The 72,089-nt window shown below is 46.8% G+C and overlaps 1 long non-coding RNA gene across 1 annotated transcript; it reads right to left on the reverse strand.

Annotated features, from left to right (window-relative positions):
• Positions 1 to 19,333: 19,333 nt before the first annotated feature.
• Positions 19,334 to 57,222, reverse strand: LOC144139022 (uncharacterized). The gene is made up of 3 exons (XR_013316016.1): positions 57,071 to 57,222; positions 19,654 to 19,687; positions 19,334 to 19,589 (listed from the first exon to the last, which is right to left on the reverse strand). It is a non-coding gene; the product is annotated as an uncharacterized LOC144139022 (long non-coding RNA).
• Between the last annotated feature and the right edge of the window lie 14,867 nt (positions 57,223 to 72,089).

Consider the following 72,089-nt stretch of genomic DNA (forward strand, 5'->3'; position numbering starts at 1 on the left):
GACGACAGCGGGGTAGGCCAGTCCATTAGGGACATATTCGTAGGATACAACTAGGGAGTTGTTGTGAGATAGAGGTGAAGTAGGACTTGACGTAATGAGTGAATTTGGACTGAAGGTGTAGAACTTTATTGTAAAGTTTTGAGTTTTGATTTGAATTGTATATTGAGCTGTTAAGTTAGGGGTTTGTATGCAAGTTGCATTTTGGGATTGTAGAGGTTTGAGTGTTTATCGTTTGTGTAGTGCTTTGCCTGAGGGTTTTTTTTGTGTGTGCATTAAATGTGTGTTATGTCAAACTCGCCAACGGCTTCCCTGTGTCCATTGCTGCCAGCTGGTAAAGACAACCCCACCATCCGTTCACGTGACAAATAATTGGCGAGCCTGCCAGGATTGATTTATCCTTATACAGGATATTTCCATCGGGCCCAGTCACGTGTCTTACCAGCCGCGAGAATGGATCTGGGAAAGTTGGTGTCGTTGTGCAGCTCATTAGATTTAAGTAAGGAAGAGGCGATGGCTCTGTTGGACAAATTCTCGCGTGAAGCAAACAAGAGGCTCGATAAGGAGAAGGAGGTGCTGGAAATGAAGTTGCGCTTGGCAGAGACAAGTGAACAGAGTTCTCGAGTAGAGCTGGATACTACCTTGACAGGGGAGGCGACGCCGCGTTCAGGGAGCATATGCCCCAGGAAACTGGGGCATATGCCCCAGGAGTCCCCTGGGGCATATGCCCCAGGGGACTATGATAAGGTGAAAGTAGCGTTGCTGCAGAGGTTCCGCCTTACTACGGAGGGCTTCCGCGAAAACTTTCGTGCTTCCAAACCGGAAGACGTGTGAGACAGCCAAGCAGTTTGCCGCGCGCCTCTTGAACTATTTTGACCGATGGATAGAGTGGACTGGAACGGCCAAATCGTTCGAGGGACTTAGAGAGCTTATGATTGCCGAGCAGTTCTACGAGCGCTGCGGCCCGGAGCTGACGGTGTTCCTTAAAGAAAGGCAACAGAGAGGGCTGACGGAAACAGTGGAGCTTGCGGACAGGTTCATGGAGGCTCAGGGCCTAAAGAACTTAGCCAAACTGAAGCAAGAACCAGTCAAGTCAGATGATCAGAGACAAAAAAATTTCCCCGCATTTCCCCGAGGGGAAGAATGTGAAAGTGCGAATGCACGAGTTGAATTTGCGCGGTTCGGTAATGTTCGCGAAAGAGAGATCACACACACACACACAACTACAAAGAAAGAAAGATGCATTTATTCACAGACACCTATTTGTGTTGTCGTTGTACTTATTGCTAGAGCGGATCTCAGCTTTGAAATTTCGTGTCAGTACTCCTTTAAGCGGGTGCATTAGCCCTTCTCACGCCCGATTCCTGGCCAATCCCCCACGTGGGTATGTGTCATGCACAGACACCTATTTGTGTTGTCGTTGTACTTGATTGCTAGAGCGGATGTCAGCTTTGAAATTTCGTGTCAGTACTCCTTTAAGCGGGTGCATTAGCCCTTCTCACGCCCGATTCCTGGCCAATCCCCCACGTGGGTATGTGCCATGTCAGCGGCCAGGCAGCGCGCACCCATCTCCCCCCGTTGCCAAGGAAGACGAGGAGATTCCTGGCCAATCCCCCACGTGGGTATGTGCCATCTCCCCCCGTTGCCAAGGAAGACGAGGAGCGCGCGCACCCGCAGCTGTTGCTATGTGGACGGACGGCGGTCAACGGAATTCAGGGTCGCTTATAAAGTGCATTCGCACTTGAAAACTCGTGGGGCAGGGTCCTGGGCACCCCAGAAATGTTTTCTGTGTGGTCGGGTAGGGCATAAGGCCGCGGAGTGCAGGGTGGGATCCCGTAGGGGCGCCCCGCCGACTGTACGTCAAACGTGCAATAAGAAAGGACACCACACAGAGGACTGCTGGGTGCGTACCCAAGACAAAGTGGCGTGCATGGTATGCCCACGAGCCGGTCTCCCAATGGTTCCTAAGCAGGAAAAAGAGGTTCAGATAGAGCGGGCAGAGGTTAGGGAACGGTTGGCCGGGGATATAGGGCCCAGAATGCCGGTGGTACGTGGACAAATAAGGGGTCAAGAGGTGTCGGTGCTACGAGATAGCGGTTCGGATACGGTACTTGTCCGGAGAAGCTTGGTTAGAGATGAGGAACTAACGGGGAAAAACTCCGTTATCATCCTGGTGGACCGTACAGAGAAATGGCTTCCTGAGGCGGTGATTGAAGTCTCTACCCCTTATTACTCGGGAAAGGTGATAGCCAAATGTATGGAAGATCCATTGTATGATCTTATACTGGGAAATATCGCAGGGGTAAGGAATGTAGATGACCCGGATCACAGTTGGAAGATCCAAGCGAGGAAGGGGGAATGTGAGCGAATGAGGCAGAATCACGGGCATCCCGTGGATGAAGGTGAGGAAAAGATGGGAATGATATCCGTAGTACAAACAAAAGCCAAATGTAAAGTGGACAAAAGGGTGATTGCTCTCAAGACGCCAGTATCGCAGGCGTTAGCAGTTACACCAGTTGAATTAGCGGACCAACAGAAAAGGATACGTCTCTAAAACAATGCTTCCAAAAAATAGGAGAGGAAGTCAGACGAAACCGAAGCCGCACAGTGCATGAGTTTCAGCTGGTGGAAGGAGTCTTGTTTCGCAGATGTGTTTTCAGTTCGGGCAGGGAAGTGAGGCAAGTCGTAGTGCCTAAGAATCTACGAGATTCTGTGCTTAGCCTCGGACACGACAGCATAATGGCAGGGCACCAAGGAGTGCAGCGAACTATGGCTAAAATAACAGGAGAGTTCTTTTGGCCGGGGGTTCGGAGTGATGTCAAGAGGTACGTGCGGTCTTGTGATATATGCCAAAGGACTTTTCCCAAAGGACGGGTAGGGCGTGTTCCGCTAGCTAACATGCCTACCATCGACCTACCGTTTCAACGAGTAGCAATATACATAGTGTGACCGATAAAGCCGGCATCAGGGGAAGGCAACCGGTACGTGCTGACGCTAGTCGATATGGCCACCAGATATCCTGGTGCAGTCGTTTTAAAGTCCATTGATACAGTTCATGTGGCTGAGGCTCTATTGGAGATGTTTTCTCGATATGGGGTACACAAGGAAATATTAAGTGATCGAGGAGCAAATTTCACGTCAGAATTGATGAAAGAGCTCAACCGGTTGATGTCCCTCAAGCAGCTCCTTACTACACCATACCATCCAATGGCAAATGGCTTGGTAGAACGATTTAATGGCACGATAAAAGACATGATACGGAAAATGTGCCACGAGAGACCGAAAGACTGGGACAGATACTTACCGGCCCTACTGTTCGCCTATCGGGAGGTGCCCCAAGCTAGTTTGGCGTTCTCCCCATTTGAACTGTTGTATGGAAGGACGGTCCGAGTGCCGTTGACAATTCTTAAGGAATTGTGGTAAAGTTCGGCACTGGACGAGGAAGTGAAAAATACGTATACCTACATCCTACAGCTAAGGGAGAGGCTTGAAGAAACTTGCCGATTAGCGCACGAAAGCTTAGATAAGGCAAAGGAGAAATATAAGAATGCCTATGACCGTAAGGCTGTAGAACGCAAGTTAAAGGTTGGAGACAAGGTGTTGATACTCCTGCCATGTGATCGCAACAAGCTCCTCATGCAATAGAAAGGACCATTTGTTGTTACGCTTAAAAAGAATGAGGTTGACTACGAAGTATTATTCAACGGGCGGAAAAGGGTATTTCATGTGAACATGCTTAAGAAGTATGAGGAAAGAGAAGTAACCAGACTCCCAGAGGTAGCGTGCATGGTAGTGGCTGAGGAAGCAGAGGACATTGATGTGCCGACCTACTCTATTAAGAGAAGCGTGGGAGTGGAGAGTGTGGTTATTAGCCCGGGGTTGCACGGAAGGGAAGTGGAAGAACTGCGGGGTCTGCTTAGAAAATATGAGGTGGTGTTTTCCGATTTGCCGGGGAGGACTGATGTCATAGAATGCAAACTAGAGTTGACTTCGCAAACGCCCATACATGTGAAACAATATCCGCTACCATTGGCTGTCCAGCAGTCTATCGAGAAAGAGGTGGATGCAATGTTAGAGCAGGGCGTGATTGAGCAGTAAACGTCATCATACAATGCGCCCTTGGTGGCGGTAAAAAAGGCGGATGGTTCCACCAGAGTGTGTGTTGATTTTAGAAGGTTGAATGACGTGTTGGTGTCGGATGCAGAACCAATACCAAGAGTGAATGTGGTTTTTGCTAAAGTAGCTAGAAAGAGGTATTACTCAAAGTTGCACCTAACAAAAGGTTACTGGCAGATTCCCTTGAGTGAAGAGTCAAAGGAGAAAACAGCGTTTGCCTTTTCCAGTTTAGATATATGCCTTTTGGGTTAAAACCGCTGCGGCAACGTTCACGAAGTTGATGCGGCAGGTGCTGCATGGGCTACCCCATGTCGAGCACTACATTGACGACATATTAGTAGCGACAGATACCTGGGAAGAGCATATGGAAGCGTTGGAGAGACTCTTCCAGAGACTCCAAGAAGCAAATCTTACAGTGAAGCCCACGAAATGTGAACTAGGGTTTGAAACAGTCACGTTCCTTGGGCACAAGTTAGGCATGGGTAAAATAGCAACCAAGGAAGATATAATAGATAGAATCCAAGCGGTGCGACAACCCAAGACAAAGAAAGAGGTACAGTCTTTCCTGGGACTCACTGGCTTCTATAGGGGGTATACCGAATTATGCAGAAATAGCAAGCCCCTTGATAGATCTTACCAAAAAGGGCGCCAGTAATCTAGTAAAATGGACGCAGGAGCATGAACTCGCATTCGAGACGCTTAAAGCACGATTGGCATGCCCACCAGTGTTACTGGCACCCAATATACGAGAGGAATTTACGCTGAGGACGGATGCCTCAGAGAAAGCGTTAGGGGCGGTGCTCATGCAAGAGAAAGAGGGGGTGTTATATCCTGTGGCTTTTGCTAGCAAAAAGTTGAACAATGCGGAGAAAAACTACTCTACGGTGGAAAAAGAATGTTTGGTGGTGGTATGGGGAGTAAAGAAATTTCACATGTATGTATATGGTAACAATTTTATTGTCCAGACGGATCACCGACCGCTAGAATACCTGAAAAAAGCCAAACTAACCAATGGTAGAGCCATGAGATGGAGTTTGGCCCTGCAAGAGTATTTTTTCCATATAAAGTATATTAAAGGCAGGGAAAACGTGGGCGCAGATTGTATGAGTAGGTTGGTGTAGGTGCATGAAATGTACATGTAAATAGGATAATTGTGAAAGGGGTAAAAAAAAATTTTTGGTGATGTGTTAGAGGGGAGTGTTTGAGTAGAGTGGGATTTAAGAAAGTGATGTATTGTTGATAAAACGGGAATGTTGTGTAAACCAAGTGTGTGTGTTCGGGACACAAGTGAACTACAGACAAAGGTGAAAAAAGTGGTGTAGTGTGAAATGAAAAGTGCGTCGAAAGAAGTGAGCTGTGGTGGTGAACAGTGGACTCATGAGAAGTGACAAAAGGTTGTGGAAGAAGAGGACATCGGTGGCCAAGACGAAGCAGTTTTTTGAGAAAAAACTCTTAAAGCGGGGGGTAATTGTCATGTGTCAGGGCACCCCCCGAGAGGGGATGCATGAAACCCCCAGAAATATAGAAGAACAAAGGAACGGCCATTTGAAGTGCGCGTCAGGAGCGCGCCAATCAGCAAGCGCCAGCGCCGACGCACCGAGGAATCATGGGCAAAGGTGGCAGCACACTGGTCGGCGAATCAGGGAAGGCCACGCATGGGACAAGTGGCGAGATGGCCATATAAGGACAGGGAGGAAGCAAGAAGCCAATGGGAGTGCGCCACGGGAGAGCCCAGAGGGTATAAAAGCGGGGCGCACAAAGAGAAGGGGGAGGCAAGAAACCGAAGAAACCAGGAGGCGGCCGGAGCACGTGCGCTTCAACGAACGAGCCAGGGGGACGCGGCCAGGCCATCGACCACGCCATCCCAACCTGGGCGGGAGCGGGCCGACTTCGCATCGGCACCGTCATCCTAGGTGCACCACGAACCTGTGTCTTCGTGGCCCCAGCGGCATCGGTCGGGCACCAGCGGCCAGCGTCCACGCTCCGTCCACGTTCGTCTCGACGGCACCGAAAGGCGACGTTCGTGCCAAGCCTACCTGAGACCTCCAGCGGCAACGGCTACCAGGGGGTAGCCACCGAGGAAGCGCGCCGCCGAAGGGATGACCGCGCGCATCAAACGCCGGCATCAAGGACATCCAGCGGGAGCGGATACCAGGAAGTAGCCGCAGAGGAAACGTCAGGACGCGCGGAGCCCACGCCGTCCAAGGAGTGACCGCGTGCATCGAACGCCGACACCGAAGCGAGACCAGGACGGCTAAAAAGCGTGCTGTTGACCGAGAACCCGACAGTCAAAATGCGTCTTCTGACACGACTGACACGGAAATGAATGAAGGAGAATTCACAATGGTCACTTACAAGAAAAAAAATCAAAACATCCCCCTCGCGAGGGGCACGATCAAATGCAGAGCATTTCCGCGGGGGGCGTGCCTGCAAGTCTTATGGATTACGTATTGGTTGTTGTTGTTGTAATTGTTGTCTTCCAGCGTAGACATTGTCGATGAAGTCGATGGTGAAACGTTAAACGTGCCGTGAACCCCCTGCCGCGGCTATTACGCAACGTGGAGAGGCTACGACGCAACGTGGCGCGGCTATGACGCAACACAATCCAACACAATCCACTTTAATCCAACCCAATCCAAATCCAATCCAAGCCAAGCCAAGCCAAGCCAATCCAATCCAATCGAATCCAATCCAATGCCCTTCGCGAGAGAGTGTTATAGCGCCGAAATCGCGCCACCACGTGAACGCGAACCGAACGCGGCGAGAGAGGGTGTTGCGAGCGGAGAGAAGGCGAGGAGGACGCGGAGGAGAGGGCGCACCTGTGGCCGACAGTTGAATGAGTCAAGGATATAAGGCGCGTGCGTAACCTTCCATTCTGTGTCGGCTCCGTGGAGCAGTCGGTAAAGCGCCGTGTACCTTGCGTTCCGCCCGCAGAGTCGTGGGATCGAAACCTAGCGCCGGAAGGTATTATTTCTTTATATAGTGTAGGGTGCGGACTGCGTAGTGATGCGGACTACGGACGCCAACGCGGGTGACATCGTGAGTTACCAAAATGCTCTGCATTTATAAGCGAGCCGCCGGAGTTCCCGTGATATTCAAACCAGCCGAAGGTTACAGTTTGTGGAGAGCGAACCCCGACTTATTGGCGTCTGAGGTCGTGGCAACGGCGCAAGAAAAAGTTTTAACCCATTGCCTGAACAAAGATGGCAGCCTTATTGTGACCGTGTCGTCGCTCAGCGCCGTAAACCGACTCCTTCGTATATCCACCCTTGCTGGTAGTCGAGACGCGTGTGCCGCCGTCATACATGGCGACGTATGGGACAATTCAAGGCGTACCCCTCGAGTACACGGATGAGGAACTAAGGAACTACCGGCACGATCAAGGTGTGACATCTGCTCATCGGCAAGTCACCTACTCACGAGATGAAAACCAAGCCGTGGCTGAAAGTCGTCGACGCTCCGTCATCTTGGAGTTCAAGCGAGGCTCTCCTTTGCCAGCTCGAGTGTTCCTTGGATTTTAAATGCAGAGCATTTTAGTAACTCACGATGTCACCCGCGTTGGCGTCCGTAGTCCGCATCACTACGTAGTCCGCACCCTACACTATATAAAGAAAAAATCAAAACATCCCCCTCGCGAGGGGCACGAACAAATGCAGAGCATTTCCGTGGGGGGCGTGCCTGCAAGTCTTATGGATTACGTATTGGTTGTTGTTGTTGTAATTGTTGTCTTCCAGGGTAGACATTGTCGATGAAGTCGATGGTGAAACGTGCCGTGAACCCCCTGCCGCGGCTATTACGCAACGTGGAGAGGCTACGACGCAACGTGGCGCGGCTATGACGCAACACAATCCACTTTAATCCAACCCAATCCAAATCCAATCCAAGCCAAGCCAATCCAATCCAATCGAATCCAATCCAATGCCCTTCGCGAGGGAGTGTTATAGCGCCGAAATCGCGCCACCACATGAACGCGAACCGAACGCGGCGAGAGAGGGTGTTGCGAGCGGAGAGAAGGCGAGGAGGACGCGTTGGAGAGGGCGCACCTGTGGCCGACGGTTGAATGAGTCAAGGATAGAAGGCGCGTGCGTAACCTTCCATTCTGTGTCGGCTCCGTGGAGCAGTCGGTAAAGTGCCGTGTACCTTGCGTTCCGCCCGCAGAGTCGTGGGATCGAAACCTGGCGCCGGAAGGTATTATTAAATGCAGAGCATTTTAGTAACTCACGATGTCACCCGGTACGCGGCACTTTACCGACTGCTCCACGGAGCCGACACAGAATGGAAGGTTACGCACGCGCCTTATATCCTTGACTCATTCAACCGTCGGCCACAGGTGCGCCCTCTCCAACGCGTCCTGCTCGCCTTTTCTCCGCTCGCAACACCCTCTCTCGCCGCGTTCGGTTCGCGTTCATGTGGTGGCGCGATTTCGGCGCTATAACACTCCCTCGCGAAGGGCATTGGATTGGATTCGATTGGATTGGATTGGGTTGGATTAAAGTGGATTGTGTTGCGTCATAGCCGCGCCACGTGGCGTCGTAGCCTCTCCACGTTGCGTAATAGCCGCGGCAGGGGGTTCACGGCACGTTTCACCATCGACTTCATCGACAATGTCTACCCTGGAAGACAACAATTACAACAACAACAACCAATACGTAATCCATAAGACCTGCAGGCACGCCCCCCGCGGAAATGCTCTGCATTTGATCGTGCCCCTCGCGAGGGGGATGTTTTGATTTTTTGCTTTGCATTTATTCAAAATTCATACGAGGACGTCTTTTACAGCTTCCCCGTCACAGAATACGTTGGATCTGCTGTGCAGTGCTTCAAATGTCAGAGACATGGCCACATCGCCAAGAACTGCAGGGGAAAACTCCGCTGCAAGATCTGTTCTGGAGAGCACACACACAAGGACTGCACTTCGCGCAACCAACCCCGATGTGCAAATTGCAATGGCCAACATCCCGCGTCGTACGGGGCTTGCCCAAAGAAAAAGGCAGCTACACTTGCCCGCAGTGTCGAGCAAATACAAGGGAAAGCTCCTGCACGACGCCAACCACCATCGAACCCAGAAGTTGTCCTTTCGGCCTTGGCTGTGCCTACAAATGACCCTCCGCTTCAAAGTGAAGCTCCTGCCAGCAAGTTTTCCGCGCAAGCCACACAGGACCAGCGGACCACCATGACTACTCAGGTCACATGTGACGCGCTCTCGCAGGGCGCAAGTTACCAAGCAAGTCGACGTTCCTGCACGGAGAATTAGCAAAAGGCAGGTCAGGACACACCGGCCGACATTGCTGGCGTCTTGATCGCCATGCTATTTGCGGCCATAAAGGCTCTGCTGCGTGCCAACCCCTCCTACGAACGTATTCCTGAAGTAGAAGCTGTCCCTAGAACATCTTGTGGCTGCCTCTTTTTCGGCTTTGTGGCGTGGCTCCGGAGACCAATGAAAATGACTTCGTCGGACACCTGCACCCTGAAACCGTTTATCAACGCAAATCTTAAGACCTGTGCAGTTTTCCAATGGAATGCACGTGGACTACGATCAAAGCTCGGCGACTTTCGGCAACTTGTACGTACATATCGGTTTCCTTTCATTGTAATATGCGAATCTCGGGTTGAAGATGACTTTAGATTAAAAAATTACCATCTATTACACTCGCAACGCTCTAACGGCGTAAGTCGGCTTTTTGTTGCCGTCCGCAATGACGTGCCTGTAGCCAGAGTTGACGTTCCTACTCATGAGACTGAAGAATACGTATGTGCCAAAATCGTGATCGGTACTCAGTATTTCACATTCATCACTGCATACATAGAAACAGGCAATGGTTTCGATACCTCAAGGTTACAAAGTATAATAGGCAGCACGGCCCCGCCTTACCTCATTTGCGGATACTTTAACGCGCACCATGAGATCTGGGGCAGCGCATATACAAGTTCCCGCGGAATGAAACTACCCGAGCTAATGATGAGAGACTCTATTGAGCCCCTTAACAATGGAAGCATCACATATATGAAAAACACGACAGTCAGCAGCTGCATTGACGTTTCATTTGTCTCAAGCCGCAGCGCTCAAAGGTTTTCATGGCACACAGACATGGAAACTAAGGGCAGCGACCACTACCCGATTTTACTATCTTACCTCGGTAAACATGCGCCCCGACTGGAAATTAAAATGAAGTGCACCAACTGGGACACCTATGAATACAGTGTAGATCAGCTGATTACTGCTGCGACTACAGATGATGACCTCATTCCAACCATAGCTCGCTGCTTTAAGGAATCGTCGTGTGTGATGCGAAGGCGTTTGAACATCAAGACAGATGAGGAATATGAGAGATTACGAGCCATTCGCAGGCGTGCGGAGAGGAAAGCGCGACGCACCAGAACTTTAGAAGACCTGCCACAAGCCCACAAGGCACAGCGACATGTGAGGCGCCATTTAGAAAAGTTACGAAGGCAGCGATGGCAAGACTTCTGCGCAAATTTAGACATTCACAAACCTTCGTCGCACATCTGGCGCGTTGTAAAGGGCATGCGCAACAATATCTCGCAGCTGCACCCATTCAGGGCGCTATCGCTGCACGAAAACATTTCCCAGATGGAATCAGCTGAACAGTATTGCAAGCTCCTGTCGGCAACCTCGTCGACGCCTATGCGCTCACAGTTCAACGATATCGTTCCTCCGCCAGCTGCTTCACCTGCCCTGGACCTTCCCTTTACAATAGAGGAGCTCAACGCAGCGATTTCCGACGTCAGAAAACGCTCCTCTCCTTGTTATGACGAAATCACCTACGACGCAATCTCTCATCTATCTCAGCACTCCCGTCTACGTCTTCTAGAATATTACAATAGATCATGGCTACATGGCATCGTCCCCTCTGGTTGGAAACTTGCGAAAATCACTGCTGTCTTAAAACCTAGAAAACACCGACAAGATACAACTCCTTTTGACCGATAGCCTTGCTCAGCTGTGTTGGAAAATTAATGGAAAAAATGATTTTTAAGAGGGTCCCTTGGTACATGGAAACCAAAAAACTTTATCCACCTCAAATGAATGGATTTCGGCAAAACAGATCGGCTATTGACAACATCATTGCCCTTGTATCGTCTGTTGAAGTATAACTACATTCTGGATATGTACCCGTCGCAGTGTTTCTAGACGTTAAATCAGCATTCGACTCCGTTTATCACGATGCCATACTATCATCCCTTATTGCACTTGGACTAGGCGGGAGATTATACGTATGGATTTCAAATTACCTTGAAGGACGAAAACTCTTCATGTGCACGGCAGAAGGCCCAGCATCATATCATGAAATAAAAAGAGGAGTACCTCAAGGAGCTGTATTAAGCCCTTTACTTTTTAATCTCACGCTCATCCACCTGAAGCGTATTCTCCCCCGTGGCGTCAAGATCACTATCTATGCGGACGACATCTGTATTTGGAGTGCATCAAAATCCCGGAGGGCAACGCAAAACAAACTTCAGAAGGCGCTTGCAAAGATATCTGCGTACCTGGTGCCTAAAGGACTTCATCTTTCCTCAGAAAAAAGCGTCGCCATGGCATTCACTCGCAAATGCATGGATATATATCCCTTAATCCTGAATGGCCGGCCTCTGCATTACAGACGGACCCAAAGATATCTTGGTACTCTCTTAGACAGAAACCTCTCCTGGGCCCCTGAAGTGCAGAGGCTACGGAAGCGAATATCAACAGCATCGCAAATTATTGGGTATCTTGCTGGCAGCCACTGGGGTAGCGATTGCTGCTCCATGGTTTTGCTGTTCAAGGCGTATGTGGATGGCCTGTTGCGCTATAGCCTTCCTGTCCTGCAGCATCTGACACCTACAAGCAAAAGACAGCTGGAGGCGGCGAGAAATAACTGCCTCAGAAAATGCCTCGGACTTCCGAAAGGCTCGTCATGTTCTGGGACAACTGCTGAAGCAGGGTGGCTCCCCTTGGACGTGCTACGGCTCCAAGAAACGCTCCGCGTTCATTTGAGGCGTTCGCTACATGCACAAACCCATTTCCTGTCCCGTATTGCGGTTCAAAATCCGAATTCTAGCTTTGGACAAACAATAAAAAGTATTAATGCCCCAATTGCAACTCAAGCACCGCCGACCATGCCACGGAACTTCCCGCCCTGGAATCTGACGCCTCTACGGATAAAATCATTCATACCCGGAATTGATTAAAAAAAACATATACCTCAAATTAGCCTGCTGCAGATGACGCTTGCACACATTACAGATTTTACTCGGCAACTACTCACATTTATACCGATGGATCGGCAACACCTGAGTGCAGCTCCTCGGGAATTTTCATTCCACCAAGTGAAAAAGCATTTTCATATCGGCTTGAGCTACCGACTTCGCCTGCGTCGGCGGAGCTCTACGGGATTAAAGAAGCACTTCGATATATTCTACGCCAGCCGCCGACATGTTGGACCGTTTTCTCTGATTCGAGAGCAGCACTTTAAAGCTTACAACGCGCTAGCTGTTTCAGCTTTCACGAACATGTCCAGCGCGACGTAAACTATTTGCACCATCTGGCATACGTCGCTAGACATCGCTTTACCTTCCAATGGCTCCCAGGCCACAGCGGCATCATGGGAAATGAGAAAGCGGACGAAGCTGCCCGCAGGGGCCTACAAATGAGAAAAAGAAAGAAGATTTTCTTCACGAAGCATGATGCCGCCACAATGACGAAGGCACTAGCTCTGTCGGAAAGGAACCGTTTATGGTCCTTGCAGCAGCATCATTACGGCTTTTTATATTCCATAGACCCATATGTCAGAATGCGGCTGCCAGAACATCTACCCCGCCACTTGGAGACGTTGCTGCATAGACTTCGTCTTAATGCAGCACTAACAAATTCCTATCTACATCGGATCGGCCAGACATCAAGCCCATATTGCGACAATTGTGGTTCACTTGAAACTGTTGAACACATATTACTGGAATGCTCTGCCTATACCGACTCAAGGTGCCTTTTACAACATAAAATTGATTGCCTCCACCCTGGACCATTGACATTAAGATTGGTACTTGGACCATGGCCCTCTCCCTCCGCTCAGCGCAAAATCTTGTACGCGCTATTCGAATTCCTCCAGGACATTGGTGTGTCCACGAAATTGTAGTCGTTCCTCCATCTCAAGAGCCTTTGAACTCAATACCCTGAAGAAGGATCATATTTTATCTTTTTTCTCACTACTACTACTCTCCTTTTCTTCACTACACCTACTACCTTTTTCCCTCTCCTCCTTTCCCCGCAGAGTAGCATGCCGGCGAACTGATGTCGGCAAACCTCTCTGCACTTTCCTCTTTAATAAAGAGTTTCTCTCTCTCTCTCTCTCAGCACCAGGTGCAGAACAAATCAGATACACAATTATTCAACACCTCCACCGCGCAGACACCCTCGAAACACTCCTTTATTTGTTTAACAAGATATGGAGTGCAGGATATCTTCCACGGGCTTGGAAAGAGGCAATTGTGGTACCATTGCTAAAACAAGGGAAAGATGCCTCTTCTCCTTCTAGCTATCGGCCAATAGAATTTACCAGTTGTTTAAGTAAACTGTTCGAGAAGATGGTTAATAGAAGGCTCATGTACTTTTTAGAATACCACGGCATCCTAGATAACTGCCAGGCAGGTTTCCGCTAGGGAAGATCTACAACCGAGCAGCTTGTGGCCTTGGAATCGTATGTTAAAGATGCTTTTGTCCACAGGCAACACTGTATGTCTATTTTCTTCGACTTGGAGAGGGCGCACAATACTGCATGGCGCTATGGCATCCTGCGTGACCTGAAAGCTTACGGTGTATCTTGAAACATGCTCAACACTGTATGTCTATTTTCTTCGACTTGGAGAGGGCGCACAATACTGCATGGCGCTATGGCATCCTGCGTGACCTGAAAGCTTACGGTGTATCTGGAAACATGCTCAACACTATAGAACGCTACCTGTTTGAGCAAAATTTTCGCGTTAGGATGGGAGCATCACTTTCTAGAATACACATTCAAGAAAACGGGGTCCCGCAAGGTGGAGTACTGAGTTGTACAATTTTCGTTGTCAAAATGAACTCACTCCAAAAGGCACTGCCACCCGCAGTTTTCTACTCAGTCTACGTTGATGATATTTAAATAAGCTATAAGTCTTGTAATCCCTCAATCTGCGAGCGGTAGTTACAACTTGGTGCTAATAAACTTGAAAAGTGGGCCGATGAAAACGGTTTTAAGATTAATCCTGAAAAGAGCACATGTGTATTGCTTTCTCGCCAGCGTGGAGTTCGGCCTGACCCTGAAGTTCGAATTAATAACGTAGTGATTCCCGTCAAAAGTGAACGCAAGTTTCTGGGTATTCTGCTGGACGCAAGGTTCACATTTATCCCCCACATTAAACAGCTCAAAATTAAGTGCACTAAAAGTATGATTGTTATAAAACACTATCCAATCAATCATATGGTGCCGATAAGACATGCTTGCTCCGTCGTTTCAATAGTTTAGTGCGATCACGCATAGACTACGGCAGTGTGGTGTATGGTTCTCCTTCGAAAACAGCTTTAAAAATGCTCGACCCAGTGTTGCATATAGGGCCGCGCCTTGCGTCTGGAGATTTCCGGACAAGCCCTATAGAAAGCCTGTATGTTGAAACCGTCCAGTGGTGCTTAGAGCACCAACGCACATACATGGCGCTTTTGTACTGCGTGAGAGCGACGTCGATGAGGAATCATCCGTTCAACGCTATTATTCAAAGCACATCATCTGAAAGGTTGTTTTTGAGCCGTCCGTCACTCCCTTTTTCTCTCCGAGTGAGAGCAGAGGCAGAGGACCTTGGTGTCACCCTGACCGACACCCACAAAGCAAACATCACCGAGTTTATTGAACCTTGGAGTCTGCTCCCTGTCATCTAGGACATGTCTTTCAAGGAAATTGACAAAATACACGCACCCACCGGAACTCATTCTGCAACACTTTCTACATTTACAAGTACCCATACACGGCTTTTTATACGGATGCGTCAAAGACTGCCACTGCAGTGGCATGTGCGGCACATGGTCTCAACTTTTCCAGCACAAGAACGTTAAACAGGAACACAAGTATATTAACGGCAGAGGCACATGCTGTTTTAATAACCGTGGAACACATAACACGAAAAAAACACAACAATCCATTATATTCACAGACTCCTTAAGCGTTGTAACAGCGTTACGCTCTCGCAAAACAAGTAGAAATGCGATATTGAGCAAAGTCATTAAAGAAATCATGTCAGCGTATGCTTTAAAACAGACCATAGTAGTTTGCTGGGTGCCTGGACACTGCGGAATTCCTAGCAATGAACCCAGAGCGCCGCTGCAGCAGCACCCCGCTGTCAAATCGATGTTCCTCAGCTGTCGTATCTTGACGCAAAACCGCTCATTCGTAAGGCACTACCAAAACGCTGGCAGCAACACTGGGACACACAGAGAGAAAACAAACTCCACACTATAAACCCCAGATTGGCAGCTACTACACAAAAAAACATCACAGAACAACAGAAGTGTACATGTGCAGACTACGTATAGGCCATACATATACCACTCATTCCCATCTTTTAAATGGAGCCCCACCTCTACGATGCAACAGTTGTGGACATCGTCTGTCAGTAATGAATGCTCTCATTGAATGTCCGCACTTCCACAGTGCGAGAAAGAAGCATTTCCGGGAACTGTACACTCGCATGCTTCCACTACATCCATCATTGTTTTTAGGTGATCAACCCTTCATTCCAACTAAACGTCTCTTTGCATACCTTGGAAACATTGGATTTTTAAAAGGCACGTCATACCACACATGATAACCAAGCCCCCCAGTGAGGGTAGCTTTGATTGTAGATCCATTCTTTACTCTAATTTCACGATCATTTGGCTCACTCCAAAGTTTTTGTTTTAAATTAGGGGTTCAATATACCCCACTGTAACCTATCACATTTCGAACTATTTTACTTAACATACACCAGAAATGACACAACCATTGTATTGGCGCTCTTTGGCCTTCGTTGCCCTTGCGCCAGAAAACAAACAAATCATCATCATCATCACCTTCTTCTAAGTTGGTTTCACGCCTTTTTCTCGTTCCAGTGCCTCCTCGATCACTGCGTCTTGGTCGCATGAATGTCGTTAGATTTATGTCTGTTAATACATTTTGACAGTTCCGCTAACAGAATAGATTGTACTCTACTCGGCAATTTTGTGTTCTTACGTTTTGCAATGAGATCGTTCGTTTTGTGACTTATTTTAAGCGTCTATTTCCTACATTTTGTTCCGTTAGGATTACTGTCACTAAGTTGTTATTTAGTTTGCCTGCGCTGCTTTCCTTGTCTACGGTTAAAAACGCGAGTTTTTTTTCTGAAGGTTATTTTACTCCTCAATCCGGGATAACTGACAGAATGTTGGGTTTCTGACTTTTCACAAGTTTCCATCTTGCTCTTTTGAGGTTTAGCCTTACCCTGCACCTAACCATCCTATAATCGCTGCTCCGTATCTTTCTTAGCAGCTCCACATTCTGCATACCTGTGTTGTCACTTATAATGAAGTCAATTTCGTTTCTTGTTATACCGCTGGGACTTCTCCATGTCGATTTCCTATGTTTTTGTTTGCAGAAGCATGCGCTCCTGAGTTCTCTCCGAAAATACCACCAGTCCATCTCCGCGACTGTCGCGACTGCCTATTCCAAAGTTTACCACTGACCTTTCATCTACCTGCATGTCATCTACTTTTTCGTTAAAGACTCCCATCACAATCATAAGCTGTGTTGTACCGTTCTTCATTGCTGATTCGACGCCATGGCAGGAACTGTCTGCAGCGTCATCATCGCAGCAATCTGTCACCGTGTAGACTTGTACTATCTTTAGCTTGTATTGTTTGTTTAGCTTGATAACAGCGACCTCTACCCTTTGATTAATACTGAAGAACTCTTCCACGTACCCTGGTATCTCTGCATGGATAAAGATCCTTACCACGTGCTATTTACGCACCTGAGGTCCACGGTAGCCCTGAATATGGCAGCAACTCAACACCGTGAAGCTTTCCTTTCTAACTTATTTTAACCCTGTGATATCCCACAAAATGTTCAAGAGCTCCTTTATTAGCAGAGCTCAGCTTCGATCGCTCGACAAGTTCGTGCGTTGAACGTTTCCAAGTTCAAGTTCCACAGGCGGCCTCTCTAGACCCATGGATCTTAGCACCATCTGCTGTATCACTAGCCTGAGCACCGCCATGCACGAGGGCTCTACAACTAAAAGACGGAACCGCGGGCTAGTTGGTTAACATTTATGACGGCAACTCTGCCGCACAATACGGGGGCGAAACGAAAGAAGACATCACGGCCTGCGCAGACTAACCGCTCATTTTTACAAGTAACACAGCAGCGTAGGTCAAACGTGTAGGTGCTTAACTATAAGCCTTAGAGAGCATTTGTGTAGACTGAAATGACGGCCGTACACACACTTGATAATGCATGGCGCGTACTGTACAATAACTTAGTGCGCGTCTTTGTTTTCCGAAACGATAATAGCCTTCAATCACATTGACCAAACAATCATTTCAGGTAGTATCAGCCTGGCAAATGTTGAAAATAAAGGGAGTGCGCGTGAGCCATTCATCTCTGGCGTTATCAGAAAAAAAATCCAGGTGCTAAATAACATGCGATCGCGTATTGTGTTGTGGGTCTTGCGTCTGAGTGTTATTACAGAATATGCCCGCATGGGGTGATGCGCTGTGATCAAGGTTGTCACTGAGGGTATAAATGTGCTCTCTTACGAGCAGAAAATCACTTGGTAGTCTGCGCTGGCTTTTGTATCTTTTAAATGCAGAGCATTTCAGTAATTCACGATGTCACCCGCGTTGACATCCGTAGTCGTAGTCCGCACCCCTCCCCCTACACTATATAAAAAAAATACTATCCGGCGCCTGGTTTCGATCCCTCGACCCTGCGGGAGGAACGCAATGTACATGGTGCTCTACCCACTGCGCCACAAAGCCGACACAGAATGGGAGGCTACGAGCGCGCCTTATATCCTTGACTCATTCAAACTACGTCAAGAAGCTGCTGATACAACGCATTCACTACCACCAACTCCCCAAACACTAAACGTTAACGCAATACACCCACCCCCCATGCGACGCATTTACTCGAGTCCCCCTCGCGGGGAGATGGGCCCAATTTTTTCATTTCGTCACCGTATTGTGCCCGCACGCTGCTGCCATGAAGCTGTACAGCTGAGGGATTGAAGACCGGGGATTGAATTCGTCAATCATGGAGGGACCAGGGTGGCACGAGTTGGACACCAGGAGGCACTTCGGAGCACACTATCTTTAGGTTGTTTTAGAGGAGAGAGGGGATTATACTTTTGTCGCGAATATAGTTTTTTCCTATCAACGCCGAAATTTCAATGATATCGTTTTAGCTATCCGGATTCACAGTATAGCGTATTTAGTTGCAAGGCGTGTCTACACTTGCACATTATTATATAGAAATAACAACGCCGACGTAACTTGATGTTAGACGGTGACAGAATACAGAAATATACAATGAAAGACTAAATGTTTTTGTCAGAGTTTTTGAACTCTATTTATGATACGCAAACCAACAAAAAATGACAACGTACAGTAGTTAAAAATGATTGCACTCGGCTTGAAGCTTTCTAATACTTCTGCCGTTAAAACAGATTATAGAGTGAGAATTTTAGCTGCTTAGTGACGATGTGTCAGCGGGGTAGCTTGAAAGATAACTGGGCTACCGGTCATTGTACTACGCACTTACGTCTTTTTCCGGCCTCGGTACCACGGTCAGCATTCCGCGATGGAAAAGTTCGAGGTCTGTTTTGTTCGAATCTTGAACACTCAGCTTTATGCTGTTTGACGAGCCGTGATGACGCAGTCGTGTGTCTAGATAAATGACCATTAATTTTCTTTCTTGCATGCAAGAGCTCTGGAAATAGTTGTTTCGTTTCTTGCGTGAGGGGATCATTATTTATTGTGGTCGTTCCTGAGACGATCATAGCGCTAAAATGCGGCAGATGGCGAACAGAAAAACTTCGTCCAAAACTGGAATCAGGAAGTACGTTTCTGTTACCGCTTATAACCCGGAGTAAATTGAGAAATCCTACCCCACCAGCAGTTAATTGAGTAAAAGTAAAATGGAGTCAGAAAAAGGTTTAATTGCAGTTTTGATGCTAAATCTGGTAAACAATGGCCAAAAACATATTCGCAATGCTTTTATTGGCATGGGAAGCGCGCCTGTCTTTTGTAAGCTTTTTATGTTGTGCTGCGGAAGGTTGGGCAGGATGCCGGAAATGAATGCTGTAAAATCATGAGCACTTCAACCATGTCGGTAAAGAAATCCAGGTTTGCAGAGTTTCATTGTTTGCTTCCTCCTTTGTCTTTGTTTGTATTGGTACTGTTGCGTGTATCCCTTCGGATTATTGCACCGCTTCTGCTGAGCCTGCCATAAATATCGCGTAAACCAGTAAGTACTTAACATAAATCCAAAAATTGTAAATACATACGCTCTCTCTTCGAAAAGCCGTAGTGCAACAGGACCTGAAAAAGGTAATACCGCAATTTTAGGACAACGATTTCTCAAAAAGAGAATTAAGCTTTTTAATGCGTAGCATTCTTTGCCGGGTACCTCCCCCCAGCCGGAGCATGTAACGCCCTGCATTTCAATGGAAATGCAGATTTGGCGGGCGTTTCATCTTTAATCATTATAATAGCGTTAAAGATTGGTCGGACAAAATATTGAAAAACCAAAAATACGAAAAATAAAACAAATAAAATTTTAACAAAAATGACCTCACAACATCAATAATATCCATCTTGCACATCTGCCTCCCAAAACCGAGGAAGAAACAAAACTCTACAAAGAACGTTCAGAATACAAAATAAAAAAATAGCGAAAACGGCGAAAAACCGTTTAACGACCTGCATTTCCGTAAAAATGAAGATTCTGCTGAAGTTCCACCTCTAATTGTTATAATAGCCAGGGTGTCGAACCGGAACCGAAGCCGAACCGAAAACCAGAACCGAATGGGTATTTTTGCGGAACTGAACCCCGAACCCAAACCGTTATTTTTTGAGGGCGCTTAACCCGAACCGGAACTGAACCGGAAAAATAGACAACGGTTTCTGGTTCACGAAGAAATGGTTCGACCATCTGTTGTTGATATTGCGCAGTCAATGCCATTCAGGCATTTTCATAAATAAATAAATAAATAAATAAATAAACCAACCAGTCAATCAATCATATAATTAATTAATTATTTAATTAACAGTTAAAATATTCGTTAAGTCATTCGTTATCATTAACATTATCATCATCATCACACCTCACCACCACCACCATCATCATCACCAGCCTGTCTACGCCCACTGCAGGGCAAAGGCCTCTCCCATTAATCTCTAATTACCCCTGTCTTGTGCTAACTGCGACAAATTTATCCCCGCAAACTTCTTGATCTCCTCTGCCCATCTGACTTCCTGCCGCCCCCTGCTACACTTGCCTTCTCTAGGGATCCACTCTGTTACCCTTAATGACCAACGGTTATCTTGCCTTCGCGTTACATGCCCTTCCCACGTCCATTTTTCATTCATTTCTTTTTCATACACGTATCCTCAACTTCGTGCTCTCTTGTGCACTCTTCCCTCCAGACCTATCAAAACACTACAACGCTCTCTTCGTAGTCGCAACACGGAGAAGGGATGCGCACCAACGTAGCAATGGTATGCTACAGCTAGTAGCGCAAACAGAGTGCAAGGCTGCCCAAACGAAAGGTCATTGTCGGCATCTTGCAGACGATATGAAACATCGGCTTTGCCTTTTCCTCGCTGCAACTTTATAGCAGCAATCAGGCTACAAGAGTGCTCCACTGCGCAACGGTGAAGGCCCACACCCGATGTGTGCGAAGTTTTTTTATTGATGGTGAGATTTGACGTGCCGACGATACACAGGCGAAGGGATCCGGATTAATTTTGACCACCTGGGGATCCCACGTGCGCCGAAACATCAACACACAGGAGTTTTCTGTTTTCGCCTCTATCAGAAAATCGGCCGCGCCCGCTGGGAAACGAACTCGCAGCCTTGGGCTGAGGAGCAGAACGCCTGAGCCGCAGACTTTTCTCATTTCCTCCTTTTTTAAAAAAAGTCGCATACTTGGGAAGTGTAAATACTTGACAAGTGCGACCCGCAGGAGTTGCGCAGTGGCTAAGCCGTTTGCTGCTGACCACAATGATGCGGGTTCGATCGCTGTCCCCCGGGTGGTTTATCCGGTGTAGATGGAAAGCGAGAACGTCCATTTGTCGACCAAGTGGTTTATATTTCTCTGCCGCCCTACAACATTCATTCATTCATAAGCTGCCCCCCCCCTCCCCCCGAGGCAGTGGTATAGCATCGGGTGTAGCACCAAAAGCGCGAATATGATTAAGAAGTGTGCTTCCAGGGGAAAACAACCAAAAAGGAACACCTCACGTATTTACGCGAAAAACAAGCAAAATCAAATAAGCAAAGCACCAAAAGGTAGATACTGCTGTATACACGTCCTCTCCTTTGGCCGACCTTTGGAAGCCAAACGTGTCCTCATACAAAGGAAGTCAGTGCCGTGATGCCTGGTATAATCGTCAGTTTTTCGGGTTGGTAGAGCGAAGAAGTTCCCGGTTTTCTGCACATAGAAATAGTAATAGATATAGCAGGGAGAAATGTTAGCGTATGGTTCCCACTTATTCCTTTTTCAACAAATTGCATCCCTAGACCTTGCAGGCACTACGTATTGCGTCTTGGAAGAAAAAGTAGCACTAAAGCAGATAACACATGCATGAACACACGCTCGTCCTTTCTGTTTGTTCTGAAGTTTTCAGCTGATTTATTTTCGGCGGTGCACTTTTACTTTCTGAGCAACTTGCTTTTCTACTGCTACTGCTACTCGTTCCGGAAGGGGTGTACGGCTGTCGATTAATTATAGAGCGCGTGTCCCCCCAAAAAGTGCCATCTTGTGATTCGCTCGTCAAATTATCCTCTTAGTGTGTAATGGCATAATCTCTTATAAGATTACGCAGTGTAGCAGACAGAATGATGGCCAGGGTTAGGGCGTATCGATGACATATTTTCGTGACGCACACATTCGGGATAGCTATCGCGAAATGCATTCCTGTGATTAGAAAAATAATACGATGACTGCGGGTAAACTAAAGCTTATTTGTAATAAAATTGCGGCTGACACCGTAGAGGGTAGAGGCTAACAAAGAGAGAGAGAGAGAGAGAGAGCTTTTTATTAGATGAAAGCAGAGAGGTTTGCCGGCATGTTCCCGCCGGCATGCTACTCTGCGGGGATGGGGAGAAGGGTGTAAAGGCCCTAAAAGAAGTAGGGCAGAAGAAAGAGGGGAAAAGAAAGATTAAAAGAAAAAGTGAACACGAGGCTTTGCGTGGTGACTTCAAAGTCCACACGATCTCACACGTAAAGTTCTAAATTGTCTCTGCGAGGCCGATTCCGTGTAAACAGTCAAATAAAGCAACCAACACTTTTCTCTGGGACGATGGAGAGGGCCAGGGTCCAAGGAGACCTTTAAAAGATATAGATGCGTTGTTGAGGCACTCAATATTTTCTGCGAGGTGATTTCTTTCTTGGATGTATGCCGGACACTCTAGAAGGACGTGCTGTACTGTTTCTGGCAATCCACAATTATCACAATAGGGGTTTGCAGTTAGACTGAGGCGATGGCGGTAAGAGTTCGTGAGCGCTGCGTTGAGACGCAACCGGTGGTAAAGGGTTTCAAGCTTACGTGGAATCCGCTCTGGTAGCCTCATTCTGAGTCCAGGGTCTATATGGTGCAGGAAAGGGTGCCGAGTTTCAGGACAAGACCAGAGGCGGTTTCGCTCCTTCAAGGCAAGCTCCTTCGCTAGCGCCGCGGCCTCGTGTTTTGTGAAAAAAATATTTCTTACATTTCGCAGCTGTAGGCCTCTGCGAGCTGCCTCATCTGCTTTCTCGTTGCTGATAATGCCGCAATGTGCAGGTATCCATTGTAGGGTCACTCAGTGACCGGCGACGCAGGTGAGATGGTGCAGGTACGTGACGTCACGGGATACATGCTCGTGAAGGCAGAAGCAGCTGGCACGCCGTAATATTTGCAACGCCGCCTTCGAGTCCGTGAATATAGCCCATTCGGCTGGTGGCTGACGAAGAATGTAGCGCAGGGCTTGTTAAATGCATGGAGCTCGGCAGACGTGGATGAGGTTGTTCGTTCCAGGCGGTAGGACAAGGCTTTGCCGGTCGACGAAATGAAGACGCCGGAAGAACTACCGTGAGGCGTAGTTGAGCCGTCAGTAAAAATGTGGGCCATATGTGAATATCGGGCATTGATGTGGGCAAGCGCGAGTTGTAGGAGGCAAAATTGTGGCAGAGTTTTCTTGGAGTTGAGACTAGGTATGCTAATGTTTATGCAAAGGGGTGAGGGAGTCCAGGGAGGGAAATCAGACGGCATGGTTTGTCGTGCTTGAGGGGGTACAGAAATGTTTATAGAGTTTATCGCTTCTGCGAAGCTGGAATTTTCGTTGCGCTGTACAGTACGGGCCAAGACATTGGTTTGTGAGTGCAACCGATGCCTCGAGTATATTCGAACTGTTTCCTGTAGCCGGAGAACAACCAAAGGCATGCAACCAGCCTCCGCAACTGTACCAGTGGACGAAGTGCCCTTAGGCAGACCAAGACAGGCGCGCAGACAATTATTTCTTGCTCCGTCAAGCTGCTTTTTGCTTGAAGTCGACAGCCGCTGTAAAACTGGTAGGCTGTAACGTAGCAAGCCATCGACATAAGCCTTGCATGCATACACTCTAAACTTTTTTGCCTCCTATATACTCCCTAGAGGTTCTTTTCCGCCTGTCCTCTAGTGGTCCTCCTTGTAGGAGTTTTTTTACTACATGGAACAGGGAGGTTTTGTTTACCTCCTCAAAACAGGGCGTTTTTAGGTTATAGAAAGGAGGTATTTAGGGAGTGTTAAGAAATGTTCGGGAGAATTTAAGGAGGTCAAAATGAAGTATTCTTTACTTCCTGAAGGGCGTTTTTAAGTGATGTTTATGGAATTTTCAGGCGGTTGAATGGGAGCCTATTATTGCTCCCTTTGGAAGTACTTATGTTAGTTTAGGGGCGTTTTTAGGAGGTTCAATGGAAGCATTTACTTCTTTTGAATGGAGTTTGGCGAAAGCTTGGGGAGTTTTGTAGGCCTACCGAAAGCAGGTTTACAAGTCCACAAGGGAGAATTTCTAGTTCCCTGCGGGAGTACTGATTTCACACGGTTTTTCTCGATTTCAGGTTTATTTCAAACGAACTTTCGCAGACAAGTTTACATGGTACATGGTGTACACAAGGAGGTTCCGAAATAAATACTTATGGTGACCTCATATTGGAAATCACAAATGGTACATTGCTAAATAACACGCCAGTTAGGAATTGAAGACAGCAATACGATGCTAGTTGAACAAACCGTAGAAACAATATTACTACAAGAACTGGAAATATGCGAAAAACAAAGATAGGCACAAACACAACCGCATGGTAAGTGAAACCATTATAGAATACTAGCGGATCGAGAACGCGTCAGTACTTATCAGAACTTATCAGTACGCATCAGCGCTCAGTACACAGTGAAAAAAATGGTTGCAGTGGTTTACAACAGCAACAAAAAAATTCAGTAGGTGGTGAAATGAGCGAGAGCTGTGTGCTAGTTGAACAAATTGTAGAAACAATAATAGTACAAGAACTGGAAATACTTGAAAAACAGATAGGCACAAACACAACCGCATGGTAAGTGAAATCATTATATAATACTAGAGGATCGAGAACGCGTCAGTATTTATCAGAACTTATCAGTACGCATTAGCACTAAGTACACAAAGTGAAGAAAAAATGGTTGCAGTGGTTTACAACAACAAAACAATTTTTCAATTTGTGGTGAAATGAGCGAGAGCTGTGCAACGATTTGATATTGAAAGGTAACAAGCATTTTGTGGGTGGTAAAGGCACAAGAGATAAATGATGTAGGAGACAGACTGCAGTGAGATGGCTATGGATAAATGAGTAATGTAAAGAACGAAAAATATGCTGCAGAAAATACCAGTGCGTTTTGATAAAAACACAAATGCGCCAAGAAAAGTGACCGAGTCTGACGGGTTAATTGCAATGATATAGAACAGAATGGGTGGTATCGCGACGGCTTCTTTAGAGTGAGAACAAAAAGCCATGAAATTCGTGTTTTTGGGATAATTTTTAGTTGATTCATTTCGCACCAGTTGCCAATATTATTGAGATAATTGTTTCAAGTTAAATTAGTTTGTTAATATTATTGCTTCACTGAAAGATAGCTGTATTATCAGCATACAGAATGGCCCATCAAATATCCCCTTTTCAGTAAAAAAAGAACAAAGAAAAAGTCAGAAATATAATACGGAATTCTTTTTCACTACTATCCAATGATTACAGGATTGAAAACAAATATTACTGAGCGATATTGATGCGATAAAAGTTAATTAGTTCTAAATCCTTCACACGTGGTTTGGTGCTGGCAAGGTCCAAAAAGGCATGTTCCACAAGCGTTAGAGCTCTGTATGCCTTCTTGGGATATTGAATGTTGGAAACCCAGAACGATGCAAACAGACTACACAGTCCTCCCAGTAAAGATGATGCAGTCAAGACACGCTGGCCATCGATGTGGAGGCTAACTTCCCCGTTCACGGAATGCAGGCAGGGAGTCAGAGGAACATCTGCCTGAAAAAGCAAAAAAGAAAAAAAAATGCCCCACACGTAAAATTCAAAACAGACACTATGGTTAAATGAACTTAATAATTCGGTACAGTAATAAAATTGTAAGGCCAGGTTCCCTGCGAATTCCAGTACCTAAATTAGGAATGCAAAGGCTTCATAAAACCAAGTGCCAGTACATTAACCGTCGTGGCTGTGGCAGCAATAAAAAAGATATTACTTCCGCACAATATACTCGAGCACAACTTTAAATGACAGTGAAGATAAAATGCAAGTCTCTGTAGGTTGATAGATTAGTTTTTGTTTTTGACTGAAAAACACTTTGGTATTGCGTGATTTTGTTAACTGCTGTCTCTTGCTTTAAGATGCCAGCTTGCATTTATTCAAGTGAATGGGCACACAGTTAAAGATGCAAACCCTTACACTGCCTCTCCCCTACCACGGTGGCTCAACTTTCATAGAAAAAGTGCAGCTTTTTCGAGCTGGACGGCTGTTGCAAGCCTTGGCAATACTCACTTCTGCTGGACGGGCCAACTTGGCTTCCGAATGCAGCCTTGCCTTGTACAGCACAGCCTATCCTGCCTTAAGATCTATGAAGTCATTCAACTCGATCATTTATCAGGATCTGCAGAAGAAAATCGTGTCAGCAAATAATGAATTCATGCCGGACAGGCACCCACTGTTTCAGTTATACTTGCAGATACCTCCACCTATTTCCCTCCTGGTGTTACATCCAAAGATAATTTGTTACGGCTTGTCTCATCAAGTATGGTCATCTGTCATAACACAGCTAGTCATACAGGAAAGTCCTTCACTGGGTCAGAAAACACTTTCTTTTTTTACAGTAGTGATAAACTAGGCGACTCAGTCATCCGTATTCTGACAACTTAATATTCTGTGTCACCGAGCTGACAAGCATGATTGGTGCATAAGGTCATCTGTAGCCGCAACCGTTACTACAGCCTTGTTAGCTAACGTAAACCTCATTCATGGCACCAAATTACTTGTGATTGCATGGGAACCAAAAAAAAAAACAGCTGAAATGGAAACGCTATTCTCGCAAACTTACCAACGCTGCATGCCACACACACCTACCTTAGTTAATTTACCGTGATTGCAGAAGTTTCCGTCACGCAAAACCACAGTGCACTTTTTGGAGCTGCAAGCTCCGTGTCAAAATCGAGTGTCAGATGAATCGAGTAATTTTTGTGTATGGTCTTACTATTGATTATGACAAAGTTATTACCAACAAAAGAAGAGTGTGTGCATTGTTCTTCTAAAAAATGATATCCTTTTTTATGCCCGGCAGACTTGTGTCATGCTACGGCAAACTCGGTTCTCTTCCATAAGGGCATGAACTTGTGTTTTTAATTACGTGGCCTTAGCTGGCGACTGACGGGCCCCGATTGTATACAGACCCCTCATTATCATCCGAAAGGGAATAAAAACATTTCGGTTTCGAACCACGTCGCCGTCGTGGTCCATACTATATGCATTTAATCGTTCGATAGGCTCATAGCATCTTTTACGCATGTCACCGTTTCCTTAATAGGGTACGCTGTTAGATGTGAAGAGTCGACTCAAGCGAGCAAACAACCCCACCGAATCTACAGGGCACAGTTTTCGAAGGGGGTGGCCGTCTTATCTGCGGCTTTCGCCGATCAGAGCGCTAAGAATGAGTCAGAGCCTTGAACGAAAACAACACAAAGACTTATATTTGGACAGACAACCCATCAGGAGCGTTAACAAATAGATATTGCAAAGTAGTGAAGTTAAAGAACACGAGCAGTTCGATGCATATGAGAGACAGAGTCCCACAATATTCACCGACCGGGCCCGACGATGCACCGCTGTCGGAGGCGATTCGGCTACCTGAGTAACCGTCACGTTGCTTTGAAACGACTCCGCGCGCGACAAACGATTTCATCTCGAATGCCCAGTTACAAACCGGCCTACAAAAGAATGCGAATGCATACCCCAAAAGCCACAAACAAGTACAATAAAACGAGTGTGCGCTTTTTTCTTTACCCGTGCGTGTATGTACGTGCTGTGTGCGGCACGGGTACTTCGCAGTTAACCCTATCCAAACGTTTGACAAACGCATCGACTGATAACAGACCACTTACCAGCGAGCTGTCCACAGATGTCGCCGTATTCAAATGCTGTTAGCGGCCGTTCCTCGTGTGACAGGGGCACATAAAAATCTTTCCACCAAATGGCACTACTAGTCCTTCTCAAATAAGAAAAAACGATGGCCCAAGGCGAGGCTTGAAGCTCCGGCCGCACCGAGCCACCGGCCGCGCTTCGTCGATAGCACGGAGGTTGTTTACATCCGGGCAGCAAGTCGTGCCGCCAGGGCAAGTTGAGTCGCTGCAGTCGGGTGCGTTGGCGCGCTGGCACGAGAATTTCAATCGTCTATATATGCGCAAACAAGCGAAGCAGATGAGCATTGCAATTGTTTGCAACGGCGAGAACTGTCTCTTTGTTATCAGCAGAGTTTGACAACACCTATCGCCAAAATAAACAGATTGAAACAACACGGCCGCGCTGTCTGCCTGTGATCGCGCTGGCTGAAGCATCTATACGGGTATACGTACGTTATGGGGTTTGTAGCTGCATGCAACCGTCGCGTCCTGCTTACTCGTTCTAATTAGCGTTAGGCCACTGTTGAAGTGCTGATACACGGAAACAACACAAGACTAACATGGCGACCGCCCGCTTGAGATGATTATGCCAGATGGGGAGTTTATTTTGGACGTGGTACTATACAAGGAACCGAACGCCATCTCACAAATGGTGTTAAGTGGTTCTAAATCCTCCCTTTTGCTACACGGATGGGCAACGGTACTACCATGGAGGTTCGTCCACATTATTAGACCATGCCTAGGGAGTACATTTTTTGCTATAAGTACTTTTCAGGGCACATTACTTGATTAAAACTCCATTTCCGGCTAGTTTGCGTTTACAGTGAGAGCAGCACCATTGATATGACAGTCACTGCCCCAGCGACTGCCGGCAAGGTACCCAATAACTTGCGACACTGCAGAAACTCGAGTACGTAGTCTGTGGACCTCAGGGGCCCACGAGAGGTTCCTGTCCAGTGTTATCCCGAGGTATCTTTGGGTGAGCACATATTGCAGTCGATGACCCCCAAGGAATAACGGGAATTGAGTCATCCGCTTGCGGGTGAATGCCATGGCTACGCTTTTTTCAGGTGATAGACGGAGACCCTTGGGCGCAAAGTAGTCAGATATATTTTTAGAGCTTTCTGGAGCCTCTTTTGTGTATGGCGACGAGACCTTGCTGCACTCCAAATGCAAATGTCATCAGCGTAAATTGTTAATTTCACGCCACGAGGCAGGGCACACTTTAAGTTGATTAGCACAATATTGAACAGCAGAGGGCTCAAAACATCTCCTTGCGGTACTCCTTTCTCGATAATGTGACACGAAGTAGGGCCTTCAGGTGTACTCATAAAACGTTGTCGTCGCTCCTGGTAGCTTGATACCCATGCATACAGCCTCCCACCAAAACCAATACCAGCAAGGGACTCAAGAATGGCTGTATGAAAAACCGAATCAAATGCCGCCTTTATGTCTAAAAAGACCACAGTTGGTATGTGCCCGTGGTGCCATTCTTGTTCTAGTGACGCCACAAGAGCAAGGATGCTATCGATGGCAGACCGGCTTTGACGGAAGCCATTCATCTCAGGCGGATAAAGCTTCCTGCTTTCGATGTACCAGTTCATTCTTTTAAAGATCATTTTTTCCTTAAGTTTTCCTATACAGCTTGCTATGGGACGAAAAGATTCGTATCTAGTTGGTTGTTTTCCGGGTTTTAAGATGGCTGTAATTTTGGCTGTTTTCCATTCTGCAGGTACAGTACCACGCATCCAGGTTGCGTTGTAATACTCCAGAAGGCGTAAGCGCGAGTAATGAGAGAGGTGGGAAACTGCTTCATATGTTATGCCGTCGTAACCTGGAGAAGACCGTTTCTTCACGTTTCAGATGGCCGCGTTCAACTCGCCTATCGAAAATGGAAGGTCCAGGACGGGTAGAGAGGTTGGTGGCGCTGCGTCACGAACACGCTGAGGAGACACTTGAGGCGTGGAAATCGTAGACATCGTAGAATCGTAGAAACCCTCGTGTAATGACAGCGCCCTGAATGGATGTAGCGGCTGGCTATCTTTCCGCATGCCCTTTAGGACCCGCCATATCCGGGAGACAGGCTGGTGCACATCTAATTTAGTGCAGGAATCGCGCCACCGTTGTCGACTTAACTTTTCCAAGTAGCGTCTCACAAGTCTTTGAGCTTTGCCAGCCTGCCTCAGATCCTCTCATTCTTTTGTACGGCGAGCCTTGCGCTCAGCGCGCCTACGGATAGCACGCAGCCGTTCGTATTCTTCGTCTTTTTTGACATTTAAGCGCCTCCTCACGACGCTCGAGGACTCTTTCAGACAACCAGCCATAGTTGGTATTAGTTCTTTGTCGGAAGTTGCGGCGGGGATCTCCTCGTCGACGCGGTTTTTGAAAAATTCCCAGTCTGTGCGTGTGAATTTTATTTCACGTCTAGATACAGCTACGTCTTGGTAAGATATTAAAATTGGGAAGTGATCGCTGCCTCTTGTCTCCAGGTCAGTACACCAAGTAAACTTTGGGATGAAGCTGTTGGAGGCAAACGAAAGATCAATGCAGCTGCTGAGTGTGGGATTTTTTAGATAAGTAATGCTGCCGTCATTTAGTGGTTCAATACCCCTTTTTATAAGAAGTTCCGCAAGCCTTGCTCCACGAGAATTTGTTCGTGCACTTTCCCATATTTCATTGTGGGCGTTGAAGTCTCCACAGATTATATGGGGTGGGGATGTACAAGCGATAACGTTTTCAAGCCTGCGAACATCAAAGGCTGCACCTGGTTCCAGGTAGGCGACAATAAACGTAAACCGTTGAGTACCAATAACGGTATTGGCACACACATATTCCTCTCTCATGAGGTGGCACGGGAACCACTGCAGCCTGTATATCTTTGCGGAAACCTATCAGCAGGCGGCTGACGCCAGTCAAGCGGTGCGAATGCAGAAAGTGGTAATTTTTGAGACGAAATTGATGGCCAACGCGGGACTCTGAGATTACAATAAACGGGAATTGATATGTCTGCACAAGTTGACGAACATCGGCAAGTTTTGAGCGCAAGCCGCGGGCATTCCATTGAAATATTGTGCAGTTCTTGAGGTTGGCATTGCAAGACACTGTCGGAGAGGTGGTCGCCAATTTGGAGTTCATTGCTGTACCTCAAAACCACGCTGCGGCGTTTCGAAAGAGGATGAGATAAGGGGCTCCAGAGCCAAGATCGCTTCGACTTCAGGAAAACTTTTACAGGAGGGGTTAGCTCGAAGGAGGGCCTTGATAGCTGCAAATAGCATAGGAATGACAAAACTCACAACATCATCTTGGCTAGACTGGTGTGCCGTCTTGCCATGCTCTTTATGGGGACGTCGCTGGGGTAACGGGGTTGACCTTTTAGAATCGTCTGCGTGTTCAGGGCTAACAAAGTATTCTAGCTGACCCAATTCATTGGTAGGGTTTATCGTTTACGTGGCTGCTGTAGGACTTTTCCCGTGTGCTACACCGCTTGTATTAAACGCTGGTATTTAAACGCGCCAGGACGCAGGTTAGCGTGGTAGGCGATTTCTCGGTGAAGATTTGGATTTCAAAAAAAAAAAAGGAAAAGGTTGAAATATTTCCCACCGTCATATCCCTTGGCGGGGTTTCTATGTAGTTCCTAGAGGACATAACGTCTGGGCGGGAGTGTACCTCGTAAAGCATCACCACTTCATTTGTTATCCTAGTATCTCACCCAAGTGTTTAAAGATAGCTTTCAAATTGCATCACTGTTATTGGGAAACAGTAGCAATTTGAATTTTTGTTAGTATTCTGTTTTTATTGGCGTTTTAAACTACTAAATGTTTTCTTTTCTCACTTAGCTGATAATTCAACTCAGCGAACCGGTTCGCGAACCGGTTTAACTTTTCGAACCGGTTCGAAACCTGTTCAGTGCGTGATTTAGCCGAACCGGAACTGAACCGGAACGAAATAAAATCGCCCGAACCCGAACCGTAACTGAAGCAGTATTTTTTTGGTTCTACACACTGAATCAATAGCCTAAATGGAGATAATTAGTCGAAAAGAATTTTGAAGAACCAAAAAGTAAAAAAAAAAAGAAAAAAGAAACACTTTAACAAAAATGTCATGCCAAAATAAAAAATAAGCATCTTATACGTCTCCAACAAAAAAACAAAGAACAAACGAAAAAAGTCCGCAAAAGGATGTTGGAAATAGGAATAAGAATAGCGTGAGCGGACCACCTTTCCAGTAAGCCTTGAAGCTTCGGAAAAAATCAATCATAAGTGAAGTAAAGGCACTTGATCGCTATAATGGTATAAATTTACATCATTGGTGAAAATAATAAAAAAAAACTTCAAAGAATAAAACAAAACAATGTATTTCGCTACCCATAGCCATATTTGGCTTTAAAAAGCTCACTCTGGACAAGCGGCATAAGTATGCTGCGCATCATTAGACAATTCCCTAAATTTATGCAGATTTTTTCTTCGTTGTTTGAATTTTGTGAAATGGTGAGCCAGAAGAAAATGAAGTATGGCTCTGCGTGTGTGTAAGCAAATGTAAAGTAGATTCACAACCCACAAAAAAGAAACAGCAAGAATATATTTGAATTTGCGGTTCAAACACCATACCTCTGGAGCAGTGATTCTCAAATCGGGGTCCGCGGACCCCAGGGGGTCCGCGAGAGCATTTGAGGGGTCCGCGAAGCCTACCTCAAAGTTTTTACTCAAAGCTTTTCTCGATTTTGCCAGCACTTTCTTGCAATGCAAAAAATGTAGCTTTGTCGCATTACATGTACGTTTAGTTTCTCCGCGTAGCACCTATTTTAACAACTGCTTTTTGCACGACAAGCCAGCTATGAGAAGGAAAAAAGCATACACAGAAGAGGTAATATATAGGTGTTTAGAAGAATTTTAGATTCAAGACCAGATTGTTTAACATGGTGCGCATCCTCATTAGCGTCAACCATAAAAGGCGGGCATCGAATAAGTGTGGGCTACGTAAGCTGCAAGTAGAAATTGTTTGACATTATGAAACCAAACAACATATGCTTCATCGTGGGGTCCCCCATCACTTTAGCAAGCCCAAAAGGGGTCCCCGGGGCAGTCATGGCTGAGAACCACTGCTCTGGAGAATTATCCTTAGATATCCGTTAGTTGCTGGTGGCAGGCCTTATTTTTATATTATACACAGAGTAACGCGTTTATGGTAGCTGCGACCTGCTACCCCGCCATGTAGAGACATGGACAAATGAAATGCGAACACCGAGATATGAAACATAAGAAGCAAAATAAAAAAAATAGTGTTCGTTGAAGACCAATAATGGCACGCTATTGGTGTATTGGCAGAGCCACAATATGGAACTTAGTTTTCGTTACTGAGCCACGCGTTATTTTGACTCGCATTGAAAGAAATCGGGCAATTCGTGTCTTGTCGTTCATATTTTCGTTTTCGCATTTCATTTGTCCATGACTGTACGACTATCACACATCACGAATCACATTGGCTGCTGGTAAAGATGATCCTAGTTTCATCTTAAATCAATGCAGACGCCTGTAAACGTTTCGATGTAACCTACGTACTGAGAGCATTAGGCTAGTTTCATTTTATTTGCTTACGGGAAATACCCCAATTAGACTTTTTAAGTGCGAATGCACTTCTTAAGCGAGCCTGAATCGTCCGCCGCCGTAGTCCGCATAGCAACAGCTGCGGGTGCGCGCGCTCCTCGTCTTCCCTAGCAACGGGGGGAGATGGGCGCGCGCTACTCTCCTCCTCCTCAATCCTCTCAGTGACTGCGGGTGTTGGGTGCCTCCTCTCCACTTCGGGCGGGAGAGCTCTCGCTCGCGTAGCGGGCGCTCCGCATTCCGACGCGTGAGGGCGCTCGTGTAGCCCTCGCCGTAACGGCGGGCGCTACTCTCCTCCTCCTCTCTCCGCTCAGTGACTGCGGGTGTTTGGCGCCTCCTCTCCACTCCAAGATCACGATATCCACCGTAATCGCGCAATCAACAACCGTGCATTCGCACTTACACACTCTCCCCCTCGGGGAAGTGCGAGGGAATTTTTTAGGTTGCTTTTTCGCATTGGCCTGAATGAAAATATAGTTTTAAGAATGAGCCGGTTTTCTAAAATATCTAGTGCAAAGACCCCATGTCATCCTTTACTCGTGCCAACGATGGGCCTACGGGGGCCAGGGGCCGGAGGGGGTATGCGCATAGCTGGTGATCAGCTAATCATAGCAGTATGGCAATATCAAAAAAGGTGGCGAACTTTCATTGCCCGAGACGTAGTAGAAACATTTTCTATTATTGCGTGAGCAATACGGAAAGCATTCTGGCAAAATATTTCGCTGTTGATCTGCAGACTGACAGCGACGGAAGACCAGCGAACGGCTGAGCGCGTGCGGAGAGTGGATTACGTCAAACCAGCCGGCGGCAGCACTGGCTTTCATAGAACTGCGTTTAAACCACTTGCTAAGCAGGCGTCAAGTCAATGCAGGGCTCACCCACTTATCGGTTCGACAAACTTCTCGCACGGAGGCTCGAACGGTTCTGTAGCCGTTTCTACGTGTCGTAAAATAGTGTTGAGCAAATGCCCGGCCGAGTAGGTGGTGTTACGATTAAGCCTGCCGTTAGGCTTCGTTTCATTACTCCTCGGCTGTGCGGCGAAGCCTCCACTACGCGAGCCTTTCAAACAATGTCGGTGACTCATGTTTTCACGTCTCGACAAGCCCGGCTCAGACGCTTCGCTTTCGGCACGTTTCAAACTTCGGCGGTTGCCGGCGAGGCGCGCCGAGACTTGCAAGAGAACACGGAAGCCCGCAGCGGAGTCCTCCTCTCTGCCCTCTCTAGGGCTCAGCGTGCGCCGCTACTACCGACTGCTCACGAACTCTGGAAAGAGTGTTGTGTGTGTCTGACGTCGTGGCGTGTGCACAATCTAGAGGGAACGCTGTTTTGACCGTTGGCGCTTTTGGGTATAAATACGAGCCCCTCAAGCGCTATAACCCATTCCTGCTTGAGCAGCGAATCAATCCTGTCACTCTGCTCGAGTCCTGTAGTGTTACGTCGCCCGTCGGGGCGTTATTCTTTGGCTTCGGCTCATTTCTCGCTATGAAGTAAACAGCTACGTTAGCCTACGGCTTCTGGACTTCTTCACGGCTGCAACAGCGGCTGGCCGCTTGCTTCACACCATGCTACCACACGTATGTCGGAGGCGACGGAGCTCGGCTCGGGTCGGCCTTCCAGGTCACAACAACTGGTGGCAGCGGTGGGATGACAGAGTCGCAACAGTGGCAAAAGAAGATATAATGAGAATAGCGGCGGCGGATTTCAGGCACTAGTGGACCTGAAAAAGAGTGAGAGACAGTCAGTACCGCTGCCAGTTCAATTTGGTGCACCGTGCTGGAGGTACTACAAAAGAAAGTTTTATGCGTCTTCATGGCCCGTTTAAGCGAAGATGAGTGGTCACGGCTTGTATTTTCTAGGACCCCCAGTAACACCTACGTTACCTGGGCTAACAACCTTACGCGCCTTACGAAATCGAACTTGCCTTGTTCCTTGCAGTAATGACCTATCCCCACCGTCCTTCCACCCTCGCGCGAGCGTTGTTGGCTTTCAGGGCACTCGCTATAAGCGCAGCTGCACTTGGGAGCTGTGCGAGGTACGTCAACCCCTTCGCTCGCATCAAAGTGCCGGTACAATCAATACGCATTTTGAAAATGTTAACACGGTAGGGGAAAACACGCAGAGGAAAAATCATGACACCTTTCACTCTGTTGATGTGGATGACCAGCCAAGCTTTTTAGCCGACGACTTTGAGGTGACACAAAAGTTAGGGAAAAACGTGTCAGCAAATTGTATTTCTCATGAGCGTAGAGAGTGTCAGTCCTAGGAAAGACACAAACAATTACAGACATTTTCTTCCTACAATTCGCGATTAAGTTGCCTTGCAAGCGGAAAATGTTAGCGCACGCAGAACAAAAATTCACTAAATTCTAGCCTCTGTTGGTGCCGCACTAGAGTGGGTCCTCAGATAATATAATCTTAGCATGGATGCTCGTGTTACCACGTGACAGTGCCGTAATGGCAGTACTTTAGGTGTTCCCGTATTGTATGAAGTTGACCCAGGGCATTTCCAATTCACTAGCTTCAAAGATTTTATTAGCGCCCTCGCGTGTTTAAAACGGCGGTTTGAGCGATAACATAGCGCAGTGCAAATCCCATGAGAGTAAGTCCTTCGACAGCCCAACCCCTCCGTATTGCTTCGGCCTCACCAAGTGGTCTGTGCACTGTTGCTGCGACCGTATGTGTCTAAACATGGCCTCTTGTAAAGCACTCTGGAGAACGACGCAGTAGCGAATGACCGCCCCTCCTTTGCTACCTAGTTAGCAGCAAGATAGTGGAGGAGAGAGAGAGAGAGAGAGAGGGAGAGAGCAACTTTTCTTTAGCGTATTTATGCGTGGGAGTGGCTTCACAATCCAGAAGTCCAAACGCTGCCTTCGTACGTTGAGCCCTCTCCGTCAGCATGACATGGTCGGCGATGTGTGCGCTGGACAGCGCAGTTTTCCACTGCTCGAGGTTTGGGCTAGAAAAAGGGGGTGGCAAGTCTGGGTTTTGACTGCATTCCCAAATTATGTTATACAGGGAGCCTGTTTGTCCGTAGAACTTGCCATGCGGTGCATGCTGGTTAGGGTTTTCCTTATGAAGTCGAACCGGATGACGGATCGTGTTGGTGTGTAGCGGTAGAAGCGTGGATACTTGGTGTTTACTTAACTGGGGGGGGGGGGGGGGGGGGTGAGGGAGGCGGGGGGGGGGGGGCGTTGAATAGATCCTTCGTTCGAGCCTGTAGTGCTATAAGCATGTCGGGACAGCAGGCGCGGAACCCCGATTGGTCGATTCTAAACACGCTGATTGGTCGGTTTACAAGCGGATGTGACGTCATTTTTTTTTTACTGGGGAAAGACGCGTTGTTTTGACCTCCGACATTTGCGGCATGTTTATTTTTCTTCGGCATGGCGGCTTCGTCGAGTGCTGCTCCCACCGATGAGGATCGTCGGCGCTGCTCTGACTGCGACAAGGTGTTTTCGCACCGAAAAGACATGCTTAAACACGAGAGAAACGTGCACCACAAAGAGAGGACAAGCTCAAAAAGCCACATGAAGTGTGACAAATGCGGTCACCGCGTTGCAACTTTTCCTAACCTCGTCCACCACAGAGCGATGCACGATTTCGACGCTGAGATTGTGCAACTGGTCTTCGGCAGCGCTGAAGGTAAGAAAACTTGGAATAGTTTGCTTTTATTTCGCCTGCGTTAATCCGCTTCATCTAGTATTGTGCCCAGTGATTTAAGGCCTCTTAATCCGCTTCATCTAGTATTGTGCCCAGTGATTTAAGGCCTCTTAATCCGCTTCATCTAGTATTGTGCCCAGTGATTTAAGGCCTCTTATCGCACGTGACCGTGAATAGCTGTGAGCAGCGTTTAGAAGTAAGAAAATGTAAATATGAGCGAAGAGACATTCGTATTTAATTGAATGGTTAGATAGAAACGATGACTTCATTGTTTTATTTGCGACTGTGTTACAAAATTTGGTTAGGCTTCAACGTAGGGCTATCAAGTATCAAGTCCACGCTCAGCGACGTTGCAATTAATGCAGGGCGGTATCTTTCCTGCTGTTAGCTAAACTGAATGAAATGAAATGTAAATGTGAGCCGACGTATATTCGTCACTGTGTAAAATCAACCTCCGCTTGCTTAATGTTGTGACTGTTCCAAATTTCTAGGCCTAACGTATTAGCATGGTAACGTTCGCAAGTGGCAGTTGCACGCATTCACCATATTACAACAATATTGCGACGCGGAGTCGTGGTTCTGGCGAGTTGGTACATCACTGCAAGGATTTAAAAGTGCCGCAAAGACAGACGAAACGGAAGACGCACAGCGCACGGTGTGTCTTTGTGTTTCGGTCCGCCGTCTTGGCGGCGCTAAAAAAAAATCTTGGAATCAAGGCAACGCGACATAATAGAGAGTTTTAGCATAGCGTTACAGTGTTTGCGGCAGTCGACTGCGCATGCGCGAGAGTTAACGTGAACGGTAACTTACCCGCACAGGCTTTACCGTCTGCAGCGAGCTTCCTGAGCAGACAAAGTGTACCGTCGCGTATTGAATACAGCAAATGCAGTGCGCTGGGCGCTTTATGCTTGGTGCAGCCTATGAAAGTAATCTTACTTGATGCTGTTTATTACGTCTTCGGGTCTTCCCATGGTGAGGCTGCAGTGTTATGCTGCATCTGGCAGTGTGCCACAACACTTTTCTCTTAGCTGAGTCTGCCTGCTTCAGAGAGCGCGTCTCCCAGGTGGCGGATAAGGAGGCTCCTACCAAGGAGGCGGGCTAGTATTAGCAGATTTCAACCAGCACAACATATGCTTCATTTAAGAAACTCAGCCTGTGCATTCCTGTTTGGTAAAAGATGGCAGTATCATGAAGAATAAATGTGTTGTTGTAATTATGGTATGCACTACAGTTGCATTCAAATTGCATGTCATCCCGCACTGGTAATCTTTGGACTGAAAACTGGACTGGGTGGTTCATCTAGGTTGGCCCAAGCATGTTGCAACTCAAGCCCATGCCTCTGCTTGGTAGGAGTGGTGCTTGCACCCGCGGACCAACAGGTGACGGGACAATGAAAGCTAGTGCCCTGTGTTCTGCCACAGAAATCGGTGTTCTATATCATGCTTATGTGTGCTCATGCCGTCAACTTAGCCTGTTTCGGAGCTGAAAATGTTGCTCTGGACTGCCTGTATGTTTTCTTGCACCCTTCATCCAGTGCCCGTTTCCCCGGTATGGTGCATACCCAACCCTGCCTGAGCCCGTTAAGCTCCAGAGGACTTCCACCCTGGGCCATGGCCCACCCGGTGCTGCAGCCCCGTCCACTCACGCTTCGGTAGCATGCTGCCATGGGTTCTTTTTGGATAGCCGAGGGGGGGATTCGGTGCTGCTACAATTGATCACGACTAAACTAGCAATGCTAGAAGAGGCCAACTGTGGGGACAGATACTCCTGTACAACAGAAAATGCCTGCTTTTGCTTACACTGTCTAATCTTTAAAAAAAAGAAGCAACACCTGGGCCATGAAGCACAGCATAGTGGAGGGCTACGGACTAATTTAGACAACCTGGGGCTATTTAATGTGCACCGTAATCTTGACACAAGGGCACCATCGTATTTTGCCTATTTATTCCCCGCAATTACAGCCTGGCTGTCCTCAGTTACTGCATGCTGCAACCCTCCTTAGCTTGTCATGCTGCCAAAGCATGCTACAAAAGAACTCGTGGCCTGCTCAGATTGACGTTTGGGTTTCACTACCGTTGACGGATGTGAAGGCTCGCTTACAGCCTCTGTACATTTTTTTTCGCTTGCTAGGAGTAGACCACATTCACAGGCACTACAAAAATTTCAGTGCCTTGGAATGTCGCCACTTTTGCCTGCAGTTGGATGTGCACTACCCCCGCCTCCTCCCCAAACATGTGCTAGGCTTTTTTGCGAGCTGAGAACAAACTCGTTTATTACCTGTCATTATGGTCACTCATGCTGTATGTGTTTCATTTTTCTGTGTTCAGCAAGTTCCTGTTGTCATGAAGATGCTCCATCCCCATTGCCTGCTGCGCCTGTTACTGGACAAGTCACTGGTGCTCCAAGAACTTTCATTTTGAGCTGTGAATGCAACACTGAGGGAGCTGAAGGCATGTTAAGAAATGTGTCGCCTGGGCTGCAGTTGGTGTTTCCCTTATTGCTTGAGATGTGCTCTAATAGGAGTGTTGCCACACTACCTTGGCAATGGGGCCTACACTGTATTTACACGAATCCAAATAAACATGATTTATTTATCTGGGAAGTTTGCTACAGAGACATCTCTTTGCTGCAGACAGCAATATAGGCCAGGGTGAGAAATGGGAACTATTGAGTGAATGGTGGAGGCTGCCACGAGAACACCTCATTTGAAAGACTGGCAACAGCACCGCTTGATTATGAACTTCTGCAACTTAATTTCCACGTGGTGGTTCGTTGTGCACCTGCAGCATTCCAAGGAAAATGGCATTCATGCTGGTTTGCATGATGGAAATGTGAGGGTTTTCTGGGTCTTTCACAGCTGTGTCAATTTTTGAGCACCACAATGGGAACCTTGATGGAGCCAACATTTCAACAAGAGGAATCGCCTTGCGATAACTCCCCTTGTCAAAGCAATGGCTCAACAGTTATTCCTAATGGTGTGTTGATAGATAAGCACTTTCAGTGTGTTACAAAATTTTTTTATTCGCTAATGATCAACCAAACAATCAGGTCGTCCTAACGTGGTAGCCTTATGGTTAATTTTGTTTATTCAGAAAGAAACTGATGCTTATCAAGGGTGTGCGCAATGCAATGGTTTGTAAGTGTTTCGAGAACCATCATGAAACCCAGTAAAAGGCAACAAACCTCAAGACATCAGAGATCAAGGCGCTTGTTTTCAAGCAAAAGGAGCTTACATAGTAGCCCCCTAACTTTGCGGTATCCTAAATGGTAGACTGCAGCGCACATAAACAGGTAACAGAATAAAGTCTCTTAGCAAAACGGCTTGGTGCAGGTTGGTTGCCATGGCCATTTTGAGTCACGATGACTAATCTTTATGCATAATCAGCCTCCTACTGTCCACTGCACCACAAAGGCCCCTCCCAGACTTCAAATGCATGCTCTGTCATCTGAATCCATTCCTTTCTCTGCAGCGGCAAGAGTACAGTACAGACAATATTCATGCAGCAAGCACACACAAGTGAAATTGGCCAACGAAGTATTTGTGCCAAAGCAGCAGCAAAGCCTAGAATTATAACGGGGGTCAAAAACACTGCAGCAACTGCATTTAATTGCAGAATGCGTGAGCTTTCTGAGATGCACTCTAAAGCTTACAACATGCCAATGTAAACTGCCCTAAAGCTCTGATGCAGAACAGCAGCAAGTACAGAGCTATTTTAAAGCTAATAATGAGGATGTCGTGCAATGAAGTGTGCATGTAGTGCAAACATCTGCACTGCTATTCTTGAATCCTGATTTTAGAGGACACCTTGCAAAATTGCTAGCCATAATTACTTTGGTTATGGTTAGCTGATGCTTAACAGTATATATAGTATCTGCATGCAAGCAGAAATAATGTGTTTTTGATTGATTGATTGATTGAAATTTGAAGTTTATTTGGCAGAATGGAGTACATGGTGCCGAGGCTAAAGGCAACGTGAATGTCGCCTGACTTGACCTCTGGCTCCCAGTGACACTGGCAGCACAGACAGCGTTTCAAGCTTGGAAACGTTTCACATAAAAAAAAGAAAAAGAAAGAAAAAAAGGAAAAAGAAGGGGGACAATCAGATAGCAACACAGAGTTATACAATAACCAACATTTCCCACGAGAATTAGCAGGATTACACTAATACATACATTGTAGCCAGCAAACAAAAGCCAGCAAACAAATGGGGTTGCATAGTTTACAATCCAAATAAACGCTATATATACAGATGCAAAGAGCATGAAGGTAGCAAATCAGGTCAATGTAAGTCATAATAAATTCATAAAGTAAAGTTTAATTTGCTTTTTAAATGAATATAAACACCTACAACAATCAATAAGGCCTATTATGTCGGGATGATAGTTTAAAAGATTCGGTATCTGCCAATCTAAGAGCTGGGTACCATAATTCGTCCTGATCCTGTTTTTCTTGAAAACAGTATGCCGAAAGCTGTAGTGTGGATGAGTGTCTGTGTACTGTAAGAGAAAGGATTCGCGGTCACTTTTATAGGTATGGTATATGGTCTCAGCTAACTTAAGTTCGTACATATATTGAATACTAATAATTAAATTTCGTGCGAAATAAGGTAAGGTATCAACAGCCATAGGCAAGTTATTGATAAAACGAATACCCCTTTTCGGAATCGAAACGAGAAAGTTAAGGTTGGACTTAGAAGTAACACCCCAAACCAACAGACAATATCGCAAACGAGAATGAACAAGCGAGAAATACAGTTGACGCTTTACAGGTGTTGGTAACAAAGGACGCAGTTTATTTAACACTCCAATAGATTGTGCGGTCTTGTGTTTAACAAAATCAACATGGTGATTCCAAAGAAGATTTTCGTGAAAGAAAACACCTAAAAATTTGTGTACTTGAACTCTTTCGATTGGAAGGGATTGAAATGTTAGAGAGCAAGGAATTCTCGTAGGCCTATTCTTAGACGTGAAAATGATATATTTTGTTTTCTTAACGTTAAGCTGTAATTCATTCGCATCCAGCCAGAGGGAAAGCTGTTGTAACCAGGAGTTTGCAGTAGCGATGACGGATGCCAAATCAGTGGACGAAAAAAAAACATTCGTATCGTCAGCATAAAGAACAATATCCTGGGTGAACGGAATCAAATCAATATCATTAATGTATAAAAGAAATAGAATTGGCCCCAATATAGACCCCTGTGGTACACCATACGATATTTTTTGCCTGTCGGATTGAACATCATGAACTGAAACGAATTGCTCACGGTCTGATAAGTAGCTGCGAAAAAGCTGAAGTGAAGTTCCCCTTATACCATAATGTGACAGTTTAAGAAAAAGAATATCATGTTTAACTGAATCAAAAGCCTTATTAAAGTCTAAGAAAATTCCTACAGAATAAAGACGGTTTTCTATGTTGCGAATAAGGCTATCCTTGATGTTAATTAAAGCAAGTTCAGTAGATTTCCCTTTTTGAAATCCATACTGATTGCCGGAAAATAATTTCAGCTTTTGGAGGTAACTTGATAGTCTAGAATGTATAACTTTCTCCATGACCTTGGAGAAAATGGGTAGCACTGAAATTGGCCGGTAATTATTAATTTCATCAATCGCACCACCTTTATGTAAAAGAATAACTTTTGCTATTTTCATGTTATCGGGGAATATTCCTGTAGACAGAATTAAATTTGCTAGGTGACACAAGACTTCACCGATCAGGTCTATCACAGCTTTGATTGGTGCGGCCCTAATTCCATCAAAGCCAGAAGAACAATTATTTTTTAGACTACTTACCACATTGGTAATTTCGGTTATAGTAGCAGGATAGAGGAACATTGAGCTGCACACGTTTTGAGTTAGATAAGACCTTGGATCCGAGCTACGTGAATTGGACACCCCAAAAGACAGGAAGCGTTGGTTAAACAGATTAGCTAGGGCTTTACCACTGAATGTATCTTCTCCTATTTTTAGTTCAGATGGCACTGAAACCTTTGATTTCCGAAGCAAATTTTTTATAACCGTCCACGTTTTTGAGGGATCAAACTGAATGCTCGCAAATTTGTTTGAGTAGTACTGAAGGCGCGCTCTCTTTATGTCCGTTGTTAATTTATTTCTAACTTTCTTGTAATCCATCAGGACCAATAAATCCCGGGATTTTACAAATTTATCAAACAACTTATTGCGTTCTTTTATTCTTTTTAAGAATTCAAGTGTAATCCACGGTTTTCTAGCTTTTCTGGCTTTAGTCAGAGTAATAAAAGGAAATGCACTATTATAGGCCTCAATGATCCTATTAAAAAACAAGTCATAAAAAGCATTGGGATTTGATGTTGTGGAAAGGCTGCTCCAATCTATGGACGACACAAGCTGGCGGAAATATTTCACATTACCCTTATTCATCTCCCTGTAGATTCTAGGTGCACATAAAGCACGAGTTTTATGCTCGATCAATCTTGGAATAAAGCAAAATAAAGGTAAATGGTCACTTATGTCACTAGTAAACACTCCAGCCATGGTATCCTCTTTCTCACAATTTGTTAAACACAGGTCTAGAAGCGTTTCACTGCGAGATGTAATCCTAGTCGGTATATCAATTAAGTTTGTAAAGCCATTGACATGTACTGTGTTTAGGAATTCGGTGCTCAAAGGAGATACTTGGAGTAAATTGATATTAAAGTCGCCCATGACTACCACTTGCTTTTTTGTAGTTGAGAGATCTTCAAAGATTGCATTAAAAGCGTCGTAAAACAATTCGAGGGGTCCAGAAGGAGGGCGATAAATAACGCCTAGAACATGCGCATTTGTGACAATGAAGAGCGATTCAATACCCGAATTCATCACAGTATATTCAGGAACAACTTCATACAAAAGGCTCTCCTTCATGTACAAGGCAACACCACCACCTGTTTTGGTTCTTCGACTATTAGTTTCTAGTTTATATCCATTTAAATTCACTACGCTAGCAGCATCCGAGTACCAAGTTTCACTAAACGCCAACACATCAAAATTGTGGCCCAAAGAGGATAACAAAATGTTCATTTCATCTTCTTTATTTCTAAAACTGCGTATGTTAAGGTGAAACAGCGAAAAACAGTTTGAGCATGCTTTGTTTCCAGATACATTATTTGTGAAAGAATCAACATGATGGTAAGCACAGCCAGAGGATGCGAAGGCCATTTGCGGTACTAACAGATTGCAGCTAGTACAGCAACATTAGACCATTTTTTCCAGATCACACTCATCTTGGATTCGAATCACCTTATCACCTTCATCCTTTCGAACCAAAACGTGTCCGTTATTCTGCCATGCAAAACGATAGCCAACTTCCTCTGCTCTCGCACGCGCGAGCCACAACAGCCGCTTATTCCAAGGCGTCAGGTTATCAAAGAAGCGCATGTCTGGTTCTTTGGCCCTTAGGCGAGAACGGGCCTCCTTCCACTTTTGCTTCAAGGAAACTGACGTAAACCGCACAATGACAGCGGGTTCTTTTCCAGGCCGTTGTGGCAAACGGTGCATTCCATCAATGTCAGATCTTGTTAACTCGGGAAGTTCAAGTTTACGAGCCACAGTATTCACTTTTTCGAACAAGTCCTCGTGTTCTTCTTTGGCCAACCCAAGAATTTCCAAGTTCTGCCTGCGGCTATACTGTTCCATCTCGTTCAGATCTAACCTGATTTGCCTTATCGCGGGGGAGGTACCAGATTCAATGCGGTCAACACGCTTCTTCAGGGCAGCAATATCAGAGTCCTGTTTTTCAACCTTATTGAGAACGCTGTCGTACTTCTCGGAAAGAAACTTCATAGAAGTCTCAATATTTCCAACTGTTACGAGAAGCTCGGACAGTGCGTTGACCTTACCTATGATAGGCAGTAAACTTGCGACATTGTCATTCAATGTCTTTAGTTGAGCAGCAAAGCTGGAGCTTTCAGATTGGGTAGCGACAACGCCACTCTTTCTCTCTGCTGTTTCACATGTCGCGCAAATCCAGGTTGCCTTAAAAGACTCACTTCTATTGCGAAAGCTAGGAGCAGATACGCCGGAGCATTTACCCAGGTGGTAGGCATAGTCACATTTTGTGCACGTCAAATACTTTCCATCCTGAGGCACAACGTCCTGGCATACCAAACACTGCAATTCAGGGTCAGTTGACATATTGGCACCAACGGCACTAGCAGCCGCAGCGAAATACAGTTTGCATGAAATATTAAGTATCACGGCAGGATAAAACAACCAACCTGCAAAGTCGAACAAAAAGCGCTTGGAATCAGCGGGATGAAGCTGCTGCCGCTGCCGAGTGCCAGTGCCAGGAGCGTCTTCTTAACACGCCAGGAGCGTGTTAAGAAGACACAGCCATGCAGCATTGAGTAAATGGAAGCAAGTGTGGCATCTTCTGTGCAAATCAGCGGTTGCCGAAACAAACAATGCGGCATGGCTATTAGCAGCAAATTTCCCAGGGCAGAGGACACGGTGAGGCTTCATTGATTGTAGGGTTTAACGCGCAGACGCAATGCAGGCAATGAGGCGCGCCGTAGTGGAGGGCTCCGGATTAATTTTGACCACCTGGGGATCTTTAACGTGCGCCGAAATCTCGCACACACGGGCGTTTTTGCTTTTCACCTCCATCAGAAAAGCGGCCGCCGCGGCCGGGAATCGAACCCGCGATCTTGTGCTCAGCAGCGCAACACCTTAGCCACTGAGCCACCGCGGCGGGTGGCGCTGAGGCTTCATCAACTGGATGGAACAAACCATTTCTGATTCGTGTTTGGGAGAAGGTGTACATGCAAGTCGAGAATTTCGAAATTAAGAGCATATAAAAAGAAAGTGGAACTCTCGGCCTAGGGCGAGCACAAATAATGGCTGCATGTTTATGCACACGGTTAGCTGCCTGTACTGCAGTGAATGTGCAAGTAGTTTTCTCCACCACCTATTCACCAAGTAGGGTTTTATGCTGACCATACCACTAGAGAGAGCAGGTTACAGGGTGACAAGGGTTGGCTGCAGCGAATCCCGCATGGCAGGCAAATATGTGGCCCTGAAAAGGACCGTTTCAACAAGCCGATGGTCTTCGGTGGCGCCTCGTTGCACCTCAGGACGGCGAGCAGTACTGCAGGCAGTCGTTCCTCTCGCGGCCCTTGGCTCCACAGCGGGAGAAGGTATACTTGGCACCAGGTGCAGCTCGTTCTGGCGAGAGAATGCCCCGCCCATACCGCCTGGCCAGCACCTTCACAAGGATCGCGGACATCTCGTCGATGCCACGATCCCTGGACACGTGGTATACATCCGCGGCAAACAGGGACCGCTTCGGCAGTTTGGTCGTGTTAAGGAAACGGTGCTGCGCACAAATTCAACAACAAAGCAAGCAGACTGTCAGGGCAAATGGAAGCACACTTCACAGTACAGATATTTGGTGTTTGGTAACAACAGGACTTGCGAAGAAGGCATCGGCTCACTACTAAGTTCTTTTTTAACCATGCATGCAAACATTTAGTGCGACTCTCTGCCATAAATAAGTTCTTTTTATGCCCCTGCTACACTAGGTCTTGAAATGCCATTCGGCTGAAATGACATTCGAGCCAAATAAGCACCAAAAGAGACATTTGAGATTTCAAATGATATTTCTAGCACTCGCACGTAGCGTCTTCGATCGGCAATAAAAGATATAATACATCCGTACGTAAAACAAACAAAATATTTGCTTGTTGAACTTTGTTCACTGCTGATTTACTTAAAATATGAAACAAACATATTTAATACTATCAAAACCAGTGGGTCAGTCGCAAAAAAAAAACTACGCAAGACAGCCGCCACATTAGAGTAAAAACTGGTGCCTCTTCTAATTTGACATCATTTTACTGCCTTGGACTGCTCCTAAATTTGATCGTTGTATTATTGTACGAAAACGGAACGGCGCGACAACAGTGCCACTGCAGCACGGCGAGCAATTGTGAAACCTTTCAAATACCCTCGAAATTGTAGTGTAGCACGGCGGACGCTGAATGACATTCGAAGCACCCCATTTGGTTCAAATGACATTCGGACCCTAATGTAGCCGGGGTATTAAACCATGTAGCAAACATTTGGTGGCACTCTGCCATTACTAATTTTGTAAGGCGGACTTCTCCAAAGTTTCATACAAAGTGGGACTTTTAGCTCCTATTTCCGACTGTATAAACGTACTTCAGTGCAAACGCTAGGGGGTACGGCAAGTTTGATAACATGCATTTCGAGAACACAGCGACGTCGCAGGCGAAGCACGTGATCGGTCAACATGTTTTTACAACAGAATGGTACCTTCTATACACATACTTCCACGCAAAACTGGCTAAATTTGTGTACAATTTCTAATTTTTTAAGGGCACGTTAGAAATATAGTTATACGTAGCCACTAGAGTACAAAGCCATACACGTAGGCCTATACGAGCTCTTCCATTGTTACCTCGGCGTTCAGTATGTAGACGTCCCGCGTACGCTTCAGGGTGGCCGTTAGCTTCCTGTTCAGCAAGGGACGAGTGGAACTCGCGCTTGCCGACTGGAAGCAACGAGGCAACACCGTGAAGACGTACACGGCAGGGGCCACCTCGCGCTGCAGCTGGGTCACCAGGGCCTACAACACAAACAGGGCGACATTTGATGTCCATCCCGCCTTCATCACACACAAACAAAATAGTGCGAGTGTTTCCTCTGTACACACCTTGATGCTGTCACATATCCGCTGCGGATCTGCGCCGGTCCGGTCTAGATCGTTCCCCTAACATAGAGAACGGCGAAATCTGCCGGCCGGCAACGCAAGCGCGACACGGCTTCGGGCAGCCGGGGTGCGTTGTTGCCACCGAAGCTAAATGTACATGTCTCCACAAACGGCAACAAGCGCAGCCTGCACATGAATTTGAGTTGGCTGTCGCCAACTAAAACTCCACGTAATGACATCACTCGAACCTGGCTGCCTGGCGTTGCACAAAGGATGAACCACAGAACAGAGACCGTCCTCTGCACTCACGCCTCAGGCTGCCAAATGACTGCCCTGGCGAGAAAAAAAAATCAAACTTCACATCCGGTTAATGTGTGTGTGACGTCATTTTAACGGACCAATCAGGGTTCCGCGCCTGCTGTCCCGATATGCTTGTGTAGTGCTGGGTAATGTCTCGGTAGGAAACAGTGGGGGTGCGGTCAGGCTCTCCTTCCGTGGCCTGGTTGGCGAGTGCTCAGGCCATCTCGTGGGCGAAATCGTTCCCCGCGAGAGAGCACTGTGCCGGGGCCCATACTATCACGACTTTCCGGTTTGGGGGGTTTGCGCTCAGGAGGCGGTGTGCTGTTGGAGTCACCATTCCCACAATGTATCTTCTGCAAGACTGCTGTGAGTTGGAGATGATTGTAGTTGCCTTGGTTTGAGTAAGAGCCAGCGCTATGGCCACTTCTTCCGCCTCTTGACTCGATGTTTTGGGAATGGTTGCGCTGGTGAGGCATTTGTCTCTTGTCGTCACCACCACCACCAATGCTCTCTTTTGTTTGCAGCTTGCTGCGTCTGTATACACTGTTCCCTCATCATTGCCACAAGTCTTATCTAGTACTTTGGGAGTGGCCAGAAGTGAGATGCCTTCGTTAACAAATGGGAGCGAAACGGAAATGCGTGGCAACGGTGTGACAGGATAAAAGATAACCTTTGTTCCCTACCACCTAAACCAATTCCACTCATTTGTTGGTTGGTTAGTTTCCCCAGACCATGGTACATTCCCACGCGGGGGATTGGCGAAGAAGCTTTTTACCTAATCAGGATGTGACCTAAAGCTTGCCTGCGCTGCAACGTAAGAGTGAAGGCATAGCCTCCTGTATAACCAACTGTGCCTGCTGTGTCACGCCGAAACCCATTGGAGCAGCGTGTTCACTGTGGTGGCGCAAAGTTGCCAGGTTTCTTGATGGCCATGCCGATGCTAACTGCTGTTTCAAGCGGAGGTCAACTGAAACGCACCTCGGCGTCGTCTGCTACGCGAAGGCATCTTCCAGCTAAAACGTCCTCAAAACGGCGAGATTGGACTTCATAAGCCAATATTAAAACTGAAGCTTTATGCGCGGCGTCGCAGAACTACTAAATGGCGTTCAGTGTACTGTTCCCGCCGGCACGCTAGCCCTTTTGGGTTCACTACGCGAGTTTCACAACAAAATGTATACATGTCCTCACGGCTGTCACTGCAATAAAAGCCAGTTAACTTTACTCCCGCTCTATGGGAGTAGATAAGCAAAAAATAGTCATGCTTGATTCGTTGTTTAGGGATAATTGAGTGATACTAATGAAATTTTGTTGAAAGAAGTCCAATAGTTGAGCTCCCCTTTTTTACTTACGAGTCCATTCTGTCTCGTTCTGCCACTAATATTTTTTACGGTCCCCGATACGGTACGCGCCCACTCAACCCCTCCTCTCCCCGCCCCTATTTCTGCGTCGCAGCTCCTCCACAAAATGGTGCCATCCCGCATGTAGTAGACATATTGACAACGCGGCAATCAGCAATGCCGGGCTGCTGCGCGAAGAATGACGACTTCAAGCTTTAGCTTAAGGCAATACTCAGTATTTGAGGGCCAATATATAAGCTTAGGATAAACATTCAGCATGCACTAAGCTCGTTTCTTTCTCTACTTCTCCCCGCTACATTCATTCTTCCATCACCAATCACATACCAAGAAACCGATCAATTCTCAGTTGGTCACACACCCACTAGTGAACTCACCCCTAACATGTCTGGCTGAATCGAGTGAAGCGAAGAAAAAAAGCTTTTGCGTTAAATTATTTAATGAACAAGGTAGGCCGAGAAAGGCCATCTCTTTTGTAATTACCGCTGTCAGGTTCTAGCGTCACCCCAGCCACTTACTAGATGGTTTTATTTCTGGCCTCGTGAAGTTTTATACCTTTTTTGTGCAAACAAGAGTTGCCTGTCAGTGCTAGAGCCAGAACCTCCCTTATACAACACGCATTTTTCGTTTGCAAAGGGCCTTGACAACTTTTTTTAAACTACCCATTGTTGCCAGGTGTGAATACAAATGTTGACCATCCCCTCGCCAACACAGGATAACCTGGGATTAGGGCGCCACCAGAAAGAACGGCGGAATTTCTGGCACTCAGCAGGCACAAGGCGTCATATAGGAGCCTATGGTGAAGGGTGGACACAACATCCCTGTGGCAGACTCCTAGGGCGGAAGCACCTAGTGACAGAACTCATTGCGTAAACCACTCGCGCGCATCTTCTTCTTCGGAACACCTGATGGATTCTACGAATTCAGTGTAATGCCATTCGGACTTTGCAACGCTCCCGCCACCTTCAAGCGAATGATAGATAATGTTCTTCGGGGTTTGAAGTGGAAGACATGTGTTTGCTACCTCGACGACATTTTCATCTTCTCTTCCCCATTCCATGCGTATGTCCAACGCCACGATCAAGTTTTAACCTCTCTAAGCAATGAGGGTCTGCTACTCAACAAAAAAAAATGCCACTTTGCAAGCAAGTCCATGAAGGTCTTGCTTGACGTGGTTAGCAAAGAGGGCATTCGCCCGAACCCCGACAAAACAAGGCCTGTTTTAAACTTCTCTCTACCTGTCTGCGGAAAAAATTTCACAGCTTCCTCAGATAGGTTTCACACTTTCGGCGTTTCATTCGGAACTTTTCTACTATTCCTTCCCCCTTACAAGCTCATAACCTCAGATACACCATTAGTTTGGTCCGAAGATTGCGAAACTGCGTTTTTGAACCTCAAACAGGCCCTAACTTCTGCCCCCGTACTCAGCCACTCTGACGACAGCGCTCCTACAATACTCCCTACCGACGCCAGTGGACATGGTATTGGTGCTGTGCTCCTGAAACGCAACACATGCTCTTTGGAGCAAGTGGTTGCATACGCCAGACGGACGTTGACACCAGCCGAAAAAAAACTACACTATAACAAAGCAAGAGTGCCTCGCTGTTTGGCCCGTTCAAAAGTTCCGGCCACACCTGTGGGTTCGTCATTTTACTGTTTTAAGTGACATCACGCCCTCTGCTGGCTGTCTTCCATCACGAACCTGCCGGACGCCTTGGCCACTGATACTTCGGTTGCAGGAATACAACTTCACTGTGACGTACAAGTCCGGCAAAAAGCACATGAATGCCGACGCTCTTTCACAATGCCCGCTGTCGTCAACAGACGACAATTGTCAAGCGTCCTCTAAGTCTATGGCCACTCTAACAATGGCCGTCGCGGATCCTCTTAGTCCAGAACCAGTCCCGGATCTCGTTTCTCTCCAGCGATCTGACGCTTATTTCCGAGACCTGATCGACCTCCTAGATGGTTCAGCCCAGCCACCCAACAAGCACTCACGTCGTCAACTCAACAATTCTACACTGATGAATGGCGGCGGTCTTTACCGATACAATAATCAAGCCACGGGCAAGCAATGCGTTCCCGTCGTTCCCCGTTCTCTTAGTTATGACATTTTGCGAACTTTTCACGACGACGCTACTGCTGGTTATCTCGCCTTCCTCAAGACGTATGATGGCATAAAAGGCCGCTTCCTTTGGCCCGGTCTCATCAAGCGCGTCTAAATTTGTTGCATCCTGTGAGTCCTCTCAACGCCGTAAATGACCAAGTTCAACTGCCGTGGGGCTACTACAACCTCTGCCATGTCCTTCCACCCCATTTGGAGTCGTCGGCGTCGATTTGCACGGATGCCTCACAACCAGGCCAGCCGGTAATACGTGGGTGGTCGCAGCAGTGGATCACTTGACCCGGTATGCTGAAACCGCTTCTATTCGCAAGAGCTACGCCTCAGACGTAGCTGATTTCTTTTTGCAAACCATATTCTTACGTCATGGTCCTCCACGCATTCTCCTTAGTGACTGCGAAAGAACATTCCTTTCTACTCTCCTTTCCGAAGTGCTTCGTGCAGCTGCAACCGTTCACAAGACTACGTCCAGCTACCATCCCCAGACAAACGGCCTCACCGAACGCTTCCATTGTACCCTTTCCGACATGCTTTCCTTTTACGTTCGCCCGGACCACACCAACTGGGATACCATTATCCTGTTCGTCACCTACGCTTACAATACCGCTGTTCAACAAACCACAGGTTTCTCTCCATTTTTCCTCGCCTAGGGCCGTTCCGCTTCTTCTTTACTTGACGCGTCTTTTCTTTCCGCAACAATATGTTGCACGGCAACGCTTCCTGACCAGTTCGTTTCTCCACTCACTCACTGCCGCAATCTTGCCCGTACGAACACGGCAGCCAGCCAGGAAAGCTGCAAGTCCCGCCACGATAAGACACATCGCTTTGTCTCCTTCCAACCTGGCGAAGAAGTACTACTGTCCACTCCTCTCCGTGCTCCTTGATTATGCGGGAAATTCCTTCCTTGCTTCATCACCCCCTACACGATCCTCGAGCAGACTTCACCCGTCAATTACCGTGTAACACCTACCTCCGGTGTCGCTGACCGTCAATGCCGCGGATCTGAGGTTGTGCATGTGTCGCGAATCAAGCATTTCCTTCGCCGAGATTCCTCCATCTGACAGTGGCGGCCAAGATGGCCGCTTCGGCCTCGGGGGGATAATAGTGTGAGCACAAAATCTTACGTGCCTCCTGAAAATGCAGACTTTTAGCATTGTGAGTGGTCAACATCCCCTCCATGTTTCGCAGTCATCATCATCATCACACTCTTCCTCAGCTTTCCTTACGCGCCATCATCATCATCGTTATTTGCTCTGTTCTGGCGAGGGTACCGCGCACATAATAAACGTCGTCCGTTAACCGTCGGGCATTGCCCCTCAATATTCACACCCTCCATGCTTCGCTCCTCCTCAGGTTTCAGGTTAGTGGAGATGGCCCGGGAATTGTTGTGAGACTATAGCCGTTTCCTGGCAATTTCTTTGTTGTCTGCCAGTTCGACAGACGATTCTTTCTAAGACAGTGACACTTAATTGCCGTCACCTTTTCTTCCTAAGACAGTGACACTTAATTGCCGTCACCTTTTCTTCCGAAGCTTGCAGCAGCAAGTCAGCTGTCTTGTTGCTTCATACTATCTTCATTGGTGACTCGGATGGCGTCCAGCTCCCAAAACGTTTCCACTATAGTGTAGAAAGAGAGAGAGAGAGACAGAAATTTTAATGAAGACCAGGTTCTTTGATGTCGCTTTTCAGACCAACCTTTAACATGCAGGCGTTTGTGGCCACGGTCATACAGCTGTTAATGATGAACTGAACCCGGAATGCCCAACAAAACTTTGGTTTTCTAGCTGCCAAGCAGTTGTCCTCTCAGTAGCGCTGGGCTTGACCCGAACGAAAATTTTAAAGATGGTCGGCTCCAATCAGAAGCGCGATTCCGTGTTCAGCTGGCATTCTTGGGTAAGTGAATTCGTCGGCGATAAGTCCTCCATTAACCTCAATTTTTAAAAAGAATTCATCGTCAACAAGAACCGGTATAACATCTTTACAAATTTATGGTACCTCCACGCCCTCTATATACGATCGTTTCAGTGTCGCTGTACTGGCTCTTTAAGCATAGTTAAACAATTGAGAAGCTTTCCGTCGTTGCAGCTCTCATCCTGCATGTATTGGGGCGGAAGTCTTTTCCTCCCAAAACCAGCAGGTTAAGAATTTTGTACACATCCTTACGAATGAAGGTCTTTTGACTTCCGCCGTGTAGTACACCACGATTGTATCCGCATTTGTTTTCTCCGACGTTTCAAGTGCGATAAGCTCGCAGAGACACTTCGTTGTTCAGTTCTCTTTTAATGGCTGCATGCACGTTAGTGGCGGCGACGTCTTCCACAGAAGTTTATATCTGAAGATCATTCCCTGCTTTCCCCCAGTCGGGGTTGCACACGGAAGAGGCATGGCGCCTGCTGCAGTGAATGCAGTTCACGTTATTAACTTTTGCATCTTTTCGACTGGTGCCTCCAAGACGGACAGCGAAAGCAGTGCCTTGCATCTCGTGTTTCGTTGAGCCGCAGAAGCAACACTTCTCCCCTGTTCGGGCTACGTGTTAAGTACCCCAGCACTCGGCGTGCCTGGCTGTTTACTTTTTTGCGGCGCTCTGCGGGGCTTTTTTCTTTTTCATGACACGGGCTTCTACGGTGCATCTCGCCCTTCTTTCTGTCTTGACAAGGAAAAATTCTGAAATGTCGGGAAGCCTGTGGTGTACGCCCGACGCCCGGCTTCCCAATGGGGCGACTGATTCGTAAGAGCTTCAGCTCTGGTGGCTGGGATCAGTTCTTTGGGGAATCCTGCGGCCATTTCTCTTGGCAGCTGCGAAATTATTACGCCGCTAAGCATTGCCGTGTAGGAATACGTGTTGATTCCGAGTCCTGTAAGTCCAGCAATATGGGATTGCGTGGGATCATACTAGCGGCATTGCCTACGTACGTCTTGGGACGAAGATACGCTGGGAAGAGCTTTCAACTTGGCCATATATATTTATTTTTATTTATTTATTTATTCGAGTACCCTAAAGGCCCCGAGAGGCGTTACATAGGGGGGGGGATACTGTTTATAGAAGGTATATGTCAATACGTGTTAAAACGACCGCACACAGCGATCAGACACAACTGGGTGAAAGATACATTTGAAAAAAAAAAGAATAAACGACAGGGAGGTAACACACAGCGCATTTCACATTTGCAGTACATTTCAATTTCAAGAAGCACACATGACAGTTGATCATCAACGTTGCACTGGTAGACAAGATATAATAACAGGGCTCACAAGAAGTATCAGTTGGAATTTTACACATTCAGAAATGTGCGCAGGGCAGATTGGAATGCAGACGGCTCATTTATCGTGGGATTACTTTTTTATTGCAAAATTTTCTCAGCAGTATCTCTACAGCATCTTCGTAGCATGCATATGTCGCCTCAATCACTCTTATTACTGCCATAGCTGGTCCTGTAAGCAGCGATCTTAAAAAAATGGAACTTTTCCGCCTTCTAATAGCTCTTCGTTGTCGTGCACTTCCTTTCGGTAGCCTTCCTAAAAAGTTTGCCATGCTGATAGCTCACCATTGAAAGGTTCCAGAGGCAGCTTCGGTCGATTTACTCCGTGATATCGATGCTATCCGGCTGGCTGAGGGTGTGACGTTGTGACTTTGCTTGCGGTGTGGTACTCACCTGAGTTGTCGCAATCTTTGCCTTAAGGAGGCCGATGGCTTGGCTGGCCCCATCGTCGTACCGAATGGTCTCCTTGTAGTCGTCCTCGAAGGCATCCTCTGGCAGGTTATCATTGATATATTCGTTGATTTTCCGAAGTTTTCTGTTGTTGACTTCCAATTGCTGCGAAAGAGCACTTAATTGTTCCACGCCAGCAACTTGCAGCGCTGTTGTCACCTCGTTGATGATGACAGTGTTCTGTTGCAGCCGGGTGCGTCGCTTTGCTTTGACGTTCTCCATCACTTTACTCTTATAACTACTCTACATGTTTGTTCACCTCAACTTTAGTCCTTACTCCCGAGTTTCGGCCCCTTTATGTTATCTCTTTATTCATTCATAAAAACAAGGAGGTCGACACGAGAGTAGGGGTTAACCATAATGTTAAAAAACCATGCTACTTTCACAAACACAGACACAACACGTCTTATTTGGTCGAAGTGACAATGCAGAGTGACCCTACCTAAACCTTCAATTCAGAGATGAGGGCGAAACTCGCTCTCTGCCTTGATAAGACCCCCGTATGTGCTTCACGGTGTGTCTGGGATTTCGGCTTTCTCGGAAAGCATGGCTTTTTATAATTGGTTTTTTTCGTTGCCGTTGGGCTTGAGATGATTTGTGGCACACCATATCACCAACATACGAACCAGACAAAGAACGAGCACCATCGGGCAAACTCTTTCTACCGCCATTTACCAACGAGCACGAGTGTGAATATTTCCTCCTCGAGGCGGTTTTTAGAACTTCGCCTTCAAGGTTTTCACATAAGCGCATCACGCCCCTGTCTGCCCAGCTGTTACGGGACATACAGGAATATGTCTTGGACCAGCCAAAGGTTAGCTAACTTCACGCGAACTCCGGAGTCCTTCCACAGATCAAGAGCCGGGCGCAAGCGTGGCGCCATTTTGCCGTGCGAAGACCTCCAAAACCACGAAGATGAAACGAAAAGAAGCACATTCGAAAGAAAATGTTTCTCATCGCAGAATATCACCGACCCTCTAAATACACCGTGACAACTACATGACAAGGTAACTCGGTCGCATTTCTGCATTTTCATGCAGCAACGAGGAGTTGCTCGAACCAAACTTGCTATAGGATCCTACGCAGGAATGAAAAAAGTGACAAAGTCGCTCCTTCACGAGAAATAGGGAAACGGAACTGCCCTCAACTCCGAACCAGCCGTGACGTATTGACCCGCCAAATCGGAAAGTTATGCACCCACTGCCGATATCTTGCAATAATTGCTGCAGCAATAGAAGCGGGAAGACGGCAAAAATTTGCGCCGTCCATTTGGGGACACTGAGAGACCATAAATTTAACGGGGTGGCTCTGGCAGCTAAACTCCGACTATTTCGGCGCTGTCATGGTTTTACTGCAGAAAACCAAGACGAGAAGGTGGAGTGCGGTGCCAGGTTAAGCCGCATTATCCCACACCATCAAAGCCCTAACACCTAGGGTTTTTTGAATAATCATAATGCAATTTCTTGTTATTTTGGAAACTTTTGTAGAGTCTCAAATACTTTATGGAAAATTGTATGAGAACTAAGGCAATCGGCCTTTATGTACACGCATTTTTCTTGAAAGATATAGAACTATGGCGCCCAAAATTGCTTGCTGGGAAACTTACCGGCATTCTCCAGAGCATTAAGTATGAAGTCTGCGCTCGCTAAATGCCCTTCTGAATTTTCCGGACGTGCTTCTGGCAGCGACTGTGAAACCGCCTCCAACAGCACAAGGACAACCAGGGCGACGAACGGAGTCTTCATTTCTGTTCGTACCTTTACCGTCTGAACAAAGTAAGACCTTTAGGAGGATGTCTTATAAAGCCTCGTCGTTATTTACACGTCTTTTCTCATCAAACCTAGCATTGTGTTTTGCACGTCATGCTGAAAGTATTTAGAAAAGCTTTTACCTAGAAAGTTCGCGTTCGTGCGTTGCTTAACTATGGCGAAATGTTACTTGATATTCAAGAAAGCACGTGGACAATCATATCAACTGAAAAAGTGATAATGAACCAGCGTTTTTTTTCTACTGGTATACAGCGAAATACTGGTCCCCGTCTGGCGAGGACCAAATATGAATGAGGTAAACAATAACATTACGTTACTAGAAAGCACTATTGCCTACCTCGACATCTGTTTCACCAAAAAAGGGACTCATTGGATGCGATAAAGATGTGTATTTGGGATCTCTAGCTTCCGAATAAAAAACGGTGTTTTTAAATACCTTCTCACAACTCTGCTTATTTCAAAATTACGAACATAGAGCAATAATTTTGCCATTTTGTGATACTGTCGAACCCTCCTAGTGACCAATACTGCGCTCAAGGTCTTTAATTTACGTCGCGAGCAAACCCGCGCTGCTTGGTATTATATAGCAGCCATTCGGGGAAAATTCTGTCTATACAAAATCGCAGGGATTTTTGAGTATCGTGAAAGGTGTCATTACTTTCAGAGCCTCGGATTTATTCTGGAAAATATCCATGGGACTCATGCTCAGTTGAACCCCCTATTTGCTATTTAACCTGTTTTATGCGCCGCGAGGTTTGTCGCTTTCCTTTTATTAGCTGGTATGAAGGATACTGAGCGAAGTTGATAATATAGGAAGGCTCTACTTTTTTGCGCATTTTGGGTAACAAAAAAAAGTACTTAAAATAGACCAAACACAATAAGCGGATGAGAGCATACTGTTTCTGTCAGTCGAAAAGTGCCGGCTATTTTATACAAACAATGCAGTGTTGGTGTCTTTTATTTGTAATTTTATTGCCAATACATGCACGTATTGCAGCTCGAAAGCCCAACATGATGGAACAATAAAAGTTCACAAGAATTCTGCTGCGCCATCCGGCTGGCTGAGTCACCTAAAGGTACGCTCTTTTAAAGACGATATTCTAGGCTGCTGTATCAAGCGGCCGTCTTTGTCGCAGAACAGAATCTTCATCTGGCCATAAAAAAATTCCCTCGGACGCAGTTACTCATCATTCATGCCATCATCACCATGAATTCCGTACTCATTTCCGTGAATAAATATGTTCATACAGAAGGGACCATGAAAACATGAGTGGTAAGTCGTGCCTACACGAATTATTCGGCATGCGGGTTGGGTTGTAGCGACGTCAAAATAGTGGAAACTGCTAATCTTAACTACACCGACCAGAACAAGTACAACGAGGGCGACCGCGCTGCATGGACAGGGGAGGCCATGAAGCGGAATTGAAAGCCGTTCAGGGTTCATCTCTTCAATAGAGACATAATAGTGGGGAGACAGACTGAAGTAAAGTCTGTGTGCAGGGGCGGTTTTCTCGAGTTTGTACGTTTTGAAAACGTCCATTTCGCGTCCGTTTTATTGTGACGTACCCGCTGTTGTAGGTGGGCTTTGGGTGGACTTTTGCGCAACTGTTTTTGTAAACACATTTTAAACGACTAAATCTATTTTAAGATATAGTTTATATGCTTATTGTTTCGCCAGTGAATCAACAACAAGGCGAAGAAAAATCGCCTGCACCTTGAAGCCGCGGCTTATACCTCTGCCGTGCTTGCAAGGCGTCACATCCGGGTGTTCGCTTTCAGCCAATCAGAGATTGCTCAAAACGGACACTTTTGAAACGGACACAAAATGGAAAAAACACGAGAATAACGCCCCAGGTTTGTGTACGTGCGGGTGTGTAAATGAGAAAGAGAAGAGAGAAAACGAGCGATGAAACCTTTATTTACATGATCGGCGACGGGGTCGCTGTATCAATGAAGTTTACATCCGCCGCCACAAGTTATGGCCTGTGAAGTTTATCTGAAAATAGAAATTATTAATTTTTTATGTGAGAAAAGCCAAAATAATTTTAAAACATATTTTCCCAACAAAACGTAGAAAGCGTGATTTTCAAAGTTTTTTTAAATACCTTTTCTTTCCCTGTTTTTATCGTAATAAAAGTGTCGTGTTTTAATATTTATCATCATCTGATACATAAGAACCATATTTGGCTGTTAAGATTTTTTTAACTTATATGTAATATTGCTACAAAAGCTGCTGACACACTACAAGCACTGTTTTCATTTCATATACAAGTGTGTGCTGCGTAGATATGGGGCGTTTGCATTGTATTCGTGGAAGCAGGTAGCACCCATTATTTAAATAAAACTGGAAGTACAAAGTGAGTTATAGAAAAAAAACCGTAAGAATAAATTTAAATTGTAATCTTTCATTTTCATCAAGGGCTGCAATGGATACTTAGCCCATTAAAGCGGCCATTAAGACGAAATAAAAGTTTTGTTGTTAAAAAGACTGCTTCATCCGCGTAATAAAGATACCAGTTTTATCGCAATTATCGAACAAATAATGGAGATATGCAGGAAAACATATGACCCGGTGGCGACTACGCAACCCGTTTCCGGCGACTTCTCTAGGATGTCACAGAAACTTGTTTCTGCGTATGCCGGCCGCCGAACTAAGGGCATCCTTGACTTACCAGTCATGGACGGACTGAGGGCAGTCCGAGGGTTAGGGCCGAATGTCTATTAGGAATAAATGGGAAAACCGAGCGCTGGATTGCGTCCCGGGCAGTCCGCAGACAATCCGGGACTGATAATCGAGGAGGCCCCAGGTCACCGCCAAGGCGATCGTAGTGGGGCCTCTTGTTCCGCTTGATGGTATTACTTGAATACTAACGTCCAGTTAACAGAATGATAAATATGCTTTAGAGCTGCCCCATTATACGTCACTACTGTTCGTATCACGTCACTGCAGCGCGAAAATTTAAACGTGTTTATTTTTCTGCATTTGCTTAGGCTAAAGAGAACGAAAGAAACGAATGCCTGGAATAAAGATGAGTGAGTTACCAAAGGCTACTTCTTTTCCAATTTAACAAAGTGTTCCTCTGTTTCATGGCTCCTTTACATTTTTATCGTCGAGAGGGAAGCTAGAATTAAGGGGGCTGCTGAAAACAAAAAGAAACTATGCGTAAAATAGGGTTGAAATGTTAGTGTACCCATCCAAAGCTATACGAGGGAAATATTCGGCTTCCCCAAGCCTTCGGATTTAAGGGTAATACGGAGGACGTTAACTTCAAGGCTGTCGAGATGACTAAAAGAAGATTAGAATGCTGGTGGAAGAAGAGCAGAGAGGGCAACATTGTCTAGGGCAGTTACCACCTGTAACAGATAAAATGGATTGATTTATTTATTGATTATGAGGTTTCAAGGGACACTGAAGTGAATTTGTCAAGCTCCCGTTTTTGCTTGCACTGTGTAGACTGGCTCAAATTAGCACACTTTTCATCGTTTATTCGGTTGACAAATTGGTAATTATTTTACAAAGCGCGAAAGAAAAACTACCATGCGCGGTTTGCGGCGGCCGCACCAACTAAGCTGTGACGTTGCGAGGAGGGGGCACCGTGATTGGACGATACCCAAGGTTAGCAATCAAACAAGTTTCGGTTTCGGTTTCGGTTCTGTAAAACAACATGTTTGACATCCGATGGCGTCGTTGGATGGGCATTCTCAATATCCCAGTAATCGTAGTACCGCGCTTCTGCCATGTTTTAGGCTGTAAAATGCATACGATAAGCCTCCCAGGACGGCTTGGAATCGTAGCATTCACTAGCCGAGGCCTACGCAGTGCATGAACGCCCTCCGCGTCCCCGCAGATGCACAAATGCATGCGCTTTTCCCCCATATTTGGAGCTTGCCTCACTCATGCCTGTATCGTAAAAAGCGTGTTCGCACCGGGCCAAGGGTCTGTTGATTCTGGCCTGTGCCCACTGCCCGCAAGCAGTCGGTGCTATGGCAACAGCACGCCAACGAGAACTCGCTAGCGCGCCAGTGCCAGGCTGCGCGAGTTCTGCGGACTAGTTCGTGGAGCAGTGAACGTTGCGGCCCAAAAAAGGTGAACCCAGTATTGAAAACATCGGCGAAAAACGAAAAAGTTACCTTATAAAAAAAAAAAGCTTGTACCCGCGGGGATTCGAACTTGTCACGGGCAAAACAGTTGTGGTGTTATAGCTAGCGCTCCAGACCACACGGCCACGTACTATTATGAGCAATATGAAAGGGAACACAGGAGCGCGTGGAAAACACCCTCAGACCCAGCTATGAGTGAAACGCAGCGGCCGCCTTCGGAAACAAAGTGGAAAGAGGGACGCTGTTCTAACAACTGTTCCCATTCCCGCTCTGCGTCTTATCGGCTGTCGGGCGGTACCATATTATCGGCGAAACGACGTAAACTGCTTCTTTGTAGGAATGCCAGAGTGGTGGGAGTGCCAACAGTTAATGGAAGAGCGCCCTCCTTTCCCCCTTGGTTTTTCACAGCGCCATCCGATTATCGCTCCGAGTCTGTTTCGAGGCTGTTTGCCAGGCGTTCCTGTGTTCCCTTTCATATTGCTCATAATAGTACGAGAGCACTGCCAATGATGGAAATATAAGGTATATAATGTATAACCAGTTTACACTTTTATTTAGTTTTAGTATTTCAAGCAGCTTAAGTGACTATTTGTTCTATTGTGCTCGTGCACTAAGCGTCCCCCGAGTTTTCACAATAGCTCACGTCTAGCAATTGCATTTCTTAGACGGAAAAGCTTTCGCAGATGCGTAGTCATGGTGCTGACCGCTGTGCTTGTTCGCCCAGCGCGAAAAAGTGCTTCCCGCACCCTAGTTTACGCTGTACGGTAAAAATATCAGTTGATTTTATTTCCTTAGTACCTATATTGACTTCGCTGACTCGTCTACCCCTTCAAGAGGCCTTATATTTTCCTACTGGCGTACCAGTCAGCGAAGCGTCGCATGTGCGCTTGTGCAGCGCTTGTGTGAAGCGACCTTGACTTGGAGCTAGATACAGAGTACAAATTAACGAAGTAAAAAAAGGCACATTCTTTCATTCACAAACGTGTTGTGGCTTAGTTTCAACTGATCGAGCGAATTGCCATGACCCGTCGGCGGCCGGCGGACTATACGTTGGGCCGACTGACTCGGTCGCGGAAGGTCGGCGAGCCGTGCAGTAGCGCAGCCAATTGCCAGCTCCTCTCCTGCTGACGTCACACGAAAACGCCAAAGAAAATGGGCGAGAGTGCAGAGAGGAGGACAGCATTTTCGAATTGATTTTTGTACTAAATAAATTTGCGTAAACGCGCTCAGAGTGGTGGAAACAGGGCCTAGGAACTCCGGACTACAATTTGCGCCCGTAATCCCGCATTGTTTACGAATCACTTCAGTGTCCCTTTAACGCCCCAACGCTACACAGGCGACGAGGCGCGCAGCAGTGGGGGGGCTACAGGATGGTTTTGAACACCTGGGGATCTTTTACGTGCACGCGGGCGTTTTCGCTTTTCACCTCCATCTGAAAAACAGCCGCCGCGGCCGGGAATCGAACCCGCGTCCTTGGGCTCAGCAATACATCGCCTTAGCCACTGAGACGCCGCGGCGGCTGGAAATATTTATTTTGAGCCTACCTAAAAGCAGCGTTAGAATTTAACCGAGAGTACAACATAGATATATTAGATTCTTTGGTGAGATGACACGTCATCATCCTGTTAGAAAAGGGTTACCATAACAATAATTTCCATCACTAACAAGTACTCTTCAGTAAAATATAGTGACAACTCAAACATATTTTGTACAATTTCAAACGCTGCCAAGTTATATTTGTTGACCATGCATTTTGACTAGCGACCAGTGCTATATAACTTCTATACGTATCATTCTGGAGCTTCAAGACGGTAAAAAAAATGACTGCGTGCTGCGGCGGCTGGTCAACGTATGGAGATAAAGTACCTCCTTTATATGCGAAGGCTTTGCGAGCCTGACCCCGCCAGACGAAGAGGCGCCGACACGCACGAAACAACAACAACAACAACAACAACAAAACTAACCGGTTTGTTCCAGGACAAAAAAACCAAACATGGCATGCACAGAAACAGCAGCTTGAAGCACAAAGGTCATGGTAACAACGCCAGCGCGGAGGGTGCCTCAATTCACGCGCATCCCCCGTACACCAAGGCGCTGGCATCGAGATGCCAACTGTTGGCGTTCGATCATTAGGGTAATCATGAGCTACTTCGCTTCGCCTCTCCTAGACGGCAGCACCACCTGAATGAGTCATACGGAAGGAAATAAGGCGCGTTCGTAGAAGAACTCCCGTCTCTGCTCATATAGCGCAGTCGGTAGAGCGCCACGTACCTCCCGTTGCGGCGAGATGGCTCGAGAGTCATGGGCTCATATCCGGGCGCCGCAGCGCCAATGGCAATTTACTGGCGACGTCACTTCCGTGACGGAAATGACGTGAGTGACACCTTGGTGCACCCGGCCATAAAACACTTTCGTGTTAAATCTATTCAGAATATAGTCTAGTGAGGTCAGGTTGAAACCCTTTCCCTATCAAATAAGATGGCCCATCCGGCATAGAAAACAAAGGAGAGGACGCACATATCGTCGTCGGGGGTTGTAGCATCCGGCATCCACCGGTTCTTGGTCCATTGTACGAATTCGAGCAATCTGGCGGGCCTCCTCAGCACGCTGTAGGTATGCTCGGACGTCGGCGTATTCTAAGTGCGGATACATGGCGTCTGTGGATGAAAGGAGTCCCAGCCACAGCAAAAGAAAAAATAGCTGTTTACAATATATTGAATTCCTTGCTACTATCAAGCACCATGGCGTCCGCTGATCCTCCTATTTCTCATTTTATTTTTTCCCCAGCGTCCTCAAGTCATGTCCTCTTCCTCATCTCGGTTAGTTTGCTATGTGCGACACAATAAAATTCAACATCCTCCCCGCCCCGCAAAAAATGTAGTTCAAGCTCCTGGCGTCGTCCGTAGAGCCTCTGACTCAAATGCTACTGTCTAGGTACACCTATAACACTGCAAATCGAGGTCGTTTCATGGAGAAAATGGTTAGGTGTCCCACCATTCGTGACACCGTGTTTTCACCGAGAAGTGCAAAGTTCGTAAACTTCCTTCAATCGCTGGTGCTGACTGCAAGCCGGCTCAGTCGCAGTGCGGTCGCTTCCGACAGTCTTCCGCCGTACTCAGTGAGGTTTACGCTCTTCTGTTCTTCTCGCTACTTCTCGTGCGGCGCCCCTTCCTGTGACGTGCACAGTTGCGCTCCACTTTGTCTTCTGCAGCTTGAGCATAAACTCTTTCATACGATGAACCGTAATCTGATCCGTCACCTGTTAGGACCACACGTCGTTACTTTAACTTCGTTCGGTTTCGTATTGCGCCATACACGGTAAACTTCTCCGCCGAAACACTTCACTGCTTCAATCTTGGCGCGCTTTTTGTGGGAAGCATAGGCGCCGGGAACTCATAGACTGAACTTCTTAAGAAGGCATACCTTGGTTACGGAAAATTCTCGTAAGTTTCTTACGCTATTGCTGAGGCTCTGTGAACATGGTTCCTCTCTCTTGGTACTGATCGCTCTCAGAATCGTGCCGGCGCCTTCTACAAGCTTGATGTCGTTTTCACGGAGTTTATCCGCCGCTATCGTCGCCTTTCCAGTCTTCGCAAGCTACGCTTGTTTCAGCTGTAGCCTTTGTTTCAGAAGCTCCTGTACTTTCAAGAACCCGGAACGGCTCAAAATCTTCGGCCACCTTCTCGGACTTGGGGCTCACTCGCATCACGGCGACGTTCGATGCAATATCTGAGGAACTGACAACAGACAAGCGCCTCTGAAACATCCAACAGAAGAGAGACTTCAATGCAACCAGGCCATTGTTTCTTGGGTGACTACGTACCTCTCCTGACATAACCTTTCGGAGGTGGGCGGCTCCAAGCAGAAGGCTGATCACAGGTACAGCGGCCATGCCTGGCCGAAGACGTTGGTCCGCAATGGGTTCGCCACCGGTTTCGATAAAAGCCACAAAGTCCTTTTCCGTGGGTACTTGAATGATATTGTTGCAAATGAAGGGAACTCGATAGAACAAAGTCCCTCTCCGTGGGTACTTGAATTATATTCTTGCAAATGAAAGGAACTTTAATTGCTTCTACAGGGAACACAGCGTCACTGCATTGGCTCCGCACAAGCACTTGCACTAGATGACATTCTGTTCTTAATGACTCATCCGGGCCAAACGCATGAAGGTGTAAGCTTGTCTTTCCAAGCTCCCGCAGACGAAGGGCACGTGGGACATACTCGGGTATGAATGAGTGCTGGCTCCCTCCATCCACTAGGCCGCGGACGTAGGCGCATTGCTCATTCCCCTTAATACATAACCTGCAGGTTCGCAGCAGTATTTCCATGTCGAAAGCAGGGCGAGTGCTGCAGCGCAGGTTCCTGGCGGCCATCTTCCGCCATCTGTCGGCTCCGCTGCTCTGCCAGCCAAAATCGCACACCGAAGAGACGTGTCGGCCGGAACAGTTGGAGCAGTCGACTTTACGGCGATGGTCCCTTGAAAAATGCCTTCTCAGGGTACAACGAAAGCATCGTCGGTCGTTTGCCAACTTCTTTATTGTATCCTTGTAGCCGATGCTTTCATGTCATTGGTCTGTAGAGTGCTTATCGAATAAAAGGAGGGGGAACAGCGCAAATTTGACAGACACGAGAAGAAGGAGACGACACGCACAGCGCTGACTTACAACAGTTTATTATTTACCTCTCGGGCACATATATACCACCACGGTTAAAAATACAAGGAAAAGCAAGACTAACACGATAGTGTCTCTTATCACCATTGCTCGTCACACATCACCATTCGCTCTGCGCCACAAAAAACACGTGCTGCACTAACCTGGGGTCAAAAAATCTAATTCTTTTTGGGAGAGGGTCAGAGAGGGCATGCTTACGCATTTATCTTTTAGGCGGGCGATTTCGGCAGCTTCAATTATTTCTCTGGTGGTTTTATGCTTATTTTTTGCTATGACCTTTGTTTTAGAAGAAATAGGGCTGCATTCGCTAACGCTACAGTCCCTACAGTGGAGGCCCAGGTGGACACTGATTGCCTTGGTTACTTTGTAGTGGTGCTCTTTCAGCCTTTCATTTAAGCACCTTCCTGTTTGCCCTATATATTGTTTACTACAGGACAGCGGAACTGAATATACTACAACTTCTATGCAGTCTACAAACCGATTTTCATGCTTTGTTGAGCAAGACTGCATTGTTCGTGCTTTTTTGTTGACTCTTGAGCACATGGCTGACAATTTATTGGGGGCGGAAAATACTACTTCCACGTTAGCGCGTTTGCCTATTTTTTTCAAGTTATGTGCAATTCGATGCAAGTAGGGAATCACAGTTATCTTTTTGCTTCTGTTTTGATCTGATACTGGTAGGCTGTCCTGCGTGTTTCTTTTTAATTTTTGTAGAAACGCTTCCGCTACGGATGATAGCAACTGTTTTGGGTACCCCGCTATCTGAAGTCTGTCCATCTGCCTAATAAAACTGTCAGGCATACAGTGAATACATGATTTGTTTAAGGCATTTTTTAAGCACGTGGTAACTATCGACCTTTTTACCAGCTTGGAATGGGATGACTGAAAGGGAAGAAGTGGCTTGCTGGCGCGTGGATCATACGCCCAGCAGATGTGATTTGGCGAAAACCGAAGCATGAGGTCTAAAAACCTGATTGTTTTTTCCACTGGTAATTCAAATGTTAAAACAAGAGGCTTAAAACATTCACGAAACTGGTGTAAAACCTGAAACATTAACGGTTCGAGACCCACCTCGTCAGTATTAAGAATTACTAAAAAATCATCTACATATCGGAAGATTCTGGTTACACTTGAACAATGTAGTTGATCATGCAGCATATTATCTAGGTGGGCTAAGAAAAGATCGCTCAGAATTGGTGCTATGCAAGACCCAATGCAAATCCCATTAGTTTGGATGTAAAGCTTATCATCCCATGTCGTAAAAGTCGAGGTTAGGTACAAATGGGATTTGCATTGGGTCTTGCATAGCACCAATTCTGAGCAATCTTTTCTTAGCCCACCTAGATAATCTGCTGCATGATCAACTACAGAGTTCAAGTGTAACCAGAATCTTCCGATATGTAGATGATTTTTTAGTAATTCTTAATACTGACGAGGTGGGTCTCGAACCGTTAATGTTTCAGGTTTTACACCAGTTTCGTGAATGTTTTAAGCCTCTTGTTTTAACATTTGAATTACCAGTGGAAAAAGCAATCATGTTTTTAGAACTCATGCTTCGGTTTTCGCCAAATCACATCTGCTGGGCGTATGATCCACGCGCCAGCAAGCCACTTCTTCCCTTTCAGTCATCCCATTCCAAGCTGGTAAAAAGGTCGATAGTTACCACGTGCTTAAAAAATGCCTTAAACAAATCATGTATTCACTGTATGCCTGACAGTTTTATTAGGCAGATGGACAGACTTCAGATAGCGGGGTACCCAAAACAGTTGCTATCATCCGTAGCGGAAGCGTTTCTACAAAAATTAAAAAGAAACACGCAGGACAGCCTACCAGTATCAGATCAAAACAGAAGCAAAAAGATAACTGTGATTCCCTACTTGCATCGAATTGCACATAACTTGAAAAAAATAGGCAAACGCGCTAACGTGGAAGTAGTATTTTCCGCCCCCAATAAATTGTCAGCCATGTGCTCAAGAGTCACAAAAACAGCACGAACAATGCAGTCTTGCTCAACAAAGCATGAAAATCGGTTTGTAGACTGCATAGAAGGTGTATATTCAGTTCCGCTGTCCGGTGGTAAACAATATATAGGGCAAACAGGAAGGTGCTTAAATGAAAGGCTGAAAGAGCACCACTACAAAGTAACCAAGGAAATCAGTGGCCACCTGGGCCTCCACTGTAGGGAATGTAGCGTTAGCGGATGCAGCTCTATTTCTTCTAAAACAAAGGTCATAGCAAAAAATAAGCATAAAACCACCAGAGAAATAATTGAAGCTGCCGAAATCGCCCGCCTAAAAGATAAATGCGTAAGCATGCCCTCTCTGACCCTCTCCCAAAAAGAATTAGATTTTTTGACCCCAGGTTAGTGCAGCACGTGTTTTTTGTGGCGCAGAGCGAATGGTGATGTGTGACGAGCAATGGTGATAAGAGACACTATCGTGTTAGCCTTGCTTTTCCTTGTATTTTTAACCGTGGTGGTATATATGTGCCCGAGAGGTAAATAATAAACTGTTGTAAGTCAGCGCTGTGCGTGTCGTCTCCTTCTTCTCGTGTCTGTCAAATTTGCGCTGTTCCCCATCCTTTTAGTCATGAACCAACATGCCCAAGCCTCAGTCCTTGCAAGCTTATCGAATAGACACCTGATGTCATTCGAGGAGCTAAAACTTTGTACAGCTGCATTTGGAAGCAGGAGTACCTTTTTCATATCATAAACTGACTTGGTGTGAGCTTGGTCTTCTCTAATGCCGATCATACTTCTTTATACCCTATTTCAATCGTGAGGTGGGACAAAAGCGTTTCAAGCTCACCGTCAAAGGACGGCGGTGACGCAGCCGCTGCGTCTGTAAGGGCGGACTGATGCGAATTGTGCGCTATCTGTCAGTTGTAATCAACTACGATGTCTGATAGTAACGCTCTCAGAAGCAGGTCAGCCATCATCGTAGATTACGTGGCTGAAGAAACCTTCAGCGCCGTGAGGCCACGCACATGACAAAGCACGGGATCCAGCAATCGCCCGAGTCTGCCGACATCCTTCAATGACTGCACTGAAGGAAGCGATCGGAGATGCATCGAATGTTCCTGCACAATTCGGCAGGTGACCCGGAAGCGCCGCGAGACAATTTCTACCTTGGCTGCATAGCGGTCCTCTGTCGGTTGCAGCCCGGTGATGGATGCAGCAGCTGCCCACCCAACAGTGATCCAAATACTGAAACTTCTCTCCATTGCTCATGCTGGTGTTTTCGTGGACGGCTGACTTAAACTGCGTCCAAAAGCTCAGCCACTGGCAAAACTCGCCGTTGGAGGTCCGGAGCTGGAGCATCGGAAGGTACACGGAGCTTCCATGCCGGTGACGCTCGTCACTCTGTGGATCCCCCTCAGAAGCTGGGGCTGTCGATCTCGGCAGCCATTGACCACGTAGTGATCTCTCCTTGGCCTTTAGCTGGACCAGAATGCCCTTGGCGGCGTCTTCGTGTGTCAGCATGGTAAAGCACTCTGCAGCGAACTCTCCTTCCGGTAGTGTTCCCCACAACTAGACGTTAAGCTTGCACAGTTCGTCATTTTTTGACTGCAACCTTTCTATCAGCGCACCCAAAGTCTCCAAATCAGCCGTATCCAAAAGAGCCTTCATTTCATTTGATAAGCCGTGAGTGCTGCTGGCGACCAGCCGTTGTCTTCATTTTAAGTTTCTCCATGCTGCGGACTTTAGTGAGGCCTTGTTCGCCTTGTACACATTGATTCCGCTGTCACTCCTCTTGGTCCCTGATCCGTAGGCTTGGTGGCTGAAACTTCGTTCCCGGGTTTCGTCCCATAAGATGTGGAATAAAGTATTCCAAGCCACAGAGCAAAGCAAAGAATCGCTCTATTTAAATTAGACTGAATTCCTTGCTACTATCAAGTACCATGGCGCACGCTGAACCTCTTCTTTCTCATCTTCTTTCTTCTCAGCGTCCTCAAGTCATGTCCTCTTCCTCATCTCGGTTATTTTGCTGTGTGCGACACAGTAAAATTAAACAGCGTCGAGCATAGTCGTCGGCTGTCTGACATAAACAAGCTCGAACTGTGGTATCTGCGTAGTTTTTTGGTCAGCTGTGGCCTACGCAGACGTGACATAAGGGAGGACTTCGCCCCACGTCTTATGTTCAACGCGGACGCACACAGGCAGCATATCCGCGACCGTTTTGTCCAGGAGTTCCGTTAGTCCGTTCGTTTCGGGATACGCTCTGACGTTTCGGTTGTCCGTGTTGCTGTATTGAAAGACTCCTCGCATCAGCTTCGCAGAGAAGGGCGTTCTGCGGTCCGTGATTACAACTTCTGGGGCTCCATATCGCAGCACAAGTTGGTTGAGGAAGAATTTGGCGAACATTTGTTTAGTGCATTTTGGAAGGGCGGCGGTCTCTGCGTAGTGCGCCATGTTTTCTGTAGCTACGATAATCCACTTATTCGCGGCGCGCGATGGAGGGAACCTGTATATAAGGTCCGTTTCGATCTGTTGGAATGACCCCGATGGGATGACGAGGGGGTGCAGAAGCCCAGCGGGTCTCGTCGGCGGCTTTTTCCGCCGCTGGCAGTCGCTGCAGCGCCGGACGTCTGACGTCTAATGTAAGGCTGGGCCAGAAGTACTTTGTCTTCATCTTTCTGAGCGAACATGCCCTTCCAAGGAGTCCTGACGAGCGTTCGTTGTCGCACGCTATCAGGATTTCGTCGCGGATCCCTCGGGGATGACGAGGAGGTACTTCGTTCTGCTTGTAGAGTCGAACGTTATTTTATTCGCACAGAATTTTTGCCGCAGAAAGCGGCGGAATTGCGCTTAAAGGCCCTTGGCACGGTGACGATGCGTCCTTTGAAGAGGTCGATCATGACGCGCAACTAGAGGTCGGTACGCTGCGTGTGGCGAGGTCGCTTTCCGTCACGATGCCGAGAAACGTGGCGTCTTCGTCAGGTTTCTGTGGCGGCGGGTCGACAGGGGCGCGTGACAGGCAGTGGGCGTTGAATGTTCCTTGCCCGATCTGTAATCGATGGCCATATCGAATTCTTGGGGGCGGAGGCTCCATCTCGCGAGACGGCCCGAGGGGTCCTTCCAATTGGCGAGCCAACTCAGCATATGATAGTCCTTGACCACTTTAAGTGATGGCCCGGACACGTCAGGCCGAAATTTAGAAATTGTTCATATGATAGCAAGGCAATCTTTCTCAGAGGCAGATTAGTTTTTTTTCTTGTTTTGACAGACCTCGGCTTGGATAAGCGATTACTTTTTCGCAACTGCTTTGCTTCTGGACGAGGACAGCACCCAAGCCTATATCACTGGCGTCTGTGTAAGCTTCCGATTCTGCGGGTTCGTCAAAAGGAGCGATTAGAGGCGGACTTTGCAAGCGTTTTTGCAGCTCGCTAAATGTTTCTTCGTGAGCGTCTTCCCAGCAAAAAGGGGTGCTGTCTTTTTTCAAGCGCATGAGTGGCTCTGCAACGCGGGAAAAGTTCGCGACGAAGCGCCGGTAGTACGCGCACAGTCCGAGGAAGCTTCGAACTCCCTTCTTGTACTTCGGTCTCGGGTACTTTGCCATGGCTGACGTTGCCTCCGGGTAAGGCAGGACGATATCGGCGTTGACGAAGTGTCCCATAAACTCAACATCTTCGAAAGCAAAGCGGCACTTTTCCAAGATTGAGCGTAAACGACTAAGTGCGAATAGTTTCTAGTATGGATTCTAACAAAACACCCCTCCCGCCGACTAGTGACTGCAGGGCGCACACTGTTGCAACAAAAATACGCATCAGCGTCATATTTTAAAAAATATTTACTGCAAACTACCGTACGGTTCACGTAAAAGCTGCTCTACGGGCGAATGGAAGGAACAGAATTTATTTTGCGTACCGAAGTACTGTACGCATTCCGTTTGTTTGCGCTACAGAGGGAAACCTTCTTTTTCTGCCAGATATATCTCTGCACTTGTACCGGGTGTTGTTTTTCAATAATGACCTACTAGGAGGTATGGGAAGCAACTGTATATTCCATTGACTTCTCAAGTAAACAAAGACCATTGTCTTCTGTTTTCCGCCGAAACTGAAACATATGCTATGAGCCTTAAGT

The sequence above is a fragment of the Haemaphysalis longicornis genome, unplaced genomic scaffold, assembly GCF_048455015.1.
Source record: "Haemaphysalis longicornis isolate Haplotype H1 unplaced genomic scaffold, Haemaphysalis longicornis Haplotype H1 scaffold_5, whole genome shotgun sequence".
NCBI lineage: Eukaryota > Metazoa > Arthropoda > Arachnida > Ixodida > Ixodidae > Haemaphysalis > Haemaphysalis longicornis.